Source organism: Acomys russatus, chromosome 15 (genome assembly GCF_903995435.1).
Source record: "Acomys russatus chromosome 15, mAcoRus1.1, whole genome shotgun sequence".
In the NCBI taxonomy this organism is placed as follows: Eukaryota; Metazoa; Chordata; class Mammalia; order Rodentia; family Muridae; genus Acomys; species Acomys russatus.
In genome coordinates this window covers 67,136,424-67,205,262 of record NC_067151.1, presented here as the reverse complement: position 1 = coordinate 67,205,262, position 68,839 = coordinate 67,136,424, and the positions used below count along the sequence as shown (strand labels likewise).

Here is a 68,839-nt window from a genome sequence, read left to right as displayed (position 1 = left end):
GGAAGGCTTACCAAGGTAACCCCATTAGTAAGAGGGAGGCAGAAGACTGCGCCCTGTTTTTTATCCCAGTGTATGCTGTCCAGTGGAGCCTACCGCTCAGAAGAGCAGAGCCTTTGGACAAAGAGTAACAAAAGGGCGGGATGGAGAAGCCGGCACCACTGAGTTCTGGGTTTGGAGTGAGGCAAGCCATAAATAACAAAGGTAGGGCCTTAGGAACAGCTGTTCTAAGGACAGACCTCTGACGTGGCCCCTGACCCCTCAGATGTGGAACGTTACTCCGACAAGTATCAGATGTCCGGGCCGATTGACAATGCCATCGACTGGAACCCTGGTAGGTGACTGGCCCTCATCGAAGGTTCTTTCATATGCGCGAGGAGCCTCAAGCCAGAACCCTAACGTCTAAAAACTAGAATCTTAGATGGCACTGACACACTCTCAGATTCTAAGAGAAAACGCCTATTTTTAACAGAGACCCGTCCTTCCTGCCCTTTAACCCTCCCTTCCCATTAGGAATGGCTATCTCCTCAGAGAGACCACGCACCCCCGACAGGGCCCCGCGGACACTCACTCTCCCTCTTTCCAGATTGGCGGCGGCTACCCAGGGAGCTCAGGATTCGAGTGCGCAAACTACAGAAGGAGAGTGAGTGACTCTGGAAAGGGAGCCGATGCCACAAGAACCACACGAGGGCAGCAGAGCGCCACGTCTGCCGCCAGAGGGTGGGGTAGAAAGCTAAGCCGGAGGGAGAGGGGCTCACCTCGGAGGACACCTGCCACTGAGCCTAGGACGCACATGGTGGAAAGGAAGAACTTTCACACGTCCCCACCCCTCAAACACACACACGTGCGCGCACACACACCATGCAACAAAACATTTTTGTGAAAAAGAAAGAAAAGGAACCAGAGAAATGGCGCAGTCATTAAGAACATGTACTGCTTTATCAGAGTTTGGTTCCAGGCACCCACACCAGGTGGCCCACACCTGCCTGCAACTGCAGCTGCAGGGGACCCAGTGACCTCTCAGGTCTCCTTGGGCGTGCATGTGGCACACACACGCGCGCGCGCACACACACATGCACACACAGGTGCACTCATGCACAAGTCAAATTTAACAACTGGAAAGAGAGCCAGTTAGGAGGTGTGCTTCCTAAGGGGTCACTTTTTGATCCTCCAAACAGGGACCACCATTGTCCTCCCCAAGGGGCTCCCCAAGACCACAGAAGACAAAGAGGAAACAATCCAGAAACTGGAGGTGAGGGGGGAGTGTGACGGACAGCTGGACTCAGCCGCTTAGAGCCCAGTCCTGCCTGTTTGCTGAGTGTCAGTTTCTCTTCCTGTTCATCCTCACTTGAGACTCTGGAGAAGAAGGAGGAGGAAGTGACCTCAGAGGAAGATGAAGAGAAAGAAGAAGAAGAAGAAAAGGAAGAGGGGGAAGAAGAGGAGTATGATGAAGAAGAGCATGAAGAGGTGAAGGCCGAGTCTACTCCCCCCTCCCAGCCTACCCCCTCCTGCCCCCTCCTGTCCCCCCCACAGCCTACCCCCTCCTCTCCCCCTCCTGTCCCCCCTCCCAGCCTACCCCCTCCTCTCCCCCCCACAGCCTGCCCCCTCCTGTCCCCCCCACAGCCTACCCCCTCCTCTCCCCCTCCTGTCCCCCCTCCCAGCCTACCCCCTCCTGTCCCCCCCACAGCCTACCCCCTCCTGCCCCCTCCTGTCCCCCCCACAGCCTACCCCCTCCTGCCCCCTCCTCCCCCCCCACAGCCTACCCCCTCCTGCCCCCTCCTGTCCCCCCCACAGCCTACCCCCTCCTGCCCGTTCCTGTCCCCCCCACAGCCTACCCCCTCCTCCCCCCCCACAGCCTACCCCCTCCTGCCCCCTCCTGTCCCCCCCACAGCCTACCCCCTCCTCTCCCCCTCCTGTCCCCCTCCCAGCCTACCCCCTCCTGTCCCCCCTCCCAGCCTACCCCCTCCTGCCCCCTCCTCTCTCCCCCACAGCCTACCCCCTCCTCTCCCCCCACAGCCTACCCCCTCCTCTCCCCCTCCTGTCCCCCCTCCCAGCCTACCCTCTCCTGCCCCCCTCCTCTCCCCCCCACAGCCTACCCCCTCCTCTCCCCCTCCTGTCCCCCCTCCCAGCCTACCCTCTCCTGCCCCCCTCCTCTCCCCCCACAGCCTACCCCCTCCTCTCCCCTTCCTGTCCCCCCTCCCAGCCTACCCTCTCCTGCCCCCCCCCTCTCCCCCCCACAGCCTACCCCCTCCTCTCCCCCTCCTGTCCCCCGTCCCAGCCTACCCTCTCCTGCCCCCCACCTCTCCCCCCCACAGCCTACCCCCTCCTCTCCCCGTCCTGTCCCCCCTCCCAGCCTACCCCCTCCTGCCCCCCTCCTCTCCCCCCCACAGCCTACCCCCTCCTCTCCCCCTCCTGTCCCCCCTCCCAGCCTACCCCCTCCTGCTCCCCTCCTCTCCCCCCACAGCCTACCCCCTCCTCTCCCCCTCCTGTCCCCCCTCCCAGCCTACCCTCTTCTGCCCCCCTCCTCTCCCCCCCCACAGCCTACCCCCTCCTCTCCCCCTTTTGCCCCCTCCTGTCTCTCTCCTGCCCCCTGTCTTTTCCCCCTCACCCCTCTTTCTCTCCTCTCCCCCCCCCCCAGCCCCTCTCCTCTCCCCCTTATAAGCTCTGGGCTCTCAACACTTTGTTGTTGTTTGGTTGTTTGGTTGGTTGATTTGGTTTGGTTTTGAGACAGACTCTCACAGTTTAAACTAGGCTGGCCCGGAACTCCCCAGAAAAGCCCCTGCTTCTGCTTCCTAATGTTGAGATTACATGCATACACTAACAGGTTTAGCATACAAAAGAGGTTTTTTTATTTGTTTTTTAATGTGTATGTGTCTGTATGGTTGTCTGCCAAGTGCAGTCAGGTGCCTGATAAGGCCCAAAGAGGGTCTCTGGTCTCCCTGAAGCTGGAGATTACAAGCAGTTGTGAGCTGCCCAGCTGAGGTGCTGGAATCTGAACCTGTCTCCCCTGGAAGAGCAACTAGTGTTCTTAATATCATCTTTGTGTGTGTGTGCGTGCGTGCGTGTGTGCGTGCGTGTGTGTGTGTGTGTGTGTGTGTGTGTGTGTGTGTGTGTGTGTGTCCGGTCCTCCGGCTCGGCACCTTTTGCTTTGAGCCGTCTCACTAACCCTGGGTTCTCAACTCTTACACAAGAAATGTTCTCAGAGAGTTTCAGGGCCAAAAGTGAGGGTGCCACCAGTGGGTAGAAGCCTTCCTCCATGTCATCTGCCCCAGCCTAGTCCCAAAACACCTAACACAGCAGTGAGATGGCTCATAGGGTAAAGGGGATGCTACCAAGCCTGATGACCCAAGGTCAATCCCCAGAACCACAGGGAGGAAGGAAAGAACTGGCTCCTACAAGTTGTCTTCTGACCTGCACTTGTGCACCAGGGCACATACACACCTACACACATACACACCTACACACATGCACCCACACACACACACATGCACCTACACACGCGCACGCACCTACACACACACATGCACCTATACATACACACACACTACACACACGCGCGCGCACCTACACACACGCACCTACACACACACATGCACCTACACACACACATGCACCTACACACACGCACCTACACACACACGCGCACCTACACATACACACCTACACACACACACCTACACACACACACGCACCTACACACACACATGCACCTATACATACACACACACTACACACACGTGCGCACACCTACACACACACACCTACACACACATGCACCTATACACACACACACACACCTACACACACACATGCACCTATACATACACACACACTACACACACGCACCTACACACACACCTACACACACACCTACACACACATGCACCTACACACACGCACCTACACACACGCGCACCTACACATACACACCTACACACACGCACCTACACACACACATGCACCTACACACACGCACCTACACACACACACCTACACACACACACACACACACCTACACACACACGCACCTACACACACACACGCACGCACCTATACATACACACACGCACCTACACACACACACATGCACCTACACACACACACCTACACACACACACACACACGCACCTACACACACACCTACACACACACACACACACACACACACGCGCGCGCGCGCGGGCGCGCACACACACACTTAAAGACTTGTAACACGGGCTGGAGTGATGGCTCCATGCTTGAGAGCACCTGCTCTCTTGCAGAGGACTCAGGCTCCCAGCATCCACATGGTGGCTCACAGCTGTCTGTCACTCTAATTCCAGGGCACCTGATGCCATTCTCTGGCCTCTGGGGAGCCCAGGCAGGCAAGCAGTATACATGTAAATGCAGTCAAAACACCTAGGCACATAAAGAAAATAAAGCAAATTCATCACAGCTGGTACGGGTATCCCAGACATGGGACAGTGTGTTTGGGAGGGAAAGAGCCTGGAAAGCAAAGGGAAGGAAAACTCTGGAGTAATTCCTGATCTCCGCTTCTTTTCATGTTTCAGGAAACTGATTACATCATGTCATATTTTGACAATGGTGAGGACTTTGGAGGTGACAGCGATGACAATATGGATGAGGCCATATACTGAAAACCTAGGCCCATCTATCTTTCTCGCTTTGAGATATAGGGACTAAATATCCTATTATTTAGGGTTTTTACTTTTTCTGTTATTGTTATTGAGACAGGACCTCATGTAGGTCAGGCTGGCATGGATCTCAGTATGTAGCTGAGGCTAGCCTTGAACTCTGATCCTCCTGCCTCTATCTCCCAAGTCTTGAGATTATGGGGTGAGGGGGCCCCGCGGAGGTGCGCCACCACACCACACCACACTTCCTATCGGTCAGAATTCAGGGTTACCCGCGTGACCCCTGAGGGCTGTTAGGCACAGCAGTGACATGCAGCTGTCTTTCCTCTTCCTCAAATCGCTGTGTCACCTCTCACATGTCTTAGTGTGAAAGAAGTGTGAGTGGGCCGTTAGAGGGGAGACAGCTGTGAACACCCCTGCAAAGGTTGTTATAAACCTTTATGGGCATACTTGGAGTAGAAGCAGTCAAGAGGAGTAAGACCTGGTTTGAGATGGTTGGCTGGTTTGTTTTGGTTTTTCGAGACAGGGTTTCTCTGTGTAGCCTTGGCTGCCCTGGATTCGCTTTGTAAACCAGGCTGGCCTCGAACTCACAGCGATCCACCTGCCTCTGCCTGGGATTAGAGGCGTGCACCACCACACCTGGCTTCTGTTTTGTATTTTTAAATAAAATGTTTGTACCTGTCTATCTACCCAGAGTGATGTGTACTGGGAAAGGGCTAGAGGGGGACAGAAGGGGAAGTCCAGTCAGGCCATCCTTACCCCCACCCCCACCCCCACCCCTATACTGAGAACTGAAGTTGCAGCCTCTCAGTTGCTAAACTCTCTCACTAAGCCATACCCCCAGCTCTTTTTATATATTTATTTTACATTTTGAGACAGTGTTTGGATAAGTTGCCTAAGTTGGCCTTGAACCAACTCTGTAGCCCAAACAAGCCAGGCCTTAAACGGTCTTGGCCTTCCAAGCTGGCATCCCAGGCCTGTGCCACCAGTGCCCAACCAACCTTTTCCTTGTCCAGTGTGACACTAGGGTTCACAGCCTTGTCCTTTGTCCTTTACCTCTCACCCCTACTGGGGCGCATTCACAGCTCATCTGCAATGTGGTCTGAAAGCATTGTTGGGGAAAGCGCAGGGTCGGCCACAGAGCAGCTGACTGCCCCAGTGCTTGGCCTCCAGGACATGAGCGTGTATATTCAGGCATGTTCAGGCATCTCTTTCTCACACTTGACCTTGATCGTGTCCTTATTTACAAAGAAATGATTGCGCCTATTTTTGTGCTGAGAGTCAAGAAAGCCAGGGGCCAGGAGAGAGGAGTGAGTCACTGTTTTCAGCTTAGCACAGTTCTTCTCTTCCAGGACCTGGAGAGCCCACTTTGAAAGGCATATTTAAGGAATTCTCTAAATACACTGCTCTCCGCTGACAGCCAGTGTGTGGCTTGCAGCTTCTCTTTTGGTTTTTCCCTTTGCGGAGTTTAGTTAGCCTTTCTCGCTCTACTTTGGGGAGGGGGTGGACGGTGCTATCTTCCAGGAAGTAAGGATGGGGGGCGGGGAGTACTTTAGGGACACAGCTAAAAAGAGGCTTCCTAGCCCACACAGTACTCCCTGGGTGAGGTCACTTCCCTGGTCTCTGATTGGCTTCTGAGGAAGCCTTCCTCAAGCTGATTGGCTGCATGCACTTGACATGACACAGCCACGAGGAAGCTGCGTGTCCAGTATAGGAGCCACGTAAGGAGACCTGCCTAGACATCAGGGGTGCTACCACAGGAGGCCCCCACTGAGCACTTAAAAAGGTGGAATGTGGGAGCCGCGTCCATAAATTTCTCAACTGCCTTTAGGCGGGCCGCTCGAATTTCCGACAGCATCGTGAGCGGGGACCCCTCTGTATATGGCAAAGAGGGACTTAGACCCCGTGGAGGGAAAGCGCCTTAAAGGCCTCGTTTAAGCGAGGTAGCAAGTGTTAAGATAGACGCCCAGCCGAGAAAACAGAGAAGGGAACAGGAATAGAAACGAACATTCCAGAGTTATTGAGCAATTTGTGATGATTAATGTGTTTCCTTTTCTAGGTCTCCAAGGTGAGTGAAGGGTGGGGCCAGGGGACTTGTCGCTGGGTTTTCCCACAGTTACTCAGCTGGCAGCATGGCCACTAAGGAGGGAACAGCAGAAAACAAAAGATTATCATGACCACTTTTGTCTTTACCCCACCACATCCCTTACACCCCAGCCCCCTACAAACACAGTGTAGGGGAGACAGCTTCTAAACGTCATCATTTCAATCCAGATCTATAACGAGAGACACTCCCACCTGCTAGCCCACCGGATGCTCCTTGGGGAGTTCCATTTGTGTTACATTTCATTTCTTTGGACAGGGGTCTACAGAAATGGCTTTGGCTTGTGTAGAGAGGAGTCAGGACTCTCCTACCATATGGTCCTGGAGGGCTCAAATTCAAGTCACCAGGCTTGGAGGCCGGCACCCTCTGAGCTATCCCACTGTCTCTGGAAACTTCTTAAAGCAGTGGGAACAGAGAGCCTGAGCTCAGGGGGCGGGGCAGGCACAGGAACCTGATCTCCACACGTCCCTTCACGTCCCTTTCCCCACCATACAGGAGAAAAAGAGGACAAAGGTTGGAACGGCCACTTGGGATCAGTCACACTGTCTCAAAGACAAAGTGTCATAAACATCAGGCCATTCTTGGACTCTATGCTGCCTGGACTCCTGCCTCTCCTGGCAGGGTTACCTTCTTGGACAAAGCCGAAAACACGAGACCCGGCAGCTTCTCCAGATTCCTAAGCGGTTCCAGGCATGAGCTAAACTATTTCCACTGACCTTTCCCCAACTTCCCACAAGTACTAGCAAACAGGCAGAGGCTGGAGCATAGGTCCAGGAGACAGGGCCAAAGCTGTTCTCCCTGCGGAGTCAGGTACCTTCACGATTGAGGCCCTGCCTACAAACATGTCCATCAGACCCAGGCAGTGCTTGCCACCAGTGTACATAATACCACTAGGGATAATCTTCATGGTCTAAACTGCTCCCGTGCTCATGGCCTGGGCTGCAGTGCAGGGTCTAGGCCAGGAACCCTACTCTCCCGGGCCACTCCCACTTGGGCAGGATGTGTGAAACTGGGAGTCTGTGAGCAGGTCTAAGGATGCCCATGGTTTGGGGGGGTGGGGTGGAGGGGCCCAAATAGAGATCTGGATGCAACAAGTAGTTTAGGTTGAGAGTGGGGAACTAAGAAAACTGGAGAGCCAGAAGGCAGTGGATAGTGGTGAGGAGCCTGTGGGGAGGTAAGGAAAAGGCAGTCTGTTTCTGCAACTCATTTTTACAGTTGTTTGAACTTTGAAAATAAAGAAGAGTGTAGCTAGTCAGGAATGAAGGGGGGTGGCCGTGGGGAAGTGGGGGCATAGCTTAATAGGTAGACAGCACTTGCCCAGGGTGCACAGCCCTACATTCTGCCCCCAACACCACATAAGCCAAGTGCAGTGGCATATGTCTTTAACCCTTGGCTATCTGGAAAATTTGAAGCCAAGCTGGGGTACAGGAGATACTGTCTCAAAAGACTAAAAGGAGCTAAATCAAGCTAGGCATGGTGACACGCGCCATTAATCTCAGCACTCGGGAAGCAGAGGCAGGCCGATCTCTGTGAGTTTGAGGCCAGCCTGGTCTACAAAGAGAGTCCAGAGAAACCCTATTTGTGAGGGGGGTGGGGGAATCTTTGTAAGACAGGCATGATGGCACACATCTTTAATCCCAGCTCTCAGGCGGCAGAGGCAGGTGGATCCCTATGAGTTCAAGGATAGCCTGGTCTACAAAGAGAGTCCAGGATAGCCAAGGCTACACAGAGAAACCCTGTCTCGAAAAACCAAACAAACAAAGAGTGCTAAGTCATGGGGAACAACAGACAAAGCATTGTCTCATTACATTAGTTCCCCTGAGCTATAGGATTGAACTCTTTGATAAGTTGTGTCAAGACCCCATGTTTATTTTCTTCATGTCCAATGCATGAATTTGTTTACTGAGAACCTTACTCCACAGTAGGGTTGGAGTGGATCCACTTAAGGTACCAATGGTGCTGGGTCTCATGTCATTTGCTTTGTACGACAAGGTCACCTGCCAGGAGAAGCAGGGCTGCAGGCAGAGCCGAGTTCAAACATGACCTTATTTCTATGACATTTTTGTCTTTGAGGCAGTACAACCAATCGATCCCAAGTGGTCACTCCAACCTTTGTCCTCCAAATGGCCGGGCCATGTCCCTATTTTGCCAAGCTCATCCAACCCCCCTGATCTTCCCACCTTATTTTAGCCAGGCAGGCTAAAGATATCTCAGGCAAATGGCCAGTTGTTTCCAAGAACCTTTTCAGCCAGGGTAGCTAGGGATCAGCAACTCCCACAGCCGGTAAGAAAACAGAAAACTTTGCAATGGAGAGTTCAAAGTTACAACCTGCAAGTCAGGGCTTACATCAAGGACATCGCGGAGATTTCTGACCAAAGAAGGGGCCGTGGATACAGGGCCTACCTATCTGTCCTCAAACATGCCTGGCCAGAAGGCGAGGAGGCAATACCAAGCCAGACAGGAATAGTTCAGTTAGGTAACCTGCCCAGACTAGTGGTGACCTTTTCTCTACTGCCTTTTCCCCTACTGAGACCCAAGTTTCCCCCAAGGAAATCACAAAGACAGAAATTTGAAATCCCAACGCAGAATTCTAGTATTGTGACGGAGAACGTGTTGTCTAATCCAATAGGATGCAATGTGTCTCTTCTGCCTAACCATAGCTACCCACTGGGAGCTTAGTAGGCACATACTGACCTAACCCTGACTACAGGCCCAGAGAGGTTAGGGTTTCCATGATCACACAGCCTATGGCTGTTTTTTAATTCTCGAACTTTCTCTTATGCCAGGGTTATCATCTGTGAACTGTGCTACCTACAGCTCAGACTACTTCCCCTCCTTGAGCAGCGTACACAAACCCATAGTTCTACCTCTCTGGGTTTACAGTAAAGAAGGGGGTGGGGGGGGTGAATGTCCAAATGTAGCTGGGTGTAATGGCACAAGCCTTTAATCGCAGCACCAGGGAGGCAGAAAGGGGCAGGCAGGTCTCTAGGTTTGAGGCCAGCCTGGTCTACAAAGACAGCTCCAGGACAGCCAGGGCCGTTATACATGGAAGTCCTGTCTCAAAACAACAACTGAAGACAAAATCAAATGCTGCCTGTCTCCAGCATGGTGCCATTCTCAGCAGTATTAACAAAACATGTGAGGAGGAGCTCAGCTAAAGCCATGTTTGTGTTTTGCTTTGTTCATTTCCAACAGTTTCAGGTAGCCCAGGCTGGCCTTACATTTAATCATGTAACACTTAACTCCTAAACTTTCTGCGTCCCTCTCCCAAGAGCTGAGATTCCAGACACATACCAGTACTTCCAGCTTGTTTTATTTTATTTAAGACAGGGAGGCCTGGGATTTTTCATGTAGTACAGACTAATCTCTCGGACATGGAATAATCCTTCTGTCACAGCTTCCAAAGTGCTGGAGTTGCCGGGCATCATGGCGCACGCCTTTAATCCTAGCACTCGGGAGGCAAAGTCAGGTGGATCTCTGTGAGTCGAGGCCAGCCTGGTCTACAGAGCGAGTTCCAGGACAGCCAGGGCTGTATAGTGAGACCCTGTGTTGGAAAAACAGCAACAAACAATAACCAAAAGACAACAACCAAAATGCTGCAAGTATAGGTGTGCCACCACACTTGGTTTACTCCTGTCTTGCTGTGCTGAGCGTTCTGTTTGCTTGCATGCATACTCACATACATGCAGATGTGTGTGCTCATGACGGAAAGAAGGCAGCCTAGGGTGTCGCTCCTCGTGTGCAGTCTTCTGTTTTGAGACAGGGTCTCTCCCTGCCTTTGAGCTTTTGAAGTAAGCTAGGATGGCTGGACACGACCTCAGCAAGCCACCTGTGTCCATGTGCCCAGGCCTGGGCTTGCAGGGAAGAGACCCCACACTCAGGGGCTCATGTTTGCCCAGCAAGCACCTGACTGACTGAGCCACCTCGCCAGCCTTCTTGATTTTTTTTTTTTTTTTTTGCTTGATTGAATGTTTTGTTTTGTTCATTTTGTTTGTTTGCTTGTTTGTTTGTTGTTTTGAGACAGGCTCTCTGGTTAGTCTCACATTTGATAGCCTTCTGGCCCCAGAGTGCTGAAGTTAGGATTACAAACGGGTGTGCCCCACCACGCCCAGCAAGTAAAACCTACCTTTGTTTTAGCAAAGGGCAGGGGATTGTGAGGTAGAGGCCACACACAAGACAACCAGGAGGTCAAGATCATCTTTGGCTACATATGAGTGTGAGGTCAGCCCGAGCTGTAAGAGACCCTGTCTCAAACAACAAAAACAAAACAAACAAAAAACAATCATGGAAGAAGTCTGTCTATCTCTGAGTCTCTCTTATCGTGGAGATGACCCCTACAGGCCCCTTTGGACAGGAAGCAGCCTTGATGTTTTTGTTTCGCTCTGCTGTGGCCAGGGGTGCAACCGGTTTTGAGAGGAAAGTCCCTCCTGGGTTAATGCTTTTTTCCAGGCAGGGCAGTAAAAGGAAGTTAGCAAAGATGGGCGGTATGTGGGAGAGGGCCAATCGCTCGCCAATCGCTCGCTCTCTGAGGGAGAGAAGCAGAGCTTCACAGAGGCGGGTTTCCTACCCCAGGCCTCTTTCCTGGCACCCAGATAACATTTTCCTGCCTGACCATACTTGGATCTGGCTGCCCGCAGCCCTTCACCTCTCCCTTACTTGGCCTGGATCCTGTTGTGAGTCCTGCTTTCCAGCTGAAACCACCACTCTCACAGCTGCCCTGGGATGTCAGAGATGTCTGCAAACCTCTCAGGAGACATACGGGGCCTGGCCAGGAAAGCTGGGTGTGGACAAGGAGATCTTTGCACTCAGGCTCACCCTTGAAGTCCTCACAATGCCTTAAATGACGTCCCTCTTGTATTGTGTGTGTGAGTGTCTGTCTGTCTGTCTGTCTGAATGTATGTATGTTTGAATATATGTATGTATGTATGTATGTATGTGACAGACAAGACCTTATGAAACCCAGGTTGACCTGAAACTTGCTATACAGCTGACAATAGCCTTGCACCTCTCATCCTCCTGCCTCAGGCTCCCTGGTGCTGGGATTCCCCCCTCCTTGGATTTTTGGGTGTGTGTGTGTAAGTGCAGGCACGTATTTTTTTGACAAGTGCCTTTTTTTCTGAGCTATCTCACCATTTTTCCTGCCCCCTCCCCTGCTTTGCCCCCCCCTTCTTTTTCCTTCCTTCCTTTCTTTCTTTCTCTCCTTCCCCTCTCCCTCCCTTCCTCCCTCCTTCCTTCCTTCCTTTCTTTTTCTTTCTTTTTTTTCTTGGTTTTTCAAGACAAGATTTCTCTGCATAGCCTTGGATGTCCTGGACTTGCTTTGTAGACCAGGCTGACCTCAAACTCACAGAGATCCGCCTGCCTCTGCCTCCTGAGTGCTGGGATTAAAGGCGTGCACCACCACCGCCCGGCCCTTCCTTCCTTTCAACAGTGTCTGAGAGAGCTTGTTATATTGTGAACTGTGGCCTCTATCTGTTCATCCTTCTGCCTCAGGGTTCCAAATGTTGGGATTTCAGGAATGCAGTGCCACACCAGGCCCCTAAAATGTAGTAAATATAGTTTCCAAATGTTCACAACTGATTCAAACTTTTAGGAAGAAATTGTGCAGACTTCTAAAGGTCTGCAGGCTGCTGTGGCTAGTGCTCTGCCTCTGCTTAGCATTTCCTCTGTGCTCTGCTTTGTCAACTTCAGCTAAAATCAAGATCTAGGAAGAGAAGCGCCAGTGCCAGTGTGTCTGAGCTGGGCCTCCATCACAAACCGAAGTTCCATCTTCCTGTAGACTTCCCAGCAACCTTGGAGTGTCTATGTTGAGGATTCACTCCTTAACCACAAAACAGAGTTGAAGCCGGGACGTGGTGGTGCACGCCTTTAATCCCAGCACTCGGGAAGCAGAGGCAGGTGAGTCTCTGAGTGCCAGACCAGCCCAGTCTACAGAGTGAGTTCCAGGACAACCAGGGCTGCACAGAGAAACCCTGTCTTGAAAAACAAAAACAAAAGCACACCCCCCCAAAAAGAAGCCCAAGATAAGATGAAGCCTATTGAGAATTTCTGTAATTTTTCTGCCCCCTGCCACAGCCGTGCCCAGTTGCCAGGACCCTCTTCTCCCATAGTCACCAGGATCCCTTAGGCTTTGTCATCGAGTCTCTGCTCCCCCAGCCCTTCCAGCTCCCAGGTGACAGCAGTGTCAGCATGCCGCTGTTTTCTATCTCTCTGACGTCCACAAGCAAGTATGTCTGCTACTTTCTCAAGGCCTATAAAGCCCAAACCTAGGTTTTTCAGTTTTAGATTCTATCCCCAGGGAGAGGGACAGTAGGGCCCACGAGGCTTCAGGAGTGTGGAGCCCTCCTGCAGGCCAGAGAAAACTCAGCTGCCTCTTGAAGGGGACACTCTTCCCCCCCGGGGAGAAAAGGAGTCATCTCTCTCCTCCCATCCTACGTTCATGGATCTACAGAGGCCAGGAGGGAACAACTCTGAGTGTGGAGGGAGAAGCTCGGCCTCTGCAGGTGGAAGGTGAGGCAGATATGAAAGACCATGGGTGCAGAGAAAGAGAGCAGGACAGGGCTCTGAGTCTGGGTGGCTGGAGGAGGAGCTCATGTAGGGGAGGCATAAACGAAGCCCCTTTGTTCCCCTCCTTCCTCCCTCCATCCATGCAGGAGGCTAAAAATAGCCATGCCAAGCACCTAGCCAGGTTTTTCCAAGAACCTGTTTACTCACCACTTGGTTGACTTGAAGCCGTCTAGTCAGCAATTCCATCACCCAAAAAAAGATGGAGAACGGACCTCACTTGACATCCTAAGACTCAGGTCATGTGGGGCTCACGATCCTGTCCCCACATTCTGTCTTTCTCCTTCCATCACTCTGTTGCCTGGAGATGACCAAGCAGTCAGTAAACAGAGACATCCCAGCACACCGAGGCTGTTCACTCTTTCCTCTTTATGTAACAGGCTAAAGAAAGAATAGAAAAAGATCAGCAATGCAGGGCCCCTGAAGTGGGCCTCATGGGTAGGCTCAATGGCCCTGACCCCTGTTCCACCCAGCTAGTCCATCTCTGGGAAAAGACCAAAATACCTTAGAAGCAGAATTCTAAGATTGGAGCAAGGGGTAAGAGAACCTTACAGGACCAGGTTCAGTTCTCAGTCCGTACATGGTGGCTCACGGCCTTCTGTTAATTCCAGTTCCAGGCCCGTTTTGACCACTGTAGGCCCCAGGCATACAAGCAATACACATATACACTGCTGGTAAACACTCATACACATAAGAAAAATTTTTTTAAAAACGTAGAAGAGGAGGAGGAAGAAGAGGAGGAGGAGGAGAAGGAAGAAGAAGAAGAAGAGGAGGAGGAGGAGGAGGAGGAGGAGGAAGAAGAAGAAGAAGAAGAAGAAGAAGAAGAAGAAGAAGAAGAAGAAGAAGAAGAAGAAGAAGAAAAAGAAGAAGAAGAAGAAGAAGAAGAAGAAGAAGAAGAAGAAGAAAAGGAATTAGAGACCTTGGTAGTCTGCACTTCTGGTCCTCAGTTTACCACACTAAATGGTAGAAAGTTTTTCCCTAAATGTGTAAACTGAAGAATTTAGAAGATTCCGTTGCAGTACACTTATGAAGGTCAGAGAACAAATTGTGGGGGTAGGCTGTCTTCTGGGGTTACAGGCATGCACCATTATGCCCAGCCTACTCTTATTTTGAGCAGCAAACACTTTTTTGTTCTAATATTGCCCAGATGTATTCTCCCCTTGCTACAATTTTTTAAAAAAATTTGTTCCATTTATTATTTTTTCATGTGTCTGTGTGAGTGAATACCACAGGTCTGTGGTTGCCCAAGGGGCCCAGAAGAAGGCTTCAGATCCCTTCGAGGTGGAGTTTGTGAGCCACCGGCACCCACGGGTGCTGAGAACTAAATCAGGTCCTCTAAAGAGGTGCAGGTATTCTTAATCACTGAGCCATTTCTCCAGCTACGTGTGTGTGTGTGTGTGTGCTGTGCTGTGCACATGTATGTGCACAGGCAATACAGCATTCCTGTGGAAGTCAGAGGACAACTTTTGGGGGGTTGGTTCTCTCTTTCCATGTAACTTGTGGGGACTGAACTCAGGTCATCAGGTTTGGTGGCGAATACCCCCTGAGTCATCTCCTTGGCTCAGTTATGTGTTTCTAATCTTTACAACACTACTGGGGGCAGTTGTGCCATTTCTAATCTTTATAACTTGTTTGGGGGCAGTTGTATCCTTGGCTTTCATTAGGCAAATGAACAGTCTGAACTATAGTAGTTAAAGGATCATGAGTTTGAGGTCAATATAGGCTATCTAGTGAGACCCATTCTCCAAAACACACACACACACACACACACACACACACACACACACACCATACACACACACCATGGAAATGTGGTTCACACCTATGATCCCAGTGCTCAGGAACCTGAGGCAGGAGGATTGAGGCAAGTTTGAAACCAGCCTGATTTACATAGTGACAACTGTCTCAAAAATATAAAAACAATTAGGGGTTGGTAAAGCCTTTGCTAGTCAAGCTTGCGGACCTGAGGGTGAGTCTAGAGTACTCACGTAAAAAGCCAGGTGGGGGCCAGGCGTGGTGGCGCACGCCTTTAATCCCAGCACTCGGGAGGCAGAGGCAGGCGGATCGCTGTGAGTTTGAGGCCAGCCTGGTCTACAAAGTGAGTCCAGGACAGCCAAGGCTACACAGAGAAATGCTGTCTCGAAAAAAAAAAAAAAAAAAAAAAAAGCCAGGTGGGCTTGGTACCTGACTGTAGCCCCAGTGCAGGGAGGCCCACGTTCAGTGAAAGGCCTTGGGGAGTGGGGGATGATGGTGGTGGTGGTGGTGGTGGTGATGATGATGGGGCAGCAGGTAAGAGTACTTAACCCAGATTGAATTCCTAGTACCCAATGGTGGCTCACAACCATCTATAACTTCTGTTCCAAGAGATACATGCTCCCTTCCAGCTTCCAAGGCACAAGGAAGGCATATAGAGCCCAGACACACACACAGACACTGCCATACGCACAAGATTAAAAATACATAAAAATTTAAAGTAAAGCAATAGCGAATGCACAGCCTATGCAGACTTTAAACAAGCTGCAGATGTCAGGCTCTGGCAGGCGATGCAGGAGGAGTGGAGTTTAGTCTGGTTCCAGGGTCCACGCTCTTTTTTTTTTTTTATAATGTTCAGATTACATCTCAGTTGTTATCCCATCCCTTGTATCCTCCCCTCCCTCCCTCCCGCTTTCACCCTACTCCCCTCCCCTATGATTGTAACTGACGGGGACCTCCTCCCCCTGTGTATGATCCTAAGGTATCAAGTCCGTTCTTGGTAACCTGCTATTCTTCCTCTGGGTGCACATATTGTCCCTGGTTGGTGCCATAGCTTGAGCAGAACCCCTGGGCCCAGATCCGCCCATCATAGTGTTCTTCTTCTAGGTTTCTAGGACCCTCTGGATCCTTCTATTTCCCCATTCTCTCATGCTTCTCTCACCTAGAGTCCCAATAGGATGTCCTCACCTCTATCCTACTTTCCTGGTAAGTGAAGACTTTCATGGGACCTGCCCCTTGGGCTAGTGTCCAGATATAAGTGAGTATATACCATTTGAGTCCTTTTGCTTCTGGGTTAGCTCACTCAGTATGATCATTTCTAGTTCAATCCATTTGTCCACAAAATTTGGAAATTCCTTTTTTTTAATAGCTGAGTAGTATTCCATAGTGTAAATGCACCACAGTTTCTTTATCCGTTCTTCTACTGAGGGACACTTGGGCTGTTTCCATGTTCTGGCTATTATGAATAAGGCTGCTATGAACATGGTTGAGCAAAGTTTCTTGTTGTGTGCTGGAGCATCTCCTGGGTATATTCCAAGGAGTGGAATAGCTGGGTCTTGAGGAAGCCTTATTCCCAGTTTTCTGAGATAGCACCAGATAGATTTCCAAAGTGGCTGTACTAGTTTGCATTCCCACCAGCAATGAAGGAGTGTTCCTCTCTCCCCACATCCTCGCCAGCATGTGGTGTTGCTTGAATTTTTGATCTTAGCCATTCTGATGGGTGTAAGATGGAATCTCAGAGTTGTTTTGATTTGCATTTCTCTGATGACTAAAGACGTTGAGCATTTCTTTAGGTGTTTCTCAGCCATTTGATACTCCTCTGTTGAGAATGCTCTGTTTAGTTCTGAGCCCCATTTCTCAATTGGGTTATTTGGTTTGGTGGTGTTTAATTTCTTGAGTTCTTTATATATTTTGGATATTAGACCTTTGTCAGATGTAGGGTTGGTGAAGATCTTTTCCCAGTCTGTAGGCTGTCGCTTTGTTCTGTTGACAGTGTCTCCTGCCTTACAGAAGCTTCTCAGCCTCATGAGGTCCCATTTGTTAATTGTTGACCTTAAGGCCTGGGCTGTTGGTGTTCTGTTCAGGAAGTTATCTCCTATGCCAACGTGTTCCAGGCTCTTCCCCACTTTTTCTTCTAACAGATTTAGTGTATCTGGTTTTATGTTGAGGTTTTTAATCCACTTGGACTTGAGTTTTGTGCATGGTAACAAATATGGGTCTAATTGCATTTTTCTACATGTAGACATCCAGTTAGACCAGCACTATTTGTGGAAGATGCTATTGTTTTTCCATTGAATAGATTTAGCTTCCTTGTAAAAAATCAAGTGACCCTATGTGTATGGATTCATTTCTGGGTCTTCAATTCGATTCCATTGATCAACCAGCCTATTGCTGTGCCAGTACCATGCTGTTTTAATTACTGTTGCTCTATAGTACAGCTTGAGCTCGGGTATGGAGATTCCTCCGGAAATCTTTTATTGTACAGGATTGTTTTAGCTATTCTGGGTTTTTTGTTTTTCTATATGAAGTTGAGAATTGATCTTTCAAGTCTTTAAAATATTGTGTAGGTATTTTGATAGGGATTGCATTGAATCTGTAAATTGCTTTTGGTAAGATGGCCATTTTTACTATGTTAATTCTCCCAATCCATGAACAAGGGAGATCCTTCCATCTTCTGATGTCATCTTCAATCTCTTTCTTCAGAGATTTAAAGTTTTTTTTCAAACAAGTCCTTCACTTGCTTGGTTAGAGTTATTCCTAGATATTTTATATTGCTTGTGGCTATCGTGAAAGGTGTAGTTTTCCTAATTTCTTCCTCTGCATGGCTGTCATTTGTATATAGAAAGGCTATTGACTTTTTTTTCTTTTTAAACAAATCTTTTTTTTAAAGATTTATTTATTTATTTACTTATTATGTATACAGAGCTCTGCCTGCATGTACATCAGATCACATTATAGATGGTTGTGAGCCACCATGTGGTTGCTGGGAATTGAACTCAGCACCTCTGGAAGAGCAGACAGTGCTCTTAACCACTGAGCCATCTCTCCAGCCCCCACTATTGACTTTTTTGAGTTAATTTTGTATCCAGCCAATTTGCTAAAGGTGTTTATCAGCTGTAGTAGTTCTCTGGTGGAATTTCGGGGGTCACTTATATATACCATCATATCATCTGCAAATAGGGATAATTTGACTTCCTTCTTTCCCATTTGGATCTCCTTGATCTCCTTTTGTTGTCTTGTCGCTCTGGCTAGAACTTCAAGAACTATATTGAAGAGATATTGAGAAAGTGGGCAGCCTTGTCTGGTCCCCAATTTTGGAAGAATTTCCTTGAGTATCTCTCCATTTAATTTGATGTTGGCTATTGGCTTGCTGTATATAACCTTTATTATGTTTAGGTATGTGCCTTGTATTCCCTCTCTCTCCAAAACTTTAAACATGAAAGGGTACTGGATTTTGTCAAATGCTTTTTATGCATCTAAGGAGATGCCAGGGTGGGTGTAGGAGGGGCCAGTCCATGATGAGTGTGAGAGGGGCCAGCCCATGGTGGATGTGGGAGGGACCAGCCCACGGTGGGTGGTGCTGTCACTGGGCGTGGGGTCCTGAGCTGTATTCAAAAGAAAGCTGAACAAGCGATGGGGAGCAAGGCAGTAAGCAGCATTCCTCCAGGTCCCTGCCCTTGGCTTCCCTCGCTGTCGGACTGTGATCTGGACATGTAAGCCAAACAAATAAAACGCATTTCTCCTTGAGTTGCTTCTGGTCATGGTGTTTATCACAGCAACAGAGGGCATACTGAGACAGGCTATACAGGAGGCTAATCATTGAACTCTTGCCAGGTTCTGGATTTATCACTTCCTGGCTGAAGCCTGCATCTGTCGATGTGCAGCCATCTCTGGAAGGTTTTTAGCCTCGGAGACACTGAGCATAGAAGGTCAGCAGGGAGGACTGCTTCGAACAGGAGAGCCAGCTGCATGTATTCTTTCTCCCCTTCTGTGGTCTGTCACCTAGATGCGATCCAAGCAGAACTACTCTATCGGGACTCTGGGCTGCTCAAAGAATTAGTCAAAGGTGAGATGGAGAGATGGCTCAGTCATTAAAGTGCTTTGTCACACAAGTATGAGGCCCTGAGTTCAAGCCCCCAAAGCAGGACATGGTAACTAATGTTGTAATCCCAGTGGTGCAGAGGTGCAGACGAGGGGGGGGGGCCTGGACAGCTACTGTTGCCTGGCTCGGTGCACCTCAAACCAGTGAGACATCTTACCTCAAAAAAAAAAAAAGTGGATAAAATTGCAACACCCAAAGTTGTGTTCTAGCTTCCAGTGGGCATGCATACATGAGCACACACACACACACACACACACACACACACACACACACGTGTGTGTGTGCACCGAATACTAGCTAAAGGGCATTATGTGTAATTCTTTTCTTTTCTTTTTTTTTGGGGGGGGTTGGGTTTTATTTATTATTTATTTTTCTGAGACAGGGTTTCTCTGTGTAGCCTTGGCTGTCTTAGACTCACTTTATAGACCAGGCTGGCCTCGAACTCACAGCTGCCTTCCTGGTGCTGAGAATACAGGTGTATACCACCACACCTAGCTATGTGATTATTTCTTACTGACCATATGCTTAGTTAAACCCTCCTTCCCCAATTTTATCTGTCAATATCCCAACTCTAGTTGGATCTTTGCATTTTCCTTATGCTGAGAAGGACCTTGGATTTTTCTTTTTTAACTTACCACCTATAGCTGTTGTTTTGTAGCCTAGGCTGGCCTCAAAACCACTACTATGTAGCTGGGGATGTCCTGGATTTCCTAAGGTGGCGTCTTTTTGTTTGTTTGTTTTTTGACACAGGGTTTCTCTGTGTACCCTTGGCTGTCCTGGACTGGCTTTGTAGACCAGTCTGGCCTTGAACTCACAGGGTCTTTTATATCCCAGGCTTGCTTCAAGTTTGCTATATAGCTGAGTATGGCTGGAACTTCTGTGATCCTCCTGCCTCTGGCCCCCAAGTTCTGGGATTACTGGTGTGTGCCACCAGGCATCTTTTTATATGGTGCTGAAGATCAAACTCAAGGCTTTGGCTTCATGCATTTTAGGCAAACCATCTGCCAACAGGTACACCTCTAGCCTTTTGTTTTGTTTTTGTTTTTGTTTTCTTGAGACAGGGTTTCTCAGCCTTGTCTGTCCTAGAACTTACTCTGTAGACCAGGCTGGCCTTGAACTCACAGAGATCCACCTGCCTCTGCCTCCCCAGTGCTGGGATTAAAGGAGTGCGCCACCACTGCTGGCCTGTGTCTCTAGTCTTTAAAAATAAAATGATAAAATAAAATAAAAGAGGTCTTGCTGTGTGGCCCAAGCTAGCTTAACTCTTCATTCATTTGCCTCAGTCTCCCAAGTGATGGGATGACAGGCACATGCCACCGGGCCATGCTATTAATTTAAAAATTTTTAGGGTATTTTTTCTTCTCTCTCTTTAATTTTCTTTTTTACTTTTCTCAGCTCCTCCAATACTCGACTGGACCTAATGAATAAATGATCGTCAGAACAAGATCTCTACTAACGGCTGTACATGGAGGTTGTGGCTCTTTAAAAATTGAGAGGCATATGAGAAGAGCATGGGAAAATAGGGCCCAGTGCGAAGGGGGAAACAGCTGCGCTGGTACTGAGGAAGCCGCGCTAAGTGAGCCTGCGTCCCAGGGCGAGGCAGGAATTGTGTAGAGGAGGAAAAAGGAAGTGGCTGTGCGGCCTACTGAGCTCTCAGAGGGGATGGGTTTCCTCTTGGGGAGCCGATCTGGCGACTTCCTTCCTTAGACTTCGCTGTGCTGCACGATATGTTACGGCAGTGACTAGCGGCGCAGTGCTATTTACGTCTAAATTAATTAAGCGGAGTTTAAAATTCCAGTTTTCAGTCACGGTTCGACAGCTCCACATGGCTCAGGGCTGTTGTACCTGGCAGCGCAAGGTGCGCACAGCATTTCCATGAGCGGAGAAAACTCCTGTGGCTAGGTTTGTTGACTCACACCTATAAACCCAGCCCCTCCGAGCTCAGAGGTTGTCGCGGCAGGATTACCGGCCCAGGCATAGTGAGTTCCAGGCTAGCTTGGGTGGGTGTTACAGAGTGAGACCAGACTTCGGGGGTCCGGGGTGGGGGTGGGCAGAGACTCTTGTAGTAGGGTGCTAGATGGAGTGAGGGCTAGGGCTAGGTTGTCAAGGGAGGGGACATATGTCCCACCTCCTGCAGGATCCAATCTCTAAAGTGCCCTTGTGAGTAATTATCTGTCCTCTGCTGGCCAATCTGTTCTCATATCAAGTCTGAGTCATTATACTGTGTACACAATACCCAGGTTCAGGGTCTCCCCATCCCTTACCTGGCCTTCTTGTTCACATCCCTGCTCCGCCCCTCAAGTCCCTAGAAGCCAAGCTGCATTAAAAAATAAAATAAAATAAAACTTTTCCGTCAACTTTGACCTAGTTTCCTGATCACAAAATTAAGAGGGAGGAGCCACTAACTGTTTGAACCGGTGAGAAATGGGGGAGGAATTCAGGTGAGAGTCTTTACAGCAATAGGGAAAGCAAATACCAGCAGACAGAAAGGAGCCAGAACAGCCTGAGACGGAGGGTGTTTGCCTACAGTGATGGCGCTGAGCTCAGACCCCAGCAGTATATAAGCTGGGCATTGTGACACACGCAGGCCTAGAACCCCAGGACCAGGAGGGTGGAGGCAAGAGGATGAGGAAGAAGGAGGAGGAAGAGGAGGAGAAAAAGGTCACCTGGGTAAAGATGCTGTGTGAGCCTGGTGTCCTGTGTTTGGTGGAGCCCTGGAATCACACAGAAGTGGAAGAGGAGAACCAGTCCCACAGCTGTCCCCGACCTCCACTGTGGCACGCACTCACACCCATATAAACGCACCAACGACCATTTTTTAAGTGAGGCAGGAAAGTAAGCAAATGCTCTACAGAGAATGAATGGTAAAGATAATTCCTTTCTTTTTAGTTTTCTGAGACAGGGTCTTTCTGTGTAGCCTTGGCTGTCCTGGACTCACTTTGTAGACCAGGCTGTCCTCGAACTCACAGAGATCTGCCTGCCTCTGCCTTGAGAGTGCTGGGATTACAGGTGTGTGCCACCACGCCCTGCTTAAGGATTTCTTTTTTCAATTTCGCTTTCTGTTCAATTCAGTGTTCACAGGCTTTTTGTGGGTTTGGTTTGTTTAGGGGACACAGTTCTTGGTAAGCAGCCCTAGCAGACCTGTTGGTACTTGTGGCCAAGGCTGCCTTGAATTCTCAGCAGTCTGTGTGCCTCAGCTTCCCCAGTGCTGAGTTTTATGTGTATGCTCCCACAGCAAGCTTCTCCTCAGTACCTAGCACAGTGCTTCAGGGACTGCACTTGTATGTAGCGAGCTAAAGGAAAGCTCATTAAAATCAGGAAGAACTGTAGGATGTATTCTGCCGTCTGTTTCTCCCGGGTGTGACTTCTTCCTGAACAGAACAATTTCAGTCAGCAGAGAAATGATTTACCAGTCATCAATACCCTGTAAGAAAAAGAAAATGTCCAAACGGGTCCCCAAGGAATAAGGCTAAGTAGTCAACAAACGCTGAATTCTAGTTGTAAGAACTATAGAGAGCCAGCTGGTGGTGGCGCACACCTTTAATCACAGCACTTAGTGGGCAAAGGCAAGCAGATCTCTGTGAGTTCGAGGCCAGCCTGGTCTACAGAGTGAGTCAGCCAGGGCTACACAGAGAAACCTTGTCTCGAAGAAGATTAACAAAACAAAAACCAACTATAATGAAAGAAAACTCTAGCTGCTGCTAAAACATCTAATACCCATCACTAAAATCCTAAGACCAGGATAGTTATTCTTTTTAGCATATAAACCAGGATTATATTGAGGTAAACCTCTACAACAAAAACCAAGTTATGAAAGAGAATGTCTGTAAGGCATGGTGGTATAGACTTCTAACCCCAGCCAGCGTCCAGGAAACTGGAAGGTTGGGGCTAGCCTGAGCTACAGAGAACCTGTCTCAAACTAAACAAAACCAAAATTTCATCCATCCCACCAAGCATCCTGTTTTGGGGTAGGGGGACTGAGGCCTCTGGCAGCCCTGGCCCTTCCTCATGCTTAGAAGTTACTGTGTGCTGAGCACTGCAGCACATCAGGAGAGCCATAGGCCAACACCAGCCCTGCTTCCCAGCTTCCTGTCTGAGTGAACACCCCCTAATTTCCTCTCACATCACTCTCTCCAAGAGTCCCTTCTCCCTAGATCCTCCTGCCTTTGTGTAAATAAAAGATGCTCATTTGAGCCTAGCATGGTGATGGTGGTGGTCTACGCCTTTAATTCCAGCACTCGGGAGGCAGAGGCAGGAGGCCCAATGTGAGTTCGAGGCCAGCCTGGTCTACAAAGTGAGTCCAGGACAGCCAAGGCTACACAGAGACCCTGTCCCAAAAAAACAAAAGTAACAAAAGAAAAAGCTACTCACTTGCATTAAAAAATAATAAAGGAATAAAAAGGAAGCTTACCCTCTCCCTTCCAAACCCCCTCAAAAAGCTGTTTCCTTAGAATTCTTCAAACTGAGCGTGGAGAACTGGTGCGGTGGCTCAGTGGGCAAGGGTGCTTGCTGCAGAGCCTGAGGACCTGGCTTCAGGGTCTCACATGGTGGGTGGTTCTAAGCTCCATATCCCCACCTGCTAGACCGATCAAAGCTCAACATTATCCTTAGCTGAGGGAGCCTAAAGGAACTTGGTGATTAACTCTGGATGTGGCTAATTAGATTCCATCACCAGGGCCCACTGATTCTTTAGTCTGAACAGAAACCAAGCCATGGGGTGGATCGATTCCCACATCGCTCTTGTGTCTACAGGGATTGCTCTCTCCAAGGAGTTTTCAGCAGTGTGAAGCTGGCAGAAGCTCTTCCATACCTACTTTCTAGTAACTTCTCTAATGTCATTTTCAGACAAGGAAAAAAAACATGGTTTTTTGCCATTAAAAAAAAACTTTATTTTTATTTTTTACAAAGAATATCCCCACGTTGGGGTGAAAATATATTTGGATAAGTACAAAATATAGTTTTTATCATACAAAAGATACACAAAATACAAAAACAACGAACCCACCATACTTTCCGGCTACATAGGTCTCAGTGCACTGACATAGGACACTGAGCAAAGTGCTATGACTGAGAGTGACTTTTCAAAGCGCTAGTGGCCACAGTGAAAGCTGTTAGGAGCACTTTCTCCTACCACAGGGCAGAAAATGGGTCTGGGGCGGGGGCAGGGGGCTCCTGTGAAAACCTGCAATTCACATCATCTGGAGGCCTCGATCAGTGTTGGAGCATCTCAATGCATTGTCACCCAGGGCACGACCACCAGCCGCAACCCTTAATGAGCTTAGTGTCAGAATTATAGAATTCTGCACACTGGGAGGAACTCTCAAAAATAACAACCAAGCTGGGCCTTTAACCTCAGCACTCGGGAGGCAGAGGCAGGTGGACCTCTGAGGCCAGCTTGGTCTGTCTACAGAGTTCTAGGATAGCCAGGGATACACATAGACCCTATCGCCGCCCCCCAATAACCCCTTTTCTGTATCATTGGGATTCACCCTTAACAGACACAGACTAGCAGAGCTATCTGTAATTAGACTGAAACAAAATTGACAGGAGCTAAATAAAGTGCTAAGAACATCACCTTAGAATCAACTCCAAGGAGTCACACAGAAATAGCAGACTCTCCCATCTGATTAAGTGTCGAACAAGAGAGCACAGTGCAATTGGCTATAAAATAGTTTTTATGGCCATTAGTGGGTGCAGCCACTACTGCTGTAAGTCCAGGCTAAAGTCACTTCGGCTCCGTAATTCACAGGTTTTCTTTTTTTTCTTTGTAAGGATATTTAAAAAGGGAACACTGATTTAGAAAACAAAAACACTCCTCTTGCAAATTTTTGGCCATGATATTTCTTTTTCTAATACATGAAATTGGCTCTCTGTCACCCATGGCACAGAAGTTCCTGGTTTGCTGTTATTTTTAACAACCATTAATTAATTCCCTTTGTTAAAAAAAGAAAAAAAAGAAAAAAACCCAAAACATTGGAAAGACCATGCCAGATCATTTATACCCTGACACAAAAACCACCATGTCTTCATTTCCAAGATCTGAGAAAATGGACCAGGTCTGAACTTTTCTAGAACGTTCTTACATCCACCCATCAGACACTCCTGTACCACACACATTGCGGGCACTGGCTGAGTCTGTACCACTTGAAGTCAGGGACGTGCCTGCTGATTACCACACCCCTGTTGTGGAGTCAGAGGCTGGGGTGGACCCATCCCCCACTGTAGAGACCAAGTGGCGTCCAAGCAGAGAGGCAGAAAGAAATGACAGTACAGATGCGTCTTTTCTCCCACAGGCTCACTGCACGTTGTTGTTGTTAAGGACGCAGGGATCCACCTGTGTGGGGGGGGGAGGGGGCAGAACAAGGAGACTATTTTAGTAAGAAGTAGAAAAACCACACATTTAGTAACCCTTCCTTCCTAGGACAAAATGTTGCCAATAAGAGAAGGGCAGTCCTCACCTCAGTGTATGTGGGTGGAGGCATGAACTGGAACTCAGGGGCGTACATGAAGATAGGGCTGTCTTGAGAACCGTCCACGTCATCCAGCAGCGGGGTGGTGGGACTCTCCAGCCGATGATCTTCAGGGATGATGTCCATGTAGCAAGGAGGAGCTGCAAAGAGAAAACAGGGGATCAGAAGTCCAGCTAAGAAAAACGCCGGGCCACCCCAATTTCACAAGCCCGAGCAGGCATAAAGGAAGAAAAGGTACGGAAGAAAAGGTACGGATGCCGCTTACCTTCTGGGGTGTCTGGGATGTTTAGATCTATCCAGCTCATCTCGGAGCTCGTCCGGCTGGCCATGCTGGATGTCCGGCTGCTCAGACCTGACCTGCTGCCAATCACTAGGGGCAGGTCAAGGATGACTTTCTTGGAGCCGGGGACACTGACGTAGATCTAGAAAGGAAGGTGGTGGTTTGTTACGGAATTTGGAAGGTAAGAACTGTTTCCCTGCAAGAACAAAGCCCGGCACACCCCAGCACTCACCAGCAAGGAATATTCAACTCGAAGGATGTTGCAGCCCAGGATCGACGGTCTGATCTTCTGCACACGTAGGCTCTTGCCACGCCACGATGCACAAGTCCCGGAGATGATGTGGTTGCCTCTGACGGAGGACAGCTTCTGAGTTAGCACTTTGGTCTGGCCGTTGGCAAGGTAAGTGTGTCGGGCCACAATTGCTGCCTTGGGGACCACGATTCGGGAACACGTGTTCTCAAAGTCCGCATGGATGGAGATGTCGTCACCTGGGATTAAAGGAGATGAGTGGAGAATGAGCCTCGGCCATCCTCGGCCTCCACCTCGTGACCTCCTGACAACCCACGCCTCTGGGCTACCCTGTCCAGTAATTTTAAGCTCTAGACTTTTACCTTCACAAAATCCTTTCCTGTCAATTCGGGCGGAGACGGACACGCGACCGTCCGGAATGAACATGCAGGAAACTTTCTTCTCCTTTTTGGCCGATACTGGCGCCTGTGAAGGAGGACACAAAGAGATATATTGAGATATTTCGATGTCCCAAGCCATCTAATTTATTATGCCTGACCAAGGAGAATAAAAGCTTAAAATAAACCTCACCATTAAGTCAGGCGTATTGACGTCCACTAGATCCATCACTTCGAAGTTCTTCTTTGCCTCTTGAGTCGGCTGGCTGGGTCGGTCAAGAAAAGCCTTTACCCAGTAGTCTACACAGCCATATTTTCCTTTGAAGGATGTTCCCAGGGGCCTGTGTCAAAATAATAATATTTTTTTTTTCTTTAATGCTAAGAATTTTAAGGAATTAGTAGAGGGCGAAGGCTTTTTAGCAATCAAGAGCTCAAGGGTACCCACCCCTGAGGAAGCTCAAAGCCGAATTTGTACTCGTATTTGTTTCCAGGTCTCAGAATCACCATCTCGTTCTCACCTGCAGAGAAACAAAGGCATCTGTGAGGAGTGCTGGGGCAGCAGACACGGTTATTTTTACTTCCACTTTCATCTCTTACACTGTGGAATTAAAGATTCCAGGGCATTTTCTCGCACAACAGTTGTAAAGCCCACAGTACTAAAAGGCTCACCCAGCACAGTTGCCCCGTGGATCCAGTATAGACCGGGAATACATTCATCTTTAAGTAACTAAGGCAACACCTTCAGGGTGAACAGAAACTAGTCAAATCACCGGGAAGGGGGGGGGGGGGGGGGGTAGAGAGAGAGGGTAGTGAAAGACTTGCTTATTAAAACGTAACACAGTTCTCATCATTCAAAGGGACCGCTCAAAGCATTTGGTGGAGGTCCACTGCCTGCCCTTTATAAAGCTCCCCAGTAACCACCTGCAAAGCACAGCTAAGTACCTGTGGGCTGGTCTTCAAGGAGAAGCGTGTCTTCATAGCGCAGGTAGTCCAAGGTCTGCTTGCACTGCTGGGACCCCTGCATCCACAGGACCTTGGCCACGCCGCAAGCCAGGACCCTGACGGCTTTGACTCGAGTCACCTCACACACTTCCACTATCACCCGGCCGGCCACCTTCTCCCCGCTCCCGTACACCTTCTCCGGGTCGTTGAAGACCACCTCAAAAGACTTGATCTTCTTGAACATCACCATGACTGAGCCGAGTGGGTCGAAGATAAACGGAACCCGTAGAGAGGGGGAAAAATTAAAACTCTTTAAGACCCCCTTCACAGCAAATTTAAAAACAGTTCACGCTGCAAGGCAGACGGAGCTTGAAAGCCTAAATGAAGCAGCTCGCTCAAACAAACTCTTTAACTAGTCTCCAAAAGGTGCCTGGAAGTTTCAGGCGTCCGGCTGTGCCAAAGGCGCTCAGGAGAAAGCAAGCTGCACCAGCTGTGCTCGCTCCAGCAGCGGGAGGACCGCTAGCAAAACCCGGTAAGTCGGAGTGTCAAGCGGGAGCCGGAAACGGCTTTATATAGCCGCCCGGCTGCGGCTCCACGCGAGCGCCGGCCCGGAGGCTCGTGCAGCCCTCGTGCACAGCTCCCCCATTGGCTGCCTGGCCCTTGTTTACCAGGCCTCCGACCAATCAGCGGTGCCGCGGGGGCGCGTGGACACGGTGTGCTCCCAGCCGGGAGAGCGCTGCTTGTGTGGGTGCGCTGCCGTGCCAGGAGGAGGGGCGGGGCCCGGGGATGTACCCCGCGACCCTGAACCCCATCCAGCGACTCCTCCTGGGGGCCGGGTTGTTTGGGTGTGTGTTATGTTCAGTTTTTTTTTTTTTTTTTTTTTTTCTTTCCCGTTTTCTTTTTTTAGGTGAAAGGAAAATGTGCTTAGGAGGGGATTTCATGCTCGGTCCTAGCCAGCCAGTTTCATTTCGAGGTGACTGATACTTCCTGGCTCGCAAGTTCGCAAGTCTGTGAAAAACAATCCCATTGCCCCAAGGGTACTTCAGCTGTGTTAGTGAGAAAGAGCCCACCCTGTGTCCTCCTACTGCACGTCTGGTATTGACGGATAAAGCGCCTTTGTCTCTCCAGAGGAGAGTTTGTCAGATATTTTAAGACTGCTTTCCGTCCTCCCTGGGGAAGCCGGTTTGGTGTGTCCCCTTCCTTTCAGGCCCCTGTCACCCATTCTTTTCTGTGTTCTCTGGAACGGAAGCTGCGAGGGAGTGCTCACATCCTGTTGCTTATCCCCTCATCTCTTCAGTGTACCTGCGAAGTTGGGGAACACGTTGTATATGTTCCCTCATTTACCTCACTGCAGTGAGGTGTGTACTTGACACCGATCTCTCCCTCCCGCCGTCCCTGCTTCTCCAGGAAACCGGGGTGGGGTGGGGGGCTGCAAACAAAAAAGAAAGAAAATGATCTATCACTCCACTTTGTTCCCGAGTTCCTGCCGCGTGCGTGCGTGCATGCGTGTGTGTGTGTGTGTGTGTGTGTGTGTGTGTGTGTGTGTGTGTGTGTGGTTCATCCTCTCTCCAAACTTACCAAATGAAACGCACATCCCTAAGCCTGTTGCTGCACCAGGGCGCAAGCTGTATCGGTTTCACTTGGCTATCTGGGCAAACCTTGCTGAGTGAAGGATACCTCAGGAGCTGACTCGAGAAATAACTCAGGAAGTAAGCTCTGCTAAGAAACCCTGTGTGCAGAAGAGGGACACCCACACCCCGCCTTGCCTTTGGGCCCCAGACTCCTTCCACATTCTGGCAGAGTAATTAGGAGATTGCTGCCTTGCTCCTGCTCCTGGTAAATAAAGACAATAGCCAGCCCCAGGCTTAAGACGAAGTAAGAAGACTTTTGCATAAATAAAAATTCTGCCTTCTGCACAATTAGAAGCCTGTTCTCTGCTGTTGATAAACAAGCCCCCCCACGTGCCCCCTCACATGCCTTAACTAGGCTGACACCCTAAGGCTAACAAGTTACAACTCAACTTTAATCTTAAGCAAGCTGGGAGCTGAACGGCACAGGGTTGGAAAACACAACACCAAAGCCTAGGAACACGTTGATCCTTAGGGTGTGTGTGTTTGTTCCAGAAAGTTCGCTAACTAGGCTTGAGGTGTTTTCCGATGACAAACAGTATTGATCAAGAACAATAGAGGTGCTTGGTGTGGTAGTGCAATCCCAGTACCCAGGAGGCAGAGGCAGGCGGATTGTTGTGAGTTCGAGCCCAGCCTGGTCTACAAAGTGAGTCCAGGACAGCCAAGCCTACACAGAGAAACCCTGTCTCTGAAAACAAAACAAAACAAACAAACAAAAAACCAAAAACAAGAGAGCTAGGACTCTCTCCCTAATTAGTTCCAAACTGTAGCAGGCATCTGAGAAAAATCATAGCTTGGTGGTATAAAACATTAAATGTTTACCAAAAGCACATATATCAATAGTGTTAGTGTGATATGCAGCAACATAAGATTTAATTACTTTGTTGTGTGTATGGGTGTTTTTGCCACATGTGTGCCTGCTGCAGGTAGAGACCAGAAGAAGGGCTCAGATGCCCTGGAACTGGAGTTATCCCGCTGTAAGCCGCCGTTTTGGGACTGGAACCCACTTTGTCTAATTCTATCAACTACCAAGCCATCTCTTCAGCCTCAGCTGATTTGAGGAGAACCAGGCAGAGTCCACACAGTAGGAGAAAACCAACTAGGACCTCCACCCCCTACACCCTACCCTCCACCCCACTAACTCACTCCCTGAGACACACAAAATAAATTAAATGTAAAAAGTTGTTATTGTTTAAGATTTGAGGCAATCAGAGGAAAGGAATAGTGGTGGCTGCTGATAGGTCAGAGGGCGCTGACTGGGACATCCCGGAGGCAGGGCAAGGCTGTTTATAGAGTACTGAATGTTTTAATCTAAACAATCCTGTGGACAGTTGTGTCTTGTTCCCTGCGTGACTGTCTTTTCTTCTCGCTTTGCAGCACTCAGCGCAGACCACTTGTTTGTTCTGTTAGGCCAGAAATCTGTTTAACTTTGGCAGCAGCAGCTGCTTCCTGGGCCTAGAGCCAAGGCATGTTCTGAATTGGCTGCCTCCTGGAGAGAGTTGTTTATAACCTTTCACCTGGTATTCTGATAACAATCTGTCCCTCCTCTCTCTCTCTCTCTCTCTCTCTCTCTCTCTCTCTCTCTCTCTCTCACACACACACACACACACACCACACATACACGCACGTACACTCACACTCACACATTCACATAACACATGCAAGGACACTCACACACCACACACATATTCACATATGAATGCAAGCACACACACATCTCTCTCTCACACACACACACACCATACATACACACATGTACAGGCACACTCACACATTCAAATAATGCATACAAGGACACACATCACACACACATTCACATATGAATGTAAGCACATACACACCTCTCTCTGTCTCTCTGTCTTTGTCTCTCTCTCTCTCTCTCTCTCTCTCCTCAGTTCTTGGGTGAAAGAAAGGAGAAAGTCTTATAAACACCTGACCTACAAACAGTGCAAATGCTTTTGGAGACAGAGACAGGCACAGAAGTGCCAAGGAGGGGCAGAAACGCAGAGCTTGGCTCAGGACTTTGCAAGTCAGGTCATTGACTGCTTGACCCTTTGGCGCCTTCTCCGTCCCTGTGTCAGGAGGACCCAGTAGCCAAGGCTAGCAGCCCTGTGGGCAGGAGACAAGGCCATGAGTACATTTTGTTTTTCTTTCACCTCTGACCTTGCCGATGTTAGGGCTGTCAAGACTCAGCTGGGAATGCAAAGCAACTTGTTTTCTTAATCACTGCCAGGGCCCTGGCTCTGTAAAGTTGTCTTTTTTTTTTTTTTTTTTTTTTTTTTTTTAATATTTTATTTAATTTTTTAAATGTATGTGCATTGGTGTGAGGGTGTCAGATCTTAGAGTTACAGACAGTTGTGAGCTGCCATGTGGGTGCTGGGAATTGAACCCAAGTCCTTTGGAAGAGCAGGCAGTGCTCTTAACCACTGAGCCATCGCTCCAGCCCCTGTAAAGCTGTCTTTTCCCTCATCCACCCACTTCTTTCTTGTTTTTTTCCCTAAGGAATGTTAGTTTAGAGGAGGGAAATGTTAAATGAATCTGTGGGATTTGAGACTGCCCAGTTGTGTGCATGACTCCAAGCCACAGATAAATGAAAACTGCCTAAATAATGATATCTTAAGACTTCAACGGGACTTTTTTTTTTTTTTTTAAGTAAACCTGGGTCCTTTGTGATGACAGTAAGTGCCACTGAGCTGGCTCTCCTGCCCGTTGGCCTCTTTCTTTGCTTTTCACCTCGGGCATCTGTGCATCACCCTTTTGTAAATAATATTAACGCTGTAGGCAGCAGGGACGCCGGAAAGACTGCGCTTTTCTCAGGATCTGGGTTCCGTTCCCGCACTCACAATGGAACCTCACTACCATCTGTAGCTTCAGCTGCAGAGCAGCCGACCCGCTTCTGGCTCCCTGCACACACACGGTGCACAGACATCCATGTAGGCAAAACACCTATACATAACATAAAAGCAATAAATCTAGAAACAAAAAACAGACCAACCACAAAACCAGGGCCTGGTGATGCAGTTCCACCCTGGGACGAAGGACGCCCTAGTTTTGGCCAGCCCTCAAGAGGTGAAGGCAGAAGAAGGGTCACACCAGGCACATGCCCTGATCCCAGCACTCAGGGGGCAGAAGCGAGCTGATTGGTGAGTTTTGAGGCCAGCCTGGTCTACAAAGTGAGTTCCAGGACAGCCAAGGCTACACAGAGAGACCCTGTCTCAAACAAACAAATAAACAAAAAATCAGAAGCTCAAGGTGCAGCTAACTTAAGCTACAGTCTAAGATCAAACAGAAAAGTGCTCTACTGTGTTACTAGCCTGTCTCCAGCATCTCAAATTCAACTTATCCAGTACTGAATATACACCCACCTTCATCCCCTTTAAAAAAAAAAAAAATGAGAGGGTGGCTGGAGAGGGACCCGGGGCCTGATGTACCTAGCCTGGCCTTGATTTCCTGATCCTATGTCGACCGTCCAAGTACATCCATACCCACTTTAGATTTCTTAATAAATTATTGGCTAATACCCGCACTATAATCTATAGCTTACAACTGGATTACTCCAACAGAATTTTTTTTTCCTGCCTGCTCCTGTGATTATTCAAAATCCTGTGCTTACCGAATCCCACTCAAAAAACCCTGTCCATCCTGACATTTAAGTGCTCCACAGCGTGGCCTCAGCCAAACTTGCCCGTTTTGCTCCCAGTACTTCCTGGTCTATGTACCCTGCTCTCCAGCCAAACCTGAGCACTCGGCGTTCCCCTAACCCTCTTCTTCCTCTGTGAAGTCATTGCTTACGATTTTCTCGCTCTCTCTACCTGGAACGGCTGCTTTCTCGATTCAGCCCCGGCACTTGAAATCCCAAACCCCACCTGCCGCAGACAGCCAAATGACATTCCTCTCTGAGGTCTTGGTGTCAAGCCCTCTCATTTTTTGCCTTCTAACTAAATACTATGTTATTATTATGTTTAAACGACTCCCTAGCGTGTTGTTTATGTTTCTCGGGTGCATTCTCAGTTAAGTTGCTTTTTCTTCATGCATAATGGGGTTTCTAGCTTTTTGTTTGGTCGGTTGGATTTTTGGTTTTGTTTGTTTTGGTTTTTCGAGACAGGGTTTTTCTGTGTAGCCTTGGCCATCCTGGACTCACTTTGTAGACCAGGCCGGCCTGGAACTCACAGCAATCGGCCTACCTCTGCCTCCCGAGTGCTGGGATTAAAGGCGTGCTGGCTCCCTTTTGTAGCTTTGCATTCTACCCAGCCCCCATCAGAGTGCAGCTCCCAGGGCGAGCAGAGGTTGAGCTGGTGGACTGGAGGGCTCTCTAAAGGAGAGTGTGCTGAAACTTGGGACCTAGTGTTGTTTCATACCTATGTTGCCTTTTATTTCCCCACCGCTGTCCCACCCTTTTGTTGTTGTTGTCATTATTGTTAGATTTTTAAGCCTCAATTCCAGTTATTCCCTCCTCAAAATCTATGGATGGATCAGTTATGTTTCAGGCAAGGGTGAAGGCGGTGAGGTGTTTTTCAACTGGACTGTGTTGATGTAACCACTCCAGGGAGACGGGACACCGTGTCCTTAGCCTTTTCTGAAAACTTGTCCTTTTCTGAGAAAGGCTTTCTTCACTATGAGCTCAGGAATCCAGTTGGCTCAGCCCTGCCACCCAGCGGGTTGTTACATGCATTAACAAGATCATCCGGCTAAGAATTGTCACAAATGCATGCGCCTCTGTGGTGGCCTGACTCTTGGTCTAGAACATTCTGATGAATGGTGGAGACGATTCTTGATCGTGAGGGAAAGGAATAGATGAGGAAAACGTAGTGTTTGTGACAGGGAAGAAATCATATAGTAAAGCAGTTTTCCGTCTCTTTTATCAGGGTGACAATTGGCAGTACTTTCTTTCTTAGCTTGTGTTTAAAAAAAAAGAAAAAAGAAAAGAAAAAGAAAAAAGAAAAAAGAAAAAAAGGCAGGCATTGTGGCACAGGCCTGTAATCCCAGCACTCAGGGAGGCAGAGGCAGGACAGCCAGGGCTATACAGGAAAACTCTGTCTAAAAAAAAAAAGAGATGGCTCAGGGGTTGCGAGCACTGACTGCTCTTCAGGAGAGAACCCCAGTTCAATTCCCAGCTTACAACTGTCTGGAATCCAGTTTCAAGTGATCTGACACCCTCACACAGATGTACATGCAGGCAAAACACCAATGCACATAAAATAAAAATAAATAATTTTTTAAATTAGCTGCAAGCCAGGGAGTGGAGGCGCAGGAAGCAGAGGCAGATGGGTATCTGTAAATTCTAGGCCAGCCTGATCTACATGAGACTCTGCTAGCCTGGTCTACATGAGACCCTGCTTCAGAGCAAAAATTGCAAAACAGTTGATTCTTATTCGGAGGTGGGCCGATTATGCCCCCAAGAAAAGACTATTGGGGGCTGGGGAGATGGCTCAGAGGTTAGGAGCGCTGACTGCTCTTCCAGAGGTCCTGAGTTCAATTCCCAGCAACCACGTGATGGCTCACAACCATCTACTTTGTGCTCTCACGCCCTCTTCTGGCCCGCAGGTGTACATACAAGCAGAGCATTGTATACATAATAACGAAAAGACCATTATGGTTTACAGGACATAAGTTGTCTGTGGTTACTCATGGCTTGCCCCCACATTATCTAGTGTATGGTTCAAATGTCCTTCCACTAGTGCCTCTCTGGTCCTTTGTAGCATCTTGTGACTTCTGCAAAGGGACTTAATGGCGCCCTGGTGCCTCAGCAGCCCTGCTAAGTGTCTCCTGTGCACATGAAGATCGACTGCCAACTTCGTAGTGTCTGTCTCTTGTCACTAAATGGAGCTCCTCAAAGGTGCAGACCATTTAGGGACTTGAGAAGCCTTAAAGGAGGGTGTGGTCCCTGTGTCGGGAGGCTGAGGAAGGAACTTTGCTAGAAGTTCAGGACAGCTTGGGACAGAGTGTTAAAACAGAATTCTAGCACATGCAGGGGCACATGCCTGTAATCCCAGCACTTGGGAGGCAGAGGCAGGCGGATTGCTATGAGTTCGAGGACAGCCTGGTCTACAGAGTGAGTCCAGGACAGCCAAGGCTACACAGAAAAACCTGTTTCGAAAAAAAACAAAGCAAAACAAACAAACAAACAAACAAAAAAACCCAACAACCAAAGAAACAAACAAAAACAAGCAAACAAAAAGAAATTCTAAAGACAGATTGAGGAGGCTCCGTCGGTATAGCACTGCCTAGATGCGTGAAGCTCTGGGTTTAATCTCCAACGCCAAAGTCGGCCTGTTGGCACAAGCCTGTCATCCCAGCGCCTGGAGAAGGGAAGCAATGGATTGGAGGCTCCAGGGCTTCCTCTGAGTTCTAGGACATCCTGGACCACAAAGGATGCCACCTCAAAAAAAAAAAAATCCATAAAATATTTTAGCTTCCACATTCTATCCCGACCAGCTAATGTAACTTAGGCTGGCTTTGAACAAGAGGCGCTCACCCTGCCTCCACCTCTCAGCCACTGTAATTACAGGTATAAGGCACAGTTTTCTAAATTTAAACATAGCGGTGGTTCTCAGCCTCCCAACGCTGCTACCCTTCAATATGGCTCCTTATGTCGTGGTGACCCCCCCCCATAAAATTTTTGTTGTTACTTCACAACTGTAATTTTTCTACTGTTAGGAGTCATAATGTAAATACCTGTTTTTTCGGTGGCCTTAGGCGACCCCTGTGGAAGGGTCATTAGCTAACCGAGGGGGTCGGGACCCACAGGTTGAGAACTGCTGGCACAGAGGCCATTGTCTGTAGATTTGGCTGTGGCAGGACAGTGCCTTTCTTCACAAAGAGAAAACAAAAGCACAGACGTGATCTCTTTCTGTTTCAGATGATTTAATTTTTAGCAAAGGGCCTTTCAGATCTTGTCTAGAGTGGGGTGAAGTGGAAGAGAAAATGGAGAGACTAATTAATGTAAATGTTTTTTGTTTTCAAAGACAGGGTTTCCTCTGTGTAGCCTTGACTCTCCTGGACTCACTCTGCAGACCAGGCTGGCCTCAAACTCACAGCGATCCGCCTGCCTCTGCCATCTGCTGGCCTGCATCGTAATTGCATTCACATTCGGGTCCATAAAACGACACTCAAGACATACACATAATTTAAAGAAAACATCTTTTTAAAAACAATTTTTTGTTGTTGTTGTTTCTTAAGACAGGGTTTTTCTGTGTAGCCTTGGCTGTACTGGACTCACGCTGTAGAGCAGGCTGGCCTCGAACTCACAAAGAACTCCTGCCTCTGCCTCCTGAGTGCTGGGATTAAAGGCATGTACCACCACACCCAGTTTAAAATTAGTTTTTAAATCATCAAGATAAATATAAAAATGTTGGGCTGGAGAGATGGCTCAGAGGTTAAGAGCGCTATCTGCTCTTCCAGAGGTCCTGAGTTCAGTTCCCAGCAACCACTTGGTGGCTCACAACCATCTATAATGTGATCTGATGCCCTCTTCTGGCTTCCAGATGTACACGCAGGCAGAGCACTGTACACATAATATATAAATAAATAAATATATATGTTAAAAATAAAAATATTTATAAAATGACTTTATGTGCTCAAAAGTCAGCTACTGCCAAGCCTCTCTCCTGAGTACTTCTCAGCTCTCTGAATGAACTTCGTCTGGTGTCCTAATTGGCTTTCTATTGCTGTGAGGTAAACATCTTGACCAAGAGCAGCTTGGGAAGGAATGGGTTAATTTCAGCTTCTACTTATAGCCAGATGGAACCTGGAGGCAGGGACTGAGGCAGAGGCCATGGAGGGAAACTGCTGACTACCTGGCTCCCCATGGCTTGCTCAGCCTGCTTTCTTATAGCACCCAAGACCACCCGCCCAGGGCTGTCACCACCCACAATGGCATGAGTCCACCCACATCAACCACCAATCAAGGAACTGCCCTCTGACTGGCTTACAGGCCAATCTGATGGAGGCAGCTCTTACTTGAGGTTCTTCCTTCCGTTTGACTCTGGCTTCTGTCAAGTTGACAAGAACTGACCACTGTATCTGTTTGCTTTGATTTTGTTTTTTCTTTGTGGTGCTGGAGACAGGATAAGGCCTCATGCTTGAAATGCACCAAAAATGTATTTCTCTCGTTTCTTGATATTTCTGGTTTAATATGTTTTGTTTGGTTGGTTGTTTGTTTTTTGTTTTGTTTTAGACAGGGTCTCACTATGTGGCCCTGGCTAGCCTGGAGCTCAGAGAAAGCCTCCTGCCTTCTTCGTGCTGGGCTTAAAGGCATGTGCCCCCACACCTGGCTCCTAAGTTAATATGTTTTATTTCATATGTACATATATATTTTCATTTCCTTTTCTTTAGAAGACAGATCAGATCATCTTTTTTCTTTCTTTCTCTTTTATTTATTTATTTATTTATTTATTACATTTATTTTGTGGTGAATTTATTCCTGGGCTATAATTGCTTCGGTTTCCTCAAGGAAATCTTCTTCTGTGCAGCCTCCTCGTTAGTCTTAGAAACAGTTTGTTCCTTTTCCCTTCTCCCTCCCCCTCCCCCAGACAAGGTTTCTCTGTGTAGCTCTGGCTGTAGTCCAGGCTGGCCTTGAACTCACAGAGATTCACCTGCCTCTGCCTCCCGAGTGCTGGGAGTGAAGGCGTGCGGTTTGTCCTTTCCAGCAAGGGTCACCTCTAAGTGTCAGGGGGAGCTGACCTGTGGGTTAACATGGCTGCAAGTTCTAAAAGTGGCCTTGCTTGCTGGGTCCCATGAGTAGAGAGTGCACTGCCAGCCCCTTAAGTCGAGCGTCACCCTCTGCATTTCTAAGCTTGTGCAGCAAAAATTCAGCAGTGTTTTCAGCCACTGACTGGACAGGCCTCAAATGTAAGCAGAAAGCAGTTGGTTACCACCCCAAATAGCCACGCCAGTGTTGTATCAGCGGCTGCATCTCACCTGGAAAGTCAGTGTTGTAGACAGCATCCAGCACTGATGTCTTTTTTTTCCTCCCACAGTGGCCTGCCTTCCGACACTCTCAAAGCTAGAAGTTTCCTGATCAGTTCCAGACTGATTTCTCCATGCTCTACGGCCAGAACAAATGTGTGGTGTCTTTGGTACGCTGTGCAACCAGGGACAATGACAGTATTACCGGGCTGGGCTGAAAGTTCAACACTCTTTAGAAATTGATTTTTCTTGCTGGGTGGTGGTTGGCTGATGCCTTTAATCCTAGCCCTGGGTAGGCAGAGGCAGGTGGATCTCTCAGTTCAAGGCCAATCTGAGCTACAAAGAAAAAAAAAATCCCATAACAGCAAAAAAGAAAAAAAGGAAAGAAAAGAAATTAATTTGTTTTTTCAGTAGAGGTCCCCCAAGTCTTCTTTGAATCATTTTTTAGCCACTACTGCCACCTGCTGACCGTTTGTGAAGTGGACAGTCAGAACTATCAGTCACAGGGTTAAATACATGTATTTTTATATATTCAGGTTTTTTTGTTTAAAAAAAAAAAGAAAAAGAAAAAGAAAAACTAGTAGCCTCTTTGAGAATAATGCTCTGGAGAAAAGAAAATGGACCTGGTGATAACAGTAAAATAGTGATTATAGCCAGGCGAAGGCAGCAGGCGCCTTTAATCTCAGCACTGAGGAGGCAGAGGCAGGTGGATCTGTAAACTCAAGGCCAGCCTGGTCTACAAAGTGAGTTCCAGGATGGCCAGGGCTACACAGGGAGACCCTGTCTCAGAAGAAATAAAATAACTGAATGTCATATTTCATTTCTCTGCCATTACTTGATTTTTAGGTTTGTTTGAATGTCCATTTCTTTTATCCCATTCATCAGAGGAAGAAGAAAATGCTTTTTGTTTTTTGAGACAGGATTTCTCTGTCTATCCCCCCTTACTGTCCTAGAATGCACTCTCCAGAAATCTGGACTGGAACTCAAAAGATCTCCCTTCCTCTGCCTCCTGAGCACTATGATCAAAGGCGAGGGCCACCACCTTTAAATTGCAACTTGATTGAGGTGTGCTTGATTTGCAATAAGTTGCACACAGTGACAGGGTATAGCTCTATGGGTTTGATTTACAAGTCTATCAATGATCGCTGGTTCAAGGCCGGCCCAGTCTACGCAGTAAGTTCCAGAACAGCCAGGGCTGCATAGTGAGACCCTGTCTCAAAAAACAACAATATGTGTGTATGTATGTGTATATATTTGCCAATGGAGTGATTGCCGAGTATGTCACCACTCCCAAATGTTCTTCTTGCCTTCTCCCTCTCTCTGGCCATCTCTAAGCATTTGTTTGTCGTCTGTAACTGTATCTCAGTTTACATCTTCTGTTTTTATATAAATGGAAGAAAATATAATAGTATCCTCCCTGGCCGGGTGTGGTGGCGCACGTCTTAACCCCAGTACTCAGGAAGCAGAGGCAGGGAATTGAGTTCAGGACAGCCACACAGGGAAACCGTCTTTAAAAAAAACAACAACAAAAAGTCTCCTCTCCAGCCCAGGTGCCACTGAGTGTATGATCCTCCCAAACGCTGCAATTACAGACTTGTGCCAGCTTGCCAAGCCCTATTTAATGAACTTATTACTTGAGTCTAAGTTTCCAGTGCTGACCTTGAACTTGAGATCTTCCTGCCTCAGCCTCAAAAACAGATGGCCAGTTCTCAGCCCTGGTTTTGTTGCGGTTTGTCCCTTGAGTGCTAAAGGTCCTCACGGTGGCAGTGTTGAAGTGGTGGACTCAGGGGTGGACCTTAGTGGATAGTTTTTGATCAGTGGGAGCTCTGCTTTCAGGAGACACTGAGGCAGTTTTCAAGGACTCTGAGTTCTCACCAGAACAGCTTAGTATAAGAGATAGCCCACCCTGGAATTTGAAATTCTCTAGCTTCCTGCCTCTCCATGTCTTTTCCTCTCACGGTATGCTACCACTGCTGGGGTGCCATCTACCATAGCTTCCTCACTAGTGCCAAGCCAGTGCTGGTGCTCAGTTAAATACACCTCTTTTCTTTTTAAAGTTATCCAGTCTCAGGCACTTCATTACAGCAATAGAAAACAAGGCTGCGACAAGCTTCTTTCACTTTGCACTATTACGTTGAGATGTGGCCATGTGTCCCCAGAGTTTATTACTTCACTAACCTGGTCTACGCATTAAGCACAGATGAATTTCTTCCTCATTAAAACATTCCTTTCTGGAGGGGAGGGGGGGCTCCAGAAGCTAATAAAAGCTATGGGGCTTTAGCTTAGAAATTTCCAGATGCAGGCTGGAGAGATGGCTCGGTGGTTAAGAGCACCGACTGCTCTTCCAGAGGTCCTGAGTTCAATTCCCAGCAACCACATGGTAGCTCACAGCCATCTGTAATGAGATCTGATGTGCACGGTATACCTAATAAACAAAAAATATTAAAAAAGAAAAAGAAAAAGAAAAGATGCACAAAGCTCCTCCCAAGTATTATATGCACAGTAACAGTTGCTAGGGAAAGGAGGCTTGCTTTGTACAAGTGCCTGCAGGTTGTTCAAGGAACTCCAGGGATGCAGTTTTCACAAGTTGCCACCCATGGCGGAGGTGAGGGTCGGGGATTGGAGGGTGGGGTGGGTGGGGGAGGCTTTTCAGAGGTGTGGCAACCTCTGAGTACCCATGTTCTGGTCTGTGACCCCATTAAGTTCACTGTTTCACCCCAGCTGGATTTGGATGGAATCTTCTTTGCTCTGTCATTGGTGATCTATCTGGAAAGAACAGACATTGTTCACATCTCCCCAAGAAAAGTCACACACCACCAGGATTTGGCAGTTACCAGGAAAACTGTCTTCTGCAAGTTTGGGGTGGACACGTGATTCATTCTGTCTTTCCCCTCCTCCTCCTCCTCCTTCTCCTCTTCTTCTTCGAGACAGGGTCTCTCCGTGTAGCCTTGGCTGTCCTAGACTCACTCTGTAGACCAGGCTGGACTCGAACTCACAGCAATCCTCCTGCCTCTGCCTCCCAAGTGCTGAAATTAAAGGCGTGCGCCACCCCGCCAGCCTCTTCTTTGCTTCTGTAACAGAGTCTCGTGAATCCCAGCCTCATCCCCATGTAGCTGAGGATGACTTTGAACTTCTACTTCTTCTGCCTCTGACTCCTGAGTTCTGGCCTCTGAGGATTGCACCAGCATGTCATTTTATGCAGGGCTACGGACAGAACTCAGGGCTCATGCATGCTGATAGGCGTTTCACCAAGTGAGCTGCACCCCAACTCCTTTGTCTGTCTGTCTGTCTGTCTCTATCTACCTATTTTTCTTTCTATCATGATCTCTCTATCCCTCTCTCCCTCTCCCTAACCCTCTTCCCTCTCTCTTAAGGCTCTCACTACGGAGCCCTGACTGTTCTGGACCCCCTGTTTATCCATGTGGATAGAGTGGTCTGTCCTGGAGCTCGCTGTGAGCTCCATGCCCCTGCAGTCAGATTCCATGATGTCAAGATCACCTTTAAAAACGCCTGTTGGCGAGCATAGTGGCACACGCCTTTAATCCCAGCACTCAGGAGGCAGAGGCAGGCAGATAGATCACTGTGAGTTCGAGGCCAGCCTGGTCTACAAAGTGAGTCCAGGACAGCCAAGGCTACACAGAGAAACCCTGCCTCAAAAAACCAAACCAAACCAAAACCAAAACAAAAAAGCCGGGCGTGGTGGCACACGCCTTTAATCCCAGCACTTGGGAGGCAGAGGCAGGCAGATCGCTGTGAGTTCGAGGCCAGCCTGGTCTACAAAGTGAGTCCAGGATGGCCAAGGCTACACAGAGAAACTCTGTCTCGAAAAACAAACAAACAAACAAACAAAAAACCCAAAAAATAATAAATAAATAAAAATAAAATAAAATAAAATAAAAACCCCTGTCAAGGGGCCAGGAAAGCTTTGTTGAGGAAGCTCTTGCTTGCTGTGCAAGCATAAGGTCCTGAGTTTTGGTTCCCCTCCCCTCTCCTTCACTTAAAATGTTGGCCATGGAGCTAGAGAGACGGATCAGGAGTTGAGAGCACTCACTGTTCTCACAGAGGTGCTGAGTTTGATTTCTATCATCCCCAAGGCAGCCCACAAATATCTGTAACTTCAGACTCAGGGGATCCCCGGATGCTCGCTTTAGGCTTCCAAGGCCTCCAGGCATGCACACAGTGCACAGACACATACGCAGGCAAAACGCCTACACACATAAAACAAAAATAAATAAAGCTTAAAACAAAAAAGCTGGGTAAGGAGCACATTTAGCTCTTCCAGAGGGCAGTTCAGGAGACTGGCCGTGGCCTGTGACTCCAGTCCAGGAAGAGTCAACTAACCCATACTCACATGTACATACATGCACAGACACACACACACACACACACACACACACACACACACGGACGTAATTAAAAATAATAGAAATGGGGCTGGGCAGTGGTGGCCCATGCCTTTAATCCCAGCACTCAGGAAGCAGAGGCAGGTGGATAGCTGTGAGTTCAAGGCCAGCCTGGTCTACAAAGTGAGTCCAAGACAGCCAAGGCTACACAGAGAGACCCTGTCTCAAAAAACAAAACAAAACAAAAATAATAATAATAATAGAAACGAACCTTTTAAAAGGTCAAGTGACAGTCTCCATTCGGTTTCTATTGCTGTAATAAAAACACCACAATCCAAAACAACTTTAAAAGGAAAGGGTCTGTTTCCATTTACAATTTCCAGGTCACACTCTGTCACCAAGAGAGGGCAGGGCAGACACTCAGGGAGGAACCTAGAGGCCGGGGCTGAACAGAGGCCAAGGGCCACGGAGGCAGCCCAGGGCTGATGCCAAGGCCAGGGGCCACAGGGGCAGCCCAGGGCTGAGCAGAGGCCAGGGGCCACAGAGGCAGCCCAGGGCTGAGCGGAGGCCAGGGGCCACAGAGGCAGCCCAGGGCTGAGCGGAGGCCAGGGGCCACAGAGGCAGCCCAGGGCTGAGCGGAGGCCAGGGGCCACGGAAGTAGCTGCTGCTGTCTTACTATCCTGCTTTTCTCAGCTTGCTTTCTTTTTCTTTTGTTTGCTTTTCGAGACAGTTTCTCTGTGTAGCCATGGCTGTCCTAGACTCACTTTGTAGACCAGGCTGGCCTCGAACTCACAGCAATCCTCCTGCCTCTGGGTTCCGAGGGCTGGGATTAAAGGTATGCGCCACCACGTCAGGTTCTCAGCTTGCTTTCTTGTACAGCTCAGGATCACACAGCCCAGGGATGGCACCACCTGCAAATGGCCCTTCCCATTGACAAACAAAACTAAGTAAAGCAAAGCCCAGGACCTTGGGCATCACACACTTTTGATCTCAGCGCTCAGAGCATCAGAGGCAGGTGTAGCTCTGTGAGTTGGAGGCTAGCCTGGTCTACATAGTGCAACCTTGTCTCAAGACAAAACAAAACAAAGAAGCTGGACGTTAAAAAAAAGTTAGATTGAAAAGAGTGGGTGAGGGGCTTTGCAATGCTGAGTGGGTAAAGGCGCTTGCTGCCTAGTGCGAGGAACTCACTGTGGTCCCCAGAGCTCACATGATGGAAGGACAGAATGGATGCCAAGCTGCTCTCTGACCTCCACATGTAGACTGTGGCATGTGCTGGACACACATGGCCCTTTCCCATTAAGTAAGCAAACATTTGTTTTAAAAGCTGAACTGGTGAGCTGTGGTGGTGGTGGTGCAGGCCTTTAATCCCAGCACTCGGGAGGCAGAGGCAGGCGGATCTCGGTGAGTCTGAGGCCAGCCTGGTCTACAAAGTGAGTCCAGGACAGCCAGGGCTACACAGAGAAACCCTGTCTCGAAACAAACAAACAATGCTCCCCCCATCCCCCCAAAAAAGAAAAAATTATTTTGAGTTTGTAGTGGTTTGTTTGTTTTGTTTTAGGGGCTTTTGTTGCTTGGTTTTTGGTCTTTGTTTTAGACAGAGTCTCACTCTATAGCCCTAGGCTGGCCTCAGAGTATGCCTGCCTGTCTCCTACATGCTGGGATTGAAGATGCGGGCCACCAGTCACATGTGGGACCAGAGGTTGTTGACAGGTGTCTTTTCTCACTGGGTCACTCCCTTTTAAATTTTTTAACTCAAAATTTTGACTTTCAAAAATTTTTTAAAAAGCTTTATTCTATGGTATGGGTGTTTTGCCAGCATATATGCCTGTCTGCCCCTTGTTGTTAGTGGCCATGTGGGTGCTGAAGACTGCGCTGGGTCCTCTGAAAGAGCAACACCTGTTCTTAACTACTGAGCTTATTAATTACCATGCACACTATGGCATGCATATCTGGTAGGTCCCAGATATGGAGGTCAGAGGGCGCTCTTGCGCAGTCTCTTCTCTCCTTCCGCCTGTCAGTCTGGCCTGAGTGCTGTGTTTGCGGCCAAGCAGCTGTCATCCCGGGGAGATCGGCTGCAACACCTTGCAAAAGATCACCACAGCTGGGCTCCTCGCCGGCTCACACCACCACCCCTGCCGCAACCCCCCACACAGGGGAGCAGGGCAGGAGAGCTCGTCCGACTGCTCAGCTGCCACCTGGGGGCTCTGCACTTGGCCTGGGGGAGGGGCTGGAGCCTCTCGGCCTGGGAGTCGGGGACCCCTTTGGGGTCACATCTCAGATATTTACATTTTTATTCATAATGGCAGCAAAATTACAGTTATAAAGTAGAATGAAATAAATTTATAGTTGGGGGGTTGTTACCGCAACACAAAGAAGTGTATCTTAAAGGGTCCCAGCATGAGGAAGGTTGAGAATCGCTGGGCTAGAGTGTTATAAAGGGAAGATGGGGGAGGGGAGGCGCCGTTCTTCCAAGTGGCTTTGGGAAAGCCCTCATCCCTGCCGGGTAAGGTTTTCCAGGGATAAGGGGGGGCGGCGGCGTGGGGGGATGTCCACACCCCTGCACGTTAAGCATAAGTTACCTGTGCTTGTATAGTCCAGGGCAGGTCGGCAGACAGAAGCGCCATCCCAACAGTTCCCGCACCCGAGGGATAAAGTTCTTCTTTAAGCAAGAACTCCAATACAACGAGCTTTTTTTTTTTTTTCATGCAAATATGTTGGCAGGGCTGGGGATGCAGCTCAGCTGATGGAGTGCTAGTCTGACATGCACAAAGCCCGGAGTTCAGTGCCCAGGACTGGATAAATAGCATGATAGTGCAGGCCAGTCCCCATACTGTCTGTTAGTTAGGGTACAGCACTGGGTATAGTGTAAGTTAATGTACGGCATTGGGCATAGTACACACACACACACACACACACACACACACACACACACACACACTTGTCCTCATTCAAATAGATTATTTCCTAGATGAGCTAAAGGTTATTTCAGGAAACAAAGACTGTGCTTTGAGGGGATGGTCAGATTTGCTAGAGTCATCAGAGAAGCGATGAAAACTGCAGAAAAGCCCGGCATAGTGGTAATTCCATCACTTGGGAGTCAAGAAAGGGGCTCAGGAGGACAGTTATCCTGGGCTACATAGAGTTCCAAGCCAGGCTAGGCTAGGAGACCCTGTCTCAAAAGAGATTTCACAAAAAATGTTTGGAAGGACAGAACTGACAGGGTAATCGAGGGCTTATGCAGGTACTCAGGGGAGTGTTGTCAGGAAGGTGGGACTGGAAGAGAGAGAGAGAGAAGATGAAAGTATGTCAGGGAGAGTAATCCCCAGACCATGAAGTACCTGAAGGGCCATGGAGTACCTGAAGGACCATGGAGTACCTGAAGGGCTATGGAGTACCTGAAGGGCTATGGAGTACCTGAAGGACCATGGAGTACCTGAAGGACCATGGAGTACCTGAAGGGCTATGGAGTACCTGAAGGGCTATGGAGTACCTGAAGGACCATGAAGTACCTGAAGGACCATGGAGTACCTGAAGGACCATGGAGTACCTGAAGGACCATGGAGTACCTGAAGGGCTATGGAGTACCTGAAGGGCTATGGAGTAATGGTGACCTGAAGGACTATGGAGTACCTGAAGGATGTGGAGTACCTGAAGTAGACAGCTGAGATGCTAAGTGTGGAATCGTCATCTTTCCTACTTGGTTAGGAGCAGTGCTTATTTAGAGCAGCCCACATAGCACCCTCCTCTCCTAGTCTTTCCACTACAAACTGGATTGCTTTGGGCCTGTTTCCTAACACCTGCTATTTGGCTTCACATGAGAAGAGGGAGCTTTCGTGATGGCACCCAGTGCCTCCATTCCCCTCCTCTGCCCGGCTCTACAATCACAACGCTTTGTTGCCCTGTTTCCTCAGGAATATGGCAGAGTGGTTAAGAGTTACATTTTCGGATACAAACTGTGTCTGTTCAGTTTCTGACTCTGGCACTTACTAACTGTACGACGGTGGGAAAGATGTGCAGTCTTCCCGTATGTCAATTTCCTTATAGTAAAAGTAGGGGTACATTCTAGGGACAGTGCTTGCACAGCACACACAGGCCCAAGTTCATCCTCGATGCACAGAAACCCTAAAAGGACACCAAAATAGAGATAAGAGTTGTGTGTGTGTGTGTGTGTGTGTGTGTGTGTGTGTGTGTACAGACAGATGTGGAATAATAGATACAGATAAATGAATACTATCATTCTTAAAGAGTTATGAATAATAATTATCATTGCTTAGTTTAGTTTTTAGGAAGGAGGACTTAAGCAGGATTGCACATGGCCCAGGCTGGCCTTGAACTGTATTATAGCCAAAGATGACCTTGAACAACTCCTGACCCACTTCCATCTTCTGAGTGCTAGGATTACTGGAGTGTGCCACCACACTCAGCTAAAAGAGTTGTTGTTGTTGTTTTGCAGTGCTAGTGATCAAACTCAGGGTCCCTGTACACACTCGGCCAGTGCTCTATCACTAAGCCCCTAATGCATGTATATGCATATCTATGTATGTATGTGTGTGTGCAGCCTGAATGTATGTGTATTATGTAGGAGCCAGAGGAGGCCTGACGGTGTGCCAGGTCCCCTGGAGCTAGAGTTACATGTCCTTGTTAGCATCGTGGGTCCCAGGAACAGAGCCTGAGTCCTATACATGAGCATTAAATGCTCTCAGCTGCCGAGCCATCTCTCCAGCTCCATGCCTTTCCAATGTGTTTGTAACATTGCTATATTTGTTTAAAGCCTTGATAACATTGTCTGGCAGATTTTAGGCACTAAATAAATGTTTGTGCTCAGATTGGAAGTCCTTGACCCCACTCTCAAGGTAGTTTGTAATTCCTTACACCTGCCTGACCTTTGATCTCCTCCTTGCTCGCTGGGCACGTGAGCGTCACTGCTTCCCTCACTCCTCACGACTGTGGGGATAATTGCCCATGGTTCTCACTTCATGGAAAGCCCTGAACTGTTCAAATCCCATGGTTTGCAGTGCCGTCTCTGTGTCTTGCATCACTTCTCTGTACTCTGGTTCTTCCCATGTGACCCACCTGACCCATCGAATCCAGTGGCGAGTTACACACTCCTACACATATTTGCACTTTAACTCCAGCACTTGAGGAGTAAAGACAATGGGACCAGCGCTTCAAGGTCAGCCTGGGCTACATCAGGACTAATAAGCAGATGATGATGATGATGGTGATGAAGAAGAATACTTATGATTCCTTCCTGTGACCCAGTTTTGTCTCTCCAAAGCCTATACACTCCAAGAAAGGACCTCTGTCAGCGAACACACTGTCTTAACTCCACGCACACATCTGTAAATGGATCCAACAGAGGACAGTATGGAGAAATCAAAGCTTTAATAACAGATTAGTTAGGGTTGGGGATGCCAGCTTCTGTGTCGGTGCCAGTCTCCAAAGGCTGAATTCCTTTGCCCAAAAGCCAAACAATGCCCACTTTATTCCTGAACCAAAAGTTTTCCTTAATTAGGCTCTCTTCTTTTGATAAATATAATCTTGGGTCTTCCCTTTCTAGTTCTTGCCTTTAAGGAATCTCAGCCCTTTACTGTTTTGCTGCCCGTTAGCACTCTCACAATCTCTAGACGTGCAGGAGGAGTGGTATCCGGTGTGTGTGGAGTAGACTAAGCAGTGTGTTACAAATAGGACTGGGAAGTTCATGGCGAAGAGCCCATACTCAGACCTGGAATGCAAAACCCTGGCGCATAATCTTTATTCTAGAGTCATTTCAGCCCTGGGCTGAGGCCTCCTCTGATTCTGGGTAAACGTCATTGTCTCCTGTCCCCACTGTTTCCTGGGGACATGTTTGCGTTTTCTCACACCAACCTCATTCCTCAAATGTTTCCAAACTAGGCAGGAGTTGCTGGCCTACTTACTGAACGCAAAGCCACAGAACAGAGAGGCCGGAAAGAAGCTGGACTAGGCAGATGCCTGGAAGGAGAGGACACCCTGCGTCAGAGGGGAAAAGATGCAGTTTCTCCAAATCCGGCAGGAAGACTCGGGCATCGTTCAGAGCGGTCTGAGCTGCCACAGTAAAGTTGGGGTCACCAGAGACCGAAACATCAAAGACGCAGGATTGGAAGTAGGCGTCTTCCACCGGAAGCCCTTCCTTGCACAACCTCCTGGCAGCATCTATTGCTATGGCCCCGCGGCGACTGCGCTCCGAGCGGGAGAGTCGCTGACTCGGAGGGCATCCTCCAACACACAGCTGTAGGTCTTGCTCAGCGGAGAAGGCCCGCGCCACGTCCTCGGCTACCCTGATGGAGAAGGAGAGCTGTCCGGCTGTCTGTCGGATGACTATAGTTGTTCCGATGTAGGCAGCTCGGATCTCCACGTGGCTCCCAGGGTTAGCAGTTTGAATGGATAAACTCGAGCCCCCAGGTCGGTCACCTCCGTTGATAGAACCATCTTCAAAGGCTGCAGGAAGATTGCCCACCTCCGCCTGGTAGACTTTCTGGTCAATGCATTCTTGCATGTTTTTAAATATGATGGTGATCTGAGAGGACAAGAGGGAAAAATAGTTCGCTACGGCTCGATGCACCTCCACCCTAATCAAGCTGCATGTAATTGTCAGGGATCTGATCCCAGCAGAGAGGCAAAGCTTCTTCTTAGTCCTCAGTCCTTGCTCGCATTCCCGATTGCCTTCCAATAATAGTGCCTGACCCTACTTAACACCCCGCCCCCCAACTTCTGCCTCAATCTCAGCAACTTCCAAAGAAAATGAACTGTCCCTTCTGATTCTCCAGCTCTGTCAGCTCTGGCTGCCCACCCCCAGCTTCCTCTTCAGTGTTACCTGCATTTGAATGAAATTCCCGTTAAGAGGAATTGCATTTACAATCGCAAATGTTTGATGGGAGGATGGAAGAGAATGTTTGGGAAAGACAAGGAACCCGGAGCGGGGCGGCTGAGGAATAGTGGGAACACGGAGTGGTATGGCAGATGGGTCGTGAGAAGACTTCAGAAAGTGGGCTGGGAGAAAAACTGAATCCTGACCTTCCGGGTGGTGGTAGCGTTGGCTCCGGATGCCACGGGAGAGCTGGTGGCCTGGACAAAAAGGAAGTCGTTATCCAGCAGGGGCCAAGCTCCTTGGACACGGCATGTGTGAAAGTGGTGGTGGAAGCTGCGCACATGGGGGTCTCCAAAGGAGGCGCAATGCAAGAAGCCCGGGGCCCGACCGTGCAGCCGGGAAAACCGAACCTCATAGTCACAGGGGTCTGGGGTCAGGGGCGCTGGGCCAGCACCGGGAAGGGCGGGGCCCCGGGCTGGGGGCGGGGCCGTGGGGCCCTGGCGCGAGCAGTTGTGTTGGATCATCAGGTCCTCGATGCCATGCACAGCGGAGTGGAAAGCGAGGTCCCCGCGGCAGGTGCGGGCGGTGCGCCGAGTGCAGAGCGCGTAGGAGCGCAGGGCACGACACAAGCCACCTGAGGCCAGCCCACCACGGCCGCCTCCACGCGACGTGCCCGGTGAGCCCCCTCCTCGGAGGCTCAGAGTGGACGAGACGTACTCGGCATTGCAGCGGAGGATCTTGCACTGGGAGTGAGCTGGGCACGGAAGGGAGGAGGCCAGTGAGACACTGCCCCATGTAGGTTTTATACAAGCCCAGCGCGCGCCCCAACTGCCAAAAGGCATCCGGATGCCATCCCACCATTGCTACCACTCTGCGTGGGCGCTTTCCTTTCATGCCCTACTTCTCGCTTCCTTCCTTCTTTTTCTATACTAAAACCGTGTAAGCCACTCAGACCTCTTTCCCCAACGGTCCAAGGACTCCATCTGTGTCCTTCCTCAAGTTAAATGGGAAACAACACAGGCCTCCTCACTCACACGTGCTCACGCGCCTGCCCCCACCCAGCAGCCTAACCTGTACACGTGCCCAGCCCTTCCCTAACCCTTCCTTACCCTGTCCACAGAGGAGCAGCAGGAACGTGAGGGTGCTTAGAGTTGGAGGACTGCCATGGGGGGACCGGGGACTAGGGGGCCGGCCTCGATCCCCCATACCTATCCAGCCAAGTCCCCCCCAGCCGCCGGCTCTTCCCAGCTGATGAACCTCCTACCTAGTGAGTTTCGACCCGCAGTTCTGTGACTGGAAAAAGAAATTTGGCTGGATGTGGGTAAAGAGAAGGGTTAAAGACGGTGCGAGGTGGTGGGTAGATCAAGACAGAGTTAAACGAAAGAAGGTTCCAGAAGGGAGTGTGACTGGTGAGCCTCTGTGCCCTGCTCCTGTGGCCACCTTCAGGTTCCTTGTGTAATACCCCTAGGCCGGGGGAGGGGGGGGTTTGGAGAGAAGGTTGAGTGACCTCAGTGGGCAGAGTCCACTGTATTGCCTCATGCTCACTACCAAATGGCAGATGTGTCAGAAAAGAAGGGATCCCTGAGGGAAGTGAGGTCCTGATCACCTCAGTGGGTTCCTCAGCAACACTGGGATTTGGACCGGTTTTAAAAGCATACCTCTTATGGGTCCCTCCCAAACATGAGAAAGCACCGGCCGTTTGTTTCTTTTTCTTCGTTGTGTTAGAAGGACACAAAGGGTAAACATAATAGAAAAATGCCTTCTAGAATGTCACCTCTCCGATGGAAAAAGGAGCAAGTCTCTTGCGGCCTCTCCACAGAGCCGACAATGTGATCCTCTCTCACAGGACAGTGTACAAAACCAAGCTTTCAAATTAATATTTGTTTTTGACTGGTCAATAGTTCCGTGTATTTTTCCAGAAAGAGCAACTCTTTGTACTGTCCTTCCTTGCAGATCTGAGTGTTTTAAGGGGATTGGGGAGGGTCTGTGCTCATCTCTCCTGCCAAAACCCTCTTTGGAGTAAGTATATGAGCTGGGGAAGAGTCTGGCAGGAGGCCTGAGGGGTCTTGGTGTAGGAGCTGGGAATGTAGCTCAGCGGCAGGTGAGGGTTTGCCGTGCTCAAGGGCCTGGGTTCAGTCCTTGGCACCCCTTTCCCCCCCCCCAGCCCCCCAACAAAGTCTTGCTGTAATAAGGCAAAGAAGAAAGCAAGGAGCGAAAGAGAGAGAGAGAGAGAGAGAGAGAGAGAGAGAGAGAGAGAGAGAGAGCGCATTAAACTTCGGGTGAATTTGGTTCGGAAACCAAAACAAGGCAGGAGGAAAGGTGAAGACTGGGGTGCCCTGGAAGGGGAGGGCTTAGTTTTCAGAACAGACGTCTGTATTTTATGAAAGTCTGGCCTTGACCCCAAAGTTTCCCAAGTCACTGTGATCTCATCTAGACTTACTGTTTCCTGAGGTCAAGCATTACTCTGACACCCGATTCTCCAGCCATGGTTGCCTATGCTGCTGCTCTGCGCCAGCCAGGGGGTCCGCCGTCTCTTTCTCCATGTCTCTCCCAGTTCCCCAGACTGGCTACAGGGTTAGGGTTAGAGCCAGAGACAGTTGTGGGGGGGGGAGGGCGAGTGCATGGCTGGCCCCAGTACTGGACAGCTGGGAGGGGGAGGGAGTTGACACTGAGTTGACAGTTTTAAAAATAGCTAAGTCCAAAATTCCAGGAACGTTGGTGGCAGTAGGGTGTGGGAGTGGAGGCAGTGGGGATGATAAACAGAGTTAAGGATGGGATACGGGATGTTGGGTACCAAGTGACAGAGAGAGGAAGAAGAATGGGGGGGGGCTGTCATAAATCCAACTGCAGCTAGTACCAGCTCCTCCACTGCCAAGCAGATGCTCCCGCATTCTCAGCAATGAGCTCCTGACCTTTAGGAATGCTGGTGGGATGTGGGGCGCATCTCTCATTTATTGCCCTCATCTTTGCTTTACTGAGGATCCCGTTCTACGTAGAGGTGGCTGGCTCTAAAGAGGAACAGCTAATGTAGCTCAGAGACCCTCCCCCGTCTCTGCCAAGTATTTCCGAAGCTGAAAGGCCCAGCTGTCCAGAGAAGAAACCTGAGAGGAGATTTGTTCCAGAGGAGGGTGTATTCAGTCTGTCCTGCTCGGATCCCTGCACCTGTCGACCCCAGCTCCACCGTTTCCATTACGCTAGCTTGTGCAACAATCCCTCCTTCCTCCTACTCATCAATACACACACACACACACACACACACACACACACACACACACACACACACACGCTTCTAGGTTGCAAGGGGTGAGGGTGGGGATGAAAACAGAGGCAAAGAGGTGAAGAGCTGGGGCAGATGTTTGTGAGACCACAGATCCGTGGAGCAGCGGAGTCATTAGATGAATGGGGAGAGAAGAGACACCGAAATACATTTCTATAGAAAGGTTCTGACGATGTTATTACAACCAAGGTATTTAGACCTGTCCTGTTTTTCCACTTGGCGGCATTTCTGGGGTCACACGTCTCCTCAGTATTTGCCAAGGGAAAACAGCACAGAATTGATTATAAATTGTGTCACCAAAGCCTCTAGCCTTGTCAGCTCTACATCCATTCACAGTCTACAGGTCACATGATCCTTTCTCAAACACACAGACAAGCTCACAGTCTACAAAAGGACGTGTGGGGAACATGCGGGAATTAAAAAAAATGAATTTAGGTTTTTTTTTGGTCAACTATACAAGACTATATCACAATTTTTAAAAGATTTTAAATTGTTTTTGGTTTTTCAAGATGGGGTTTCTCTGTGTAGCCCTGGCTATCTTGAACTCACTTTGTAGACCAGGCTGGCCTCGAACTCACAGAGATCCACCTACCTTTGCCTCAGCCTTCAGGCTGGAGGGACTGGTTCAGTGGTTAAGAGCACTTGCTACTCCTATAGAGAACCCAGGTTCCATTTCCAGCACCCATGGGAGCGCTCATGACTAACTGTTAGTTCTAGCTCCAGGGGACCCAATGCCCTCGACTGACCTCTGACAGCTCTGCACACATGTGGTGCACATACATACACCCAGGCACACACACATGCACATAAAATATCTTTTAAATAATTTTTTTGTTTTTTCCTTTTTTTTTTTCTACTTCTAATTAAATAATTATTTTTAAGGAAATCGTTGTTTTGAAACAGGGTGTTGTTATATGTGTGGTCCTGGCTGGCCTTGAACTCATTATGTTGACCAGATGGTCGAGGCAATCCTCTTGATGTGCTGGGATTACAGGCAGCCAGGAGCCTCTGTGCTCAGCCAGTCCAGTCATTGCCATTGACAGTAGTGTTGGTTGTATTCTGGGACTATTTTGAGTGTGTTGTGGACTTTGCAGATGCCACTGTGTACTTCGACATCATGCCTGATGGCGATCCCAAGCTTGGGCTGCATCTCTTTCCATCTGCTTGCAGTCAAAATTCCAAAGAGAGCAGAAAACTTTCATGCTCTGGTCACTGGAGAGAAAGGATTTAGATATAATAGTTCCTCCTTTCACAAACTTAAATTGCAAAGATAAGTGTGTGTTCATGGCATTTTAAATATTCCCAATTAATCATGAAAAGTTCTAAATTCAGTGACCATGTGGTAGTGAACACTTCTAGTGTCCAAGTAGCAGAACATAAATAGGATTTCCCACTATAAGAAACCAGAATTCTTGCCGGGCGGTGGTGGTGGTGGTGGCGGCGGCGGCGGCGGCGGCGGCGGCGGCGGCGGCGGCGGCGCACGCCTTTAATCCCAGCACTCAGGAGGCAGAAGCAGGCGGATCGCTGTGAGTTCGAGGCCAGCCTGGTCTACAAAGTGAGTCTAGGACAGCCAAGGCTACACAGAGAAACCCTGTCTCGAAAAACCAAAAAAAAGGAAAAAAAGAAAAAGAAACCAAAATGCTTTGGAGAAAGAGCTTATTCCCATTTGAGGCCAGAATTTATCCAAGATAATTAGAGGAGCTTTAAAATACTGTGTAGGCAGAGACATGGCTCAGAAGTTATGAACATGGCTTTTACAGCAGAGAACCCAACAACCCAAGTTCGGTTCCCAGTGTTCCCTATGGCTAATCACAAGGATCTCGAAGGCCGAGTCAGTGCATTCAATCTTTCAGAAATCTGGGGTGGGGGGGGGGGGCAGACCAATGAATAAAATACTGTGTAACTTGCACTTTTTTCAAATCTATTTATTTGGGGTTCTTTAATGCTTACAACTCCCTTCCAACCCACCTATCCTAGATAGGAGAGAAAAGAGGCTAATGGGAACAGAAGAAGTGGACCTTCTTAGACTCAGTTCCTGGGAGCAATTCCACTGGCATAGTTGGCAGTATCCCAGCAGACACGTTAAACAGCAAACCAGCAATTCAGCAAAGGTGACTGCAACCGCAGCAGCCGGCACCCGGAGGAGCAGCTGGAACTCGGAACCTCAAAATGTTCTCTGGAGTTTCTCTCTAGGAGCATCTTGAAGTGGAGCGGTGAACAGTCAGTCAATAGGGAACAACACCAAGGCCAAAAGGCCTGGCCTCTTGTCTACATCTTGGCACTAGATGTTTTATTAGCTGCGTGATGGTCACCTCCTTCTTCTTCTTCTTCTTCTTCTTCTTCTTCTTCTTCTTCTTCTTCTTCTTCTTCTTCTTCTTCTTCTTCTTCTTCTTCTTCTTCTTCTTCTTCTTCTTCTTCTCTTCTGTTTGGTGTGGGAGAACTGTGCAGGCTTTACAGGCCACAGGGGATCACTCTGGGTGAGGGAAGAGTGAATCTTGGTTTAGCCTGATTTTGAGTCATCAGTACTGGGCCAAGACTTGGAGTCTGACACCAGATCGTTTATTTTAGCCGTGTTTAAGCACAGCACAATCTTGGAAAGAATGTTGTCTGATAACAATTAACTCAGTCCAGCGAGTACTACGGAGCTTCTGACGTGTCTATGCTGAGGCTCTTTACAACCAGCGTGCGGCTTCATCTGTAAAGCGGGTTCTTGTTGACTTAGACACAATGCTCAGGGTAAGGGTCTAGGGAGAATGGCGGGGGTAGACATAATGCCTATGGGAGTCCGTGATTTGGCCTGGCTCTAAGACAAGATAGAAGTCGAACGCTTTTGGCAGCAGGAAAAAAAAAAGCATTGTACTTTAAAGTAAAACCAAACAAAGGATCAAAAAAATTAAAGTTAACATAGCTAAATGTAGCATCGTATGCAGGGATATAAGTAGGTGTATATAGTGCCCTTTATTTTTTTTAATTTGCTATTTCAGTATTTGATGTCGTTTTATAACAGCTTGCTTTTGTGGATAGCTAAGGATTTTTTTTTTTCTTCACGAGAGGGTTTCTCTGTGTCGCCTTGGCTGTCCTTGACTTGCTCAAACTCAAGAGATCCTTCTGCCTCTGCTTCCTAAATGCTGGGATTAAAGGTGCACGCCACCACACTGGGCTGTAAAGGATTTTTAAAAAAACTTTATTTGTATATGAGTGCTTTATCTGCTGAAGAGGGCATCAGATCACATTATGGATGGTTGTGAGACACCATGTGGTTGCTGGGAATTTAACTCAGGACCTCTGGAAGAGCGGGCGGCGCTCTTAACCACTGAGCCATCGCTCCAGCCTTTGTAAAGGATTTTAAATAACAGGAATACTATTAAAATGCCTTAAATGATTTGCTGGCTTAAACAGAACCACTGTTAGCATTCAGTTGTAATGAGAACCCTAGCAAGGACACAGAGGTGTATTTGGCAAAGTCTAGTTTCAGAAAAGACTTAACAGTGTTTCCGGGAACTCCCAGGGCCTCCTGCCATGCCTGGGCCGTGCTCTGGGGCTGACTGGTTAAGGAGAAGCACTGCACATGCCTGTATTGAATTTCAGCTTGAATGTTTACATACCTGACAGCAGAGAAGATCCCAGACACAGACAGCTGTAGTTCCAGATGTCAACCTAAAAGCTCAGGAAACTGTAAAACAATGTCTTTATACTACTGGGTAAAATAACGCCTTTTTCAGTGAGCCCTTTAAAATTACCCATCTTGAGCAAGGAGAGAACTTGAGCCAGGTGGGATGACCCACACCTTTAATCCCAGCACTCGGGAGGCAGAGGCAGGTGGATCTCTGTGAGTTCGAGGCCAGCCTGGTCTACAAAGCGGGTCCAGGTCAGGCAAGGCTACACAGAGAAACCCTGTCTCGAAAAACAAACAAACAAATAAACAAACAAACAACAACAACAAAGCCCTCTTTCCAATATGTATCAGACCAAGGGCAAGTATAAAATTATAACAAACAAAGTCTGTTTAACTAACAGTGGTTAGTATTAACTTAAAGCTATATTAAGATTTGGGATCTTAGCCGGGTGTGGTGGCGCACGCCTTTAAACCCAGCACTCGGGAGGCAGAGGCAGGCGGATCGCTGTGAGTTCGAGGCCAGCCTGGTCTACAAAGTGAGTCCAGGACAACCAGGGCTACACAGAGAAACCCTGTCTCGAAAAACCAAAAAAAAAAAAAAAAAGATTTGGGATCTTGCCGGGCAGAGGTGGCGCTCGCCTTTAATCCCAGCACTTGCGAGGCAGAGGCAGGCAGATGGCTGTGAGTTCAAGGCCAGCCTGGTCTACAAAGCAACTCCAGGCTAGTCAAGACTACACAGGGAACCCCTATCTTGAAAAAAAAAAAATTAGGGCAATTTTTAGTGCTGAGCTTAAGAAGACTCTTCTATTAGGTACCAGGACATTCAGACATACCTGAGAAGAAACCATAGAAAATCCTGAAGGAGAAATAGTTGAGTTTCACATGTAAGCACGGCAGTCTATACTCGGCTGATACTCCAAACAAAACAAAAATGTGAACGTTATCAAAGACAGTAGCCTTGTAGCCTTGACTGGCTCAGAAGATACTCACACACATGCATTCTCTCTCTCTCTCTCTCTCTCTCTCTCTCTCTCTCTCTCTCTCTGTCTCTCTCTCTGCTGTTTGAGACAGGGTTTTCTCTGTGTACCCCTGGCTGTCTTAGAACTTACTCTGTAGACCTCAAACTCACAGAGATCCACCTGACTCTGCCTCCCAATGCTGGGATTAAAGGTGTGCCACACCCAACTTAAAATTTTTTAAAATATTTTTTTATTTTTTACATATACATTTATATTACTACACACACACATATATATAATAAACTACCTATAGCAAGAACCATGACACAGTCAGAAATTATATAAAAAATATGGAATGCTTCACAAATTTGCGCGTCATCCTTGTGCAGGGGCCGTGCTGATCTTCTCTGTATTGTCCCAGTTTTAGTATATGTGCTGCCAAAGTGAGCACCCAACTTAAAATTTTAATTAATTTACTTACACATTTAGTGGGGGGAAAGAGGGGAGGGAGAGACTGGGAGTGGGAGGTGGAGAGAGGGCCCAGTTTAGAAGTCAGTTCTTTCCTCACACTATGTGGGTCCGGAGGATCCAACTCAGCTGTCAGACTTGGGCTGACCTGAAAGCACCTTCACCCGGCCGAGCCGTTCCGAGGGCCCTTGGCGTACAGTTTTCCAATGCTGTAAAATAAAATAACCAAGTCAGACTGACAGGAGCGTTTGCCATAAGAAACTAATGCCCTTGGGTTATAGCTAAAGTCTTGGGCTTTGTTGTTTCCTGTCTCCACGCACTTGTTGATAATCACATGGCCATGTTGTGTGGCCTCTGCTTTAGCCGTTTCTGAGTGTTTTCTACTCTCGTTAAGTGTTGTATTTCAGTCTGGCGGTTGTGGAGACAGACGCCTTTAATCCTAGCACTCTTGAAGCAGAGGCAGGTGGATCTCCGTGAGTTCCAGGCCAGCCAGGTCTACAGAGCAAGTTCCAGGACAGTCGGGGCCACACTGTCTGGAAAAAAAAAAAGCAAGCAAACAAACCAACCAACAAACAAGAAAACCTTCTCGGTCCACTTCAGCTATGGATTGTGCTAATCATCCTAAATTAAACTTGAATCTTGGCCAAGCATAGGAACTTGCCTAGATGAAATCTTCAAATATTAGCCAAACACATAAAAGTAGCAGTTAAGGCCCTCTATGGAGACAAAATCTGCTCAAATTAAGAGCAACAGCTGATGCAAGATAAAAGTAACACAGTATCCTGGGCCAGAGGCCATGTGGGCCTAAAATAGCAGTGGGAAAGCCTGCGTGTGCGTAGTAGCCATCTGGGGAGCTTTGCAGATGGCAATACTCAAAACTATGCCCCACACCAAGTAAACCAGCATCTCTGGGGAGGAGACTCAGATTCGAAGATTAAAAACGAAGTCAAGATTAACACCACCACACAGGAAAATATGATGGCACATATAGGGGCAGGGAGCAAATGATGGGTGCCTCTGTTTATTTCTGCTTTGTTGCTGTTTGTTTGTTTTTAAGATTTATTATTTATTTATTATGTACACAGTGCTCTGCCTGCATGTACACCTGCAGGCCAGAAGAGGGCACCAGATCTCACTCCCGGTAAAGCTCTGAGAATAAGCCAAAGAAATAATTCCATTTAGGTCTATTTTGCTGACCCAGAGTTTTGAGTTGAGAAACTTTGGTTTTCTTTCTTTCTTTTTTTTTTTTTTTAATTTTTTTATTAATTTATTCTTGTTACATCTCAATGGTTATCCCATCCCTTGTATCCTCCCATTCTTCCCTCCCTCCCATTTTCCCCTTTATTCCCCTCCCCTATGACTGACTGTTCCTGAGGGGGATTTCCTCCCCCTGTATATGCTCATAGGGTATCAAGTCTCTTCTTGGTAACCTGCTCTCCTTCCTCTGAGTGCCACCAGGTCTCCCCCTCCAGGGGACATGGTCAAGAAACTTGGATTTCTTGCCATCACCGAAAAGCCCTTCCTGGTGATCAGTCATTGGAGACCCCTGTACAAGTTGCAGGCAGCTACACCACCCGTCTTGCCAGTGACGTGTTTACTAATGCACTATACATATATATACATGTGTGTGTGTGTGTGTGTGTGTGTGTGTGTGTATCCTCTCAGAGCCTGTAACAGAATGCGTTTCAGCTGGCAAAAACCAAGCCCCCCTCCCCACTAAGTGGTTTGACTTCTTTTTTTGAGATAGGGTTTCTCTGTGTAGCCCACCACGCCCAGCTCCCATGACTCAGTTTTTAAATTGTTTCTTTATAATCCATTATCAAAAGTGATTTCATTCACTCTAGTAAGGCTTTTGTTAAGAGTCCATGAATTTGGGAAATAACCCACTATAAAAACTAAGATTAGGAATCCAAAGCATGTCCTTGAGGGCAGAACAGGGCAACATTTTAAGGCGGAAAGCCACAGATTAGGTGGGGCAGGGGCATCCAATCAGATACATGCACACATTGTATGTTTCAAGGTATTTCACACCTGGTGTCTTAAATGAGTTTCTACCTCAAGTATCTCAGCCACCCAGGACGTTTGATCCGGAAGTGTAAAATGGACACCACACCAAGATGGAGTCTCTGTAGCTGAGGAGGCCCTCAACAGCTTTGACGTTAAGCCAAAGACGAAGTCCCATCCAAGCGTAGGGAGGTGCTTTTTAAAGTATTCTACTTGAGCTGATGTGTACGATTATTCGCTTCATGATTAGTTTACACACACACACACACACCAAAAAAACAAGCAAATAAACCAAAGCAACCAACCAACAAACAAAAACACCCCAACAAACCCAAGACCCGGCGAGCTGCTTTTGATTGCTTCATTTTTATTTTCCTTAACTTTTTGTTTTAAACAATCTCAAACCTACAGAAAAGCGGGTATAACAAACGTTCTATTCGTTGCCTTGTTATTAATAACATTTTGCCTCCTCTCCGTGTCTGCTTCTGTGTGCCCAAGGTCAGCACAGTGTCTCGACCTGTGATGGAGTGGGGCTGGCGAGTAGTGGGCTGTGGGGGCTTTTAAAGATTCCTTCTTCTGGGAATGCGCGACAATTTTCTCTCTCCTCACGCTTTCATAATAAAGATTATTATTTTATTTTATTTTAGCTGGGAGACACCGCAGTGAGGTAAACTGAGGCACTTCTGCGCGCCAGCCAGTAGGCTACCTGTCTGTAGTGGGCGTTTCAGCTAGCTGCACCAGGTGGCGACACAGGCCGAGGACGTCTTGGCGTTCCTCCTGCGAGGCTCTTTAAACCCTCTAAGGAAAATGCTCGGCTCTTCTGCAAATGCCCTGCTGGTTCTGGCGATTTGACTTTCTACGGAAGAGCAGCTTGTCTGCAGAGGAGTGTGATCCTGTGTAGGTAATCCCTTCCAGGGCTTAAGAGCCAGGCTTGAGAATCTTTCGCTGTTTTCTATTTAAAAGAGACGCGTGGAATAAATAATCTCTGTATAGAAAAGGCCTCGTCCAGAGTCTTAAAACTTCGGTGGGGTAGAAGCGACGCAGAAGATCACATTTACTTGGTGTCATATGATCTGAACAGGAAGGGACTGGCAGTGTCCCTGGTGGTCTAGTGGTTAGGATTCGGCGCTCTCACCGCCGCGGCCCGGGTTCGATTCCCGGTCAGGGAATTACCGTTTTCTTTCTCAAAAGTATAAAATATTCATTTGAAATATGCAAACAGAAAGTGAGGTCATGTTACGTAGTCCTCAAGGTTAACATACTTCTAACACTTTCCAAAGGACAAAAATTAATTTGTTTATTTGTTTTTAGTTCGTTTAATTTTTCAAAATAATGTTTTACATAATTTACAATTCAAAATTGCAAAAAGGCACAGCTGGTAAGCCTGACTTCCATCCCCTCCGTGTCTACTTAGGAGACCAGTGTTAATCTCAGTGTCGGAGGCGCTTTGTTTGTGCACGTGATCCTCTTGCTGGCATTAACGGAAGAGATCTATGCGTGCTCCTCTGCACCTTGTTTTTTGCGTTTGACAATTCTCATTTCGGTCCTGGCTGACTTGGGACTCTATGTAGGTCAAGCTGGCCTTAAATTTTTATATCTGCCTCCCAAGGCCTGGGATCACTCGCTGGCCCTCACCAGGCAAATTCCGGCCGTTCTTTGAGTTGCCGAATAGTGAGCAGATCGGCGACATCTATCTAAAGCACTAAGCGCAGGTCTCAGCACAGCCGCTTCTGCTGTTCTAAAGAAAAGTATCACACAAAAACCCACGGCAGAGCCTTTTTACCGGATCTCTCGATTCCCGAAGCTCTCTTCAAACGGAAAGAAAGAAGGAACAGGTTTTCTTTACACTTAGCGATCAAAAACCACCACGGGATGGGTCCCAGAATTCTAGAATCTCTCTCTGCAAGAAAAAAACAAACAAACAAACAAACAAACAAACAAACAAACCCAAAACCTTAGCGTTATACTCTTGATAAGAAAATAAAGTGAAGCCCAGAGCAGCGTGCGTTGGTGGTATAGTGGTGAGCATAGCTGCCTTCCAAGCAGTTGACCCGGGTTCGATTCCCGGCCAACGCAATGGTTACCTTTTTTTATTCCTTTTCTTTACAATGTTCATCTCTGTATCCCAGAGAAACGTCAAGGTTGATACATGTGATCCTACTCGCGGATGGTGTCTCAGATGTGCACAGTTATCCTTTTTCGGACTCTTTAGGAAGTGTATAAGATGGAGTCTGCCTCTCCTCTGAGACTTCAGACGCAGCTCCGCCTTTGTTTCAGGAGGGAGCACGTGGTGAGTGGAGCAAAAGGAGAAGGGCTCCTTCACCTTCCTTCGGCTGGCCAGCTCTGCTCCTTTTCTGGTAACAAACACTTAGATTCCAGAGAACAGGCTGGAGACGTGAGTAGGAATGTCGTTTGCGGCTGCGTGCAAAGTGGCTTTGCTTCTTTGGCGAGAACTAAGAGAGGTGGGCACGTGCGGCGGGGGTCGATTTCTCTTCCCAGGTCAGGGGGAGCCTGGGAGACGGGGAGTTGATGTCCACGCCAGCGGCAAAGTTACAAAGCCGGATTTTTTACTTTTTGAGGACCACATTAAATGAATCAAACGACGCAGAGCAAGCTACTCTCATTCAAAAGCCATTCAATTGAGGCCGCAACCCGCTGCTCGCCCGGTGGCTCGCCGTGATCGTATAGTGGTTAGTACTCTGCGTTGTGGCCGCAGCAACCTCGGTTCGAATCCGAGTCACGGCATTTAGTGGTACCGTCCCATCGCAGCATATTTTCTTTCTTTTTTAAATAAAATTTATTATTTAAAATAACAAAATTCTATTCTTTTACTTTCGCGTTAACACTGGGTCACCGAAAAAAATTCCACACCGCTTATCCAACACGAAGAATCTAAATTCTTGGGAAGAGCCAGGACTGCAGGGGAGGCACGAAGTTGTCTGATGACCTTGAAACGTGGCGCCTCTTCCCGACGGGCCGAAGAACCAAACACGTGGGGGGCAGAGCGCCTGTCCCTACAGCGAATGCTACACGCGTGTGTCTCGGTGGGTTTTACACCAGGTGGCCGGCACAGACTTGGTGTTAAAAACAAGCTTCTGCCGAACAATAGTGAATAATAGGACCTATTTTCCCAGTATATGTTCCTCACACCGGGAAGCCGTCGTCGCTGAGGTCTAGACCCGAACAAGCACCTACGTGTCCCCGCGCTGGGTGGGCTGCAACACGCGCCCTGGGAACCCCGCTCCCAGGGTGACAGGGCAGTCCCCGCCGCGCCCTGGACGTCAGGTTCCTCGGAAGTAAACAGTAGCAAACTAAAAGGTAATGTCAAATAGGGACAGAGGGAACAATTGCGTCATCACACACAGACATTATATACACATAGAAAGAGCAGCCGTCCCAGCGCCCGGCTAGCTCAGTCGGTAGAGCATGAGACTCTTAATCTCAGGGTCGTGGGTTCGAGCCCCACGTTGGGCGTTCGTAACTTTTTGTTTTAGAATTCTGCCCTTTGCAGCTTTGTTTTTGTTTTTGTTTTCCTCAATTGAGAACAGAATCCTGAGCTGCCTCTGTCTCCCACCCAAGTGCTAGGATTAAAGGTCTGAGATATTACGCTCAGCCAATTTCTTCCTTCGAACAGTCTAACCCTGGCTGGGGTGGTTTCAGTTAGGCTATCTCTAAACTGGCAACGATCAAAAGCACTTTGCTGCTGTTTTCTTTTTCTCAACAACTAGGGAGAAATAGAACAATGCTTTAAACACACCTGAGGTTTGCCAGGCCCGGCAGTGCAGGCCTGTAATCCCAGCAACCTCCTGAGCAGAGTGCAAGGGTCAGGGCCTACCTGGTCTACTTCAGCGATTCATAAAACTCTGTCTCAAAATTAAAAGTGGACAACCACCACCACCAACCCTCAAAAAAGAAAAACGCTTTAAGTAAATCCCACCTCTCTTTAAAGAGAGAAAGGGGCAGGAAATAAGACTGAGATAAATAATAAAAATGTCGATGTCGCCACTGAAAATAACCATAGTGGCTAATGTTTAAATGGACATTGATTTATGTGCTCAAATGTTTTCAACTGTTTTATCATTAAATGTTGGAAGAAGCTGTAAAGGAAGTATTCCAACTAACCCGCTTGTACAGTTGGGAAATTGAGTAATTTGCTCAAAGTCATATTCTGAGGGAAATGAGAGGGACCTGGGCTGGGACCAGAATGTGGTGTCGTGAAATCATGAGGCAGAGAAGTAATCGTTAAGAGGGTCTGGAGTTAAGTTCCGAGGCCCCACACACAGACCACTGAAAAGGCTAGAAAAGCTACTAGAGGTGTTTGTGGAATTCAAGTCTTCCCGTCGCCCTCTTTCTGCGTAGTTTTTTTTTTTAATTAATTAATTAATTAAATTTTTTCTTTTTATTAATTTATTCTTGTTACATCTCAATGTTTATCCCATCCCTTGTATCCTCCCATTCCCCCCCCCTTTTTCCCATTATTCCCCTCCCCTATGACTGTTCCTGAGGGGGATTACCTCCTCCTGTATATTCTCATAGGGTATCAAGTCTCTTCTTGGCTACCTGCTGTCCTTCCTCTGAGTGCCACCAGGTCTCCCCCTCCAGGGGACATGGTCAAATGTGAGGCACCAGAGTACGTGAGAAAGTCATATCCCACTCTCCACTCAACTGTGGAGAATGTTCTGACCATTGGCTAGATCTGGGTAGAGGTTTAAAGTTTACCTCCTGTATTGTCCTTGGCTGGTGCCTTAGTTTGAGAATATACCCAGAAGATGCTCCAGCACACAACAAGAAAATTTGCTCAACCATGTTCATAGCAGCCTTATTCATAATAGCCAGAACATGGAAACAGCCTAAGTGTCCCTCAGCAGAAGAATGGATAAAGAAACTGTGGTACATATACACTATGGAATACTACTCAGCTATTAAAAAGAAGGAATTCCCGAAATTTGTGGATAAATGGATTGAGCTAGAAATGATCATAATGAGTGAGTTAATCCAGAAGCAGAAAGAATCAAATGGTATATACTCACTTATATCTGCATACTAGCCCAAGGGGCATGTCCCACGAAAGGCTTCACTTACCAGGAAACTGGGACAGAGGGGAGGGCATCCTATTGGGACTCTAAATGAGAGACGCATGGGAGAATAGCAAAATAAAAGGATCCAGAGGGTCCTAGAAACCTACAAGTAGAACAATATGATAGGCAGATTTGGGCCCAGGGATCCTGCGTAGTATTTAAGGAGTTTATTTTTTTGCTTTTTTTTTTTTTTTTTTAAGATTGGGCACGGAAAATCCAAGTTGATCAGTAACAGCTAGAATCGGAGTTCAGTCAGGCAAAAGGCACCGTCCCTGGGTGGGCTCGAACCACCAACCTTTCGGTTAACAGCCGAACGCGCTAACCGATTGCGCCACAGAGACATGTGAGCTTCAGCGCGTAAATCCGTTTGCTAATCTTAGAACCCGCGTCCCAGCGGGCTCCGGTCTTGGTGGCCTCCCCGCCTCCCAGCAGGGCAGAAACAGAATCCAGACAGCGAGGTCTGTCTGTTTGCACGTTCGTCCTGCTGAAGGTGGCTCTGTGCCTCAGGCCTCCTTCCTACACCAGGTTCCAGCTTCTCAGCCTCCAAAGTCGCCCGCCCTCTGCTGGTCACCACTCAAGCAGCGAGCGACCTCACAGCGTCCACCCTGGGCCTCGCAGGCCGGGCGTGCTGGTGGGTGGAACCTGAGACGCATTTGCTGTATCTGGCCACGTGCCCTGAGGCTCGTTCGCCTTTTCCAGAGCTCGCCTGGCACCTGGCGGTGACACACCCGCGTGCAGTCCTGGAAGAAGACATTCCTCCACATGGCTTCAAAAGAGAAGGATGTCACGGTCGGCTTTTAGTTCTACAAGGGCCCCAGATGGAGGAAACGCGGACCTGTTTTTCCGAGGCGTGTTTCTTACATTCCCTGAGCTGCTAGAATCAGGCAAAGGTCCTCACTTGGGACTCTATGCGCACTAAGAACAGTTTCCCCACCTCTCAGGGTAAATAAAGGGGCCTCAACCTTGGGTCTCCTCCAGTGGCTGTGTGAACCACGGGTGTTGAAAACACAAGTCTAGCCTGTTGACGCAGGCCAGTAAGTAATCCATCGCCTGCGGCGGACCACGGGATGAACTGAAGGTCAGCCTGTGCAGTCGGTAACGCGTCATCACAAAACCAAAGGTTAAAAAAAGAGGACTGGAGCCAGAGCTCAGTGGGAAAGGTCATACGGTGTGATGGAGGGTGCAGTGAGTCACAGCACTGGACCGTCCTGTGGGTGGAAAGCAAGGTTCATTGGTCAGTTTTAAACTGCCATGGCGATCTCTCCGGACAGAGAGAACAGGGGAAAGCCTTGCCAGTTTTAAGGGGAGCCCGTAGCTGCAGGGGAGGGGAGTGTGCATGCCAAAACAGCCTGGGAACTAGTGCAGATTTAATGGGGACAGAAGAGCCTGCGAGGGTGGTGGCTTTGGTAAGTGCCATGGGCATGCATTATTAGCAGGGAACTCTAGTTGATGGAGGTAGCTGGCTGGCCTCTGAGAACACCGTTGTGGCTGCAAGGGCCCATAAGGGAAGGGCCCGGCAGCGCAGATTCTAGTACTGAGGGGAAGAATGGCAGGGTTTGGCTATCGGTGGGTGGGGGGGATATGATGCTAAGCACAGGGCCTTGGTGAACACAGATGCCAGGGAGAGGGGGGTGTTGTTTGAAATGAAAATCCCAGACATTCTACTTTACCAAGAAAGACTCAGGAGCCAGATGCTGGGGTGAAAGCCTGCTAGCTCAGGCAGAGAAAACACCCAGCTGACCTTCCTGCTCAGCTCAGGTCCTGATGCAAAAGGCCTTAAAGGCTCACTAGCTCAGCTGACAGCCCAGGAGAAAACGGCGGGGGGGGGGGGGGGGGGGCGGGAATTAAGGCCAAAGGCTTGCTAGCTCAAAGTTCAAAAAGCCAAAGAGCTGCCACCACCTCCTCCTTCTCCTCTTCAAGTTTTAAATACCCTTCAACTCAAAGTCCCTCCTAGTCTTTAATCTTCATTATCTGTTTCTTGCTCTGCCTCTTGGCTTATGGTTAACTTTTAAATCCTATGTGCAGAAAGCTCTTGGGCTAAAGGTGTGTGTTAGGTCTCAACTGCACCAAACAAAAGATAGGTTTTTACACTTCACACTCTCAGGGGTCACAATGGGATCAGTCACATCGACTGAAATGAAATTTCAAACTTGGAATTTGAAACCACGGTAGCCTGGCTTCTGAAAACATGCTCAGCATCACTGTGCTTCTATATTATTGTGAAGAAATTCAACTGTGGACTTTTTTTTATTGTTGTTGTTTGTTTTTTGTTTTGTTTTTTCGAGACAAAGTTTTTCTATATAGCCTTGGCTGTCCTGGAGTCGCTGTGTAGACCAAGCTGGCCTCGAACTCACAGAGATCCACCTGCCTCTGCCTCTGCCTCTGTACTGGGATATACAGGCGTGTGCCACCGCACCTGGCCTCAACTGTGGGTCTGTTTAAAATCATGAGAGACTGTATGACAGCCATAAGATTGACCCAAATGTTCTCAAAACCTGCTGGCCTCCCCATAATATTTGTCTAACAACAAATATCCATCTGAAAACACAACAAAACCCTTCTTGTGCCCTTCGTGGTGGTATATGCCTTCAATTCCTGCCTTGGGGACCCAGAGACAGAGACAGATAGATTGTGGGGACGGGGTACCACTCCCTCCCCTGTCGGGAGTGGGGGCGCGATCTGGCCTTGAGCGGGGAGAGCAATTCGGGTCCCTAGGAGAGAGCTAGCCTAAAGTGTCGGAGCGGGAGAGGTCGCTGACATGGACAGTGCGGCTCGGGTCAGGCCGTCTAAGAAACCCCAGGGACAAATGGGACGCCCTTTACGTTTATACTTTTGGGGGAACGGGATTTGCTGCCCCAGCCACCGAGATCTGTATGCTCTGAGTTGGAGGGGCTCTCAGTTCTCTTGTCTCAGGGGACAAACTAGCCTGATGTCTGCAAGAAGAGAAGCAGTGAGATGGGCGTGTCTGTCTACGGCTAACTGCAATGTGTTAAGCATCTTTAGGAGACCAAAGGCCGTTTTCTACACACCCGCAGACCCCAAATCAGCTTCTACAGCACTGCATTGTTAAGAATGCACGTCAGGCTTTTCAAGTCAGAGTTACTGTTAAATATGACCTGGCGCCGTGACACAATTGCCCTCAATCCTCACGACTGGGAGGCAAAGACAGGAGAACTCACAGCAATATCTCAACGTCAGAATTTAGTAGTCTCCTTGTTATTCTCATTCACCTTTTTAAACAAAACAAAGGTAAACTTACTAAGGTGAAAGTGTTTGGAGTGTGGGAGAGAAGTGTTGTGGTTTGTTTTTTGAGACGGGTAACATTGACCAGCTTTTCACTGCCCATAAATAAAGGCGTTTCCACTAGGGCCATGATAGAGGAGGATAGTTTCGGTAACACCTGCTATTCTCGCAGCAAAAGATACCAGGGGAGAGCGCGCACGCAGTCTCCCACTACCACAAATTATGCAGTCGAATTTCCCCGACTTGGGGAAATCGCAGGGGTCAGCACACCCCACAGTGCAATAGGTGAGCCTCGCCCTGGGAACACCACATATCTGATGATGGTGTTTCCCCTGCCTGGTAAGTATACTCCACCCGCCCGCACGCCCGACCCAGCCCCACCGGCCCTGCACTCTCAACACACGGTCACTTCGCCGCGCGCGATCGCGGGCCGCCTCGGACGGACACGCCCCTCCTGCGCTCCGCTCACACCCGCGCACCCGCTCGCTCTCCCTCGTCTGTGCGAAATCTCTCGTGTTCCCGCAGCAGATTCGAACCCAGCAGCCCCTGCGTATCCTCTATCTGCATAGACCCCTCCCAGTTCCTTTGCCTAGAGGATGAGTGCCCAGTCCTTTTTCTTTCCCCTCCCTATCCCCAGCCCACCAGCGCGCCCGCCCGCCCGCCACTTGGGATTAGGCGCTGTCACCCTGCCGCGCCCTTTTCTGCACGTCCCATCTGTGTGTGACCCAGGAGAGATGCCATGCGCATCCCCTTTGCCCCGTTGACTTGTAGAAACTTTACTTGCAGAGAGAACTCCAGCGTGGAAGACCCAGAGACAAATGGTGAATTATCTTAAACCCGTAAGTAGCCACTCGTTGGCCGCGTCTATGTCCTAACATCCTCGTAACTGAATCGAGGCCTTGCTTGTTTTAAACAAAGGCATGTAACGCAGGAAATTTCAGAACCCTTAAGTTTCTCAAAAATAGGTCCTTTCAAAGCCGGTCTCCTTTGTAACGAATACATTCTTTGTACATATATT

General features: G+C 48.5%; 3 protein-coding genes and 7 non-coding genes across 13 annotated transcripts in view; 5 read left to right on the top strand and 5 right to left on the bottom strand.

The window, feature by feature from the left end:
- The window catches only part of Polr3gl (RNA polymerase III subunit GL), a 17,001-nt gene extending 12,174 nt beyond the window's left edge, over positions 1–4,827 (top strand). Inside the window, exons 5-9 of one of the 2 annotated variants that reach the window (XM_051157737.1) lie at positions 263–331; positions 584–640; positions 1,176–1,249; positions 1,351–1,464; positions 4,548–4,827. In XM_051157737.1, coding sequence (XP_051013694.1) covers positions 263–331; positions 584–640; positions 1,176–1,249; positions 1,351–1,464; positions 4,548–4,634 — 401 coding nt within the window. In that variant the 3' untranslated portion in view covers positions 4,635–4,827. The remainder of the gene's footprint in view (positions 1–262; positions 332–583; positions 641–1,175; positions 1,250–1,350; positions 1,465–4,547) is intronic. The other variant, XM_051157736.1, reaches the window with a different exon arrangement.
- A 20,440-nt stretch (positions 4,828–25,267) lies between these two features.
- On the bottom strand, positions 25,268–27,766 carry Txnip (thioredoxin interacting protein). Its single transcript, XM_051157735.1, has 8 exons — positions 27,470–27,766; positions 26,973–27,045; positions 26,721–26,868; positions 26,513–26,615; positions 26,133–26,389; positions 25,886–26,042; positions 25,609–25,760; positions 25,268–25,484 (listed from the first exon to the last, which is right to left on the bottom strand). The coding sequence occupies exons 1-8, from the start codon at positions 27,717–27,719 to the stop codon at positions 25,446–25,448; spliced, it is 1,179 nt and encodes a 392-aa protein (XP_051013692.1). The 5' UTR covers positions 27,720–27,766; the 3' UTR covers positions 25,268–25,445.
- Positions 27,767–47,882: 20,116 nt separating this feature from the next.
- On the bottom strand, positions 47,883–51,749 carry Hjv (hemojuvelin BMP co-receptor). 3 transcript variants are annotated; one of them, XM_051157733.1, is made up of 4 exons: positions 51,617–51,749; positions 50,286–50,487; positions 49,383–49,930; positions 47,883–48,885 (listed from the first exon to the last, which is right to left on the bottom strand). In XM_051157733.1, exons 2-4 carry the CDS (start codon positions 50,380–50,382, stop codon positions 48,262–48,264), a joined length of 1,269 nt encoding a protein of 422 aa, XP_051013690.1. In that variant the 5' UTR covers positions 50,383–50,487; positions 51,617–51,749; the 3' UTR covers positions 47,883–48,261. The 3 variants fall into 3 exon arrangements, with proteins under 3 accessions (XP_051013690.1, XP_051013689.1, XP_051013691.1); XM_051157732.1 differs by having other exon boundaries at positions 50,286–50,469; XM_051157734.1 differs by lacking the exon at positions 50,286–50,487.
- Positions 51,750–57,372: 5,623 nt separating this feature from the next.
- On the bottom strand, positions 57,373–57,479 carry LOC127199723 (U6 spliceosomal RNA). Its single transcript, XR_007831987.1, has one exon. It is a non-coding gene; the product is annotated as a U6 spliceosomal RNA (small nuclear RNA).
- A 3,118-nt stretch (positions 57,480–60,597) lies between these two features.
- Trnae-cuc (transfer RNA glutamic acid (anticodon CUC)) lies at positions 60,598–60,669 on the top strand. Its single transcript has one exon. It is a non-coding gene; the product is annotated as a tRNA-Glu (tRNA).
- An 835-nt stretch (positions 60,670–61,504) lies between these two features.
- Trnag-ucc (transfer RNA glycine (anticodon UCC)) lies at positions 61,505–61,576 on the top strand. The gene has a single exon. It is a non-coding gene; the product is annotated as a tRNA-Gly (tRNA).
- Positions 61,577–62,173: 597 nt separating this feature from the next.
- On the top strand, positions 62,174–62,245 carry Trnah-gug (transfer RNA histidin (anticodon GUG)). Its single transcript has one exon. It is a non-coding gene; the product is annotated as a tRNA-His (tRNA).
- A 656-nt stretch (positions 62,246–62,901) lies between these two features.
- Positions 62,902–62,974, top strand: Trnak-cuu (transfer RNA lysine (anticodon CUU)). The gene has a single exon. It is a non-coding gene; the product is annotated as a tRNA-Lys (tRNA).
- Positions 62,975–64,845: 1,871 nt separating this feature from the next.
- Trnan-guu (transfer RNA asparagine (anticodon GUU)) lies at positions 64,846–64,919 on the bottom strand. The gene has a single exon. It is a non-coding gene; the product is annotated as a tRNA-Asn (tRNA).
- A 3,084-nt stretch (positions 64,920–68,003) lies between these two features.
- On the bottom strand, positions 68,004–68,168 carry LOC127199751 (U1 spliceosomal RNA). The gene has a single exon (XR_007832009.1). It is a non-coding gene; the product is annotated as a U1 spliceosomal RNA (small nuclear RNA).
- Between the last annotated feature and the right edge of the window lie 671 nt (positions 68,169–68,839).

Coding starts and splice junctions, on each gene's coding strand:
- Hjv (XM_051157733.1), bottom strand. CDS start 50,382: ATGGGGGATCGAGGCCGGCCCCCTAGTCCCCGGTCCCCCCATGGCAGT. Junction 49,931..50,285: donor GCTGCTCCTCTGTGGACAGG/GTAAGGAAGGGT, acceptor TTCCGTGCCCAG/CTCACTCCCAGTGCAAGATC. Junction 48,886..49,382: donor ACGCTACCACCACCCGGAAG/GTCAGGATTCAG, acceptor TTGTCCTCTCAG/ATCACCATCATATTTAAAAA.
- Txnip (XM_051157735.1), bottom strand. CDS start 27,719: ATGGTGATGTTCAAGAAGATCAAGTCTTTTGAGGTGGTCTTCAACGAC. Junction 27,046..27,469: donor CCTTGAAGACCAGCCCACAG/GTACTTAGCTGT, acceptor GTTTCTCTGCAG/GTGAGAACGAGATGGTGATT. Junction 26,043..26,132: donor GAGTTGAATATTCCTTGCTG/GTGAGTGCTGGG, acceptor CTTCCTTTCTAG/ATCTACGTCAGTGTCCCCGG.